Source organism: Bufo bufo, chromosome 1 (genome assembly GCF_905171765.1).
Source record: "Bufo bufo chromosome 1, aBufBuf1.1, whole genome shotgun sequence".
NCBI classification, from domain to species: domain Eukaryota; kingdom Metazoa; phylum Chordata; class Amphibia; order Anura; family Bufonidae; genus Bufo; species Bufo bufo.
Window position 1 is genome coordinate 825,063,466 of NC_053389.1, and position 72,089 is coordinate 825,135,554.

Sequence of the window (72,089 nt, forward strand, 5' to 3'; positions counted from 1 at the left end):
TGTGGATTTGGTGAAAAGGGGTGTAGAACAAATTAGATACGGTACAAATCAGAGTGTGATAAAAAATAATATGAGCCAGGGGGACATCAGTGCGTTAAAGAGACTAAGTCAGAGAACGGAGATCACAATTAAAAAGGCTGACATGGGTGAAGCCACAGTGGTGATGGATACCACAAAATATATAGCAGAGATTAAAAGACAGTTGAGTGACATTGACGTATATCGACCACTAGATGGGGACCCTAAATTCGCTATCATGCGGAGACTTAAGTTACTCGTAGATGACGCCTTTGCTACAGACCTCATAGATGACAAACTACATAGATACTTACTGGTTGAACATCCGATGACACCTATACTGTATATCTTACCAAAGATACATAAAGATCTCAAAAATCCACCAGGGCGCCTGTCATGGTTTGACTCTCTCTGTGACGATGGCCACACCCATCTGCCTCCCAGCCAAGCTCTTGAACTAATCTCTGCTTACCTCATTTGCATAGCCAATCAGAGGGGGTTTTACAATTACCAATTGAAAGAGGTGTTCCAACTGTCATTATAAATATATGTGATGCATTCAATAAAGATTTGGTCAGTTTGAACTCACATACAGCCTGACTGGTGTTAGTTCTGTGAGAATTAAAACGACACGAGCGGTCGTTTGAGGCCGGATCATCAACGGCGGAACCAGCAGATATTGTGGTCACATCAGGGAGTGCCATGAGAGCAGAATAGAGCGAGCAGGGGCTCGTTACATTGGTGGCAGCGGTGGGATTGGCTCTCCAGTTACTGGGACACTCCAAATCACAACTAGGAATGACCAGCTACGCAGCCTGCAGGAGAGACACGCTGAAAGATTTACTTGAGAGCCAAGGAGGGATCGCTGGGACAAAGAACAAGGCCACCTTGATCAGTGAGTTAGCTGAGATGGATCAGAGGGATGGTGATGCTGGACCTCGGTCCGTGGAAGCCTTGTTTCAGCAACGAGTTAGAGAACGGTTGGCATTATATGGTGCCAACCCATCCGAGACCGCCATACAGAATGCCATCAGAGACATCCAGCTGCAGGATGAGCGGCAAGAGAAAGAACTAGAGCGACAAGAGAGAGAATTGGAGCGACAACATGAGTGGAGAATGGCGGAAATACGGCGATCAGAGACAGCACCTAGAGATACAGCACCTGTCCGTAAGTTGCCCTTTTGCGCATTTAAATTATTTAAGGAAGGAGAGGAGGAAATAGAAGAGTTCCTCCAGGACTTTGAGAGACTGTGCCAGATACATAAAGTGCCGTCCCAAGATCGGGTCGCCTTACTGGCGAGTAACCTAACTGGCAAAGCTGCGGATGCGTATTGGGCCATGGAGGATGAGGACGCCATGGATTATGACAGGGTAAAAGAAGCCCTGCTAGCCCGATTTGCCATTACCCCTGAAGCCAGCCGGATTAAGTTTCGAGAATCCCGGAAACAAGGCAATTTAACCTACGTGGAGAGGGCACATCGTCTGCAGCGGAACCTCAAGGGCTGGTTCCAGGGAAGCCATGCTCATACCATAGAGGACATCACCCAGTTAGTTCTCTTAGAGCAGTTCTTTGACCACACCCCTCCGATAGTACGGGATTGGGTGCGAGATAAGCGGCCACAGACGGTACAGCAAGCAGCTACTTTGGCCGATGAATATCTGGACTCTCGGAGATCCATTGGAGGCCAGCGCTATCCACTACCGCGGCCCAGTGTACCGACCTCGAGCCCAACTCCAGTATCTCAGTGGGCTGCCTCTAGACCCTTAGCCCAATCAAAATCTTCTACCGGGCCTATGTGCTATACATGTAATCAAACGGGTTATCTGCAGCGTTATTGCCCTAACCTATTCCCGAGGTACAAAGAGACTGCCCAGTTATCCAGGTCGGCGAATTATTGCCTCCAGAACGAGGCCAACCCGCTAGATATTCAGGAAGAGTTTGGTGAGCTGTTTGAGGCGGATCCCGTCCAGGCCGCAGCTGAAGATAATCGGCAGCACCATCGTCAGGCGGTATGGGTTAATGGGCAGCCGGCCCAGGGACTTCGTGATTCCGGGGCTACGATTACCCTTTTTCAGCCTCACATGGTTCCTCAGTCGGCCCGAACCGGCCAGACTGTGGCAGTCAGGGTAGCAGGGGGCAAGGTTCTGCGCTTATCCACCGCCAGAGTTCACCTGGATTGGGGCTCAGGGAAGCGACAAGTGAGAGTAGGGATACTCCGTGAGTTACCCGCAGAAGTACTTTTGGGGAACGACTTGGGGCATTTGACTTCTTCATTTGCACCAGAGACCGCCATGGCCGTGACCACCCGACAACAAAGCCACCTACAAGGCAACTCCACTCCTATGGGGACCCAGGTAAGACCAAATCCTCCCACGTTACCCCGACTTGACAACCCCATGTCCTGGGATTCTCCTTCCGACGTTAGGCAAGAAACCCGGAGAGACCCTACTTTAGCGTGCTATCGGGACAGGGCGGGCAAGGATCCAGGGGGGTTAGGGGAAGACAGAATAGAGTGGGAGGGAGGGCTTCTTTATCGTTACACTGAAGGGGTGGGCAACGGGAAACACGAGGGCCCCCACAAACAGCTAGTCGTACCCCAGAAGTACAGACAGGAGCTATTGAGGCTGGCTCACGACATCCCCTTGGCCGGACATTTAGGGATAGCTAAGACCCGGAGTCGGTTGTCTCGTGCTTTCTTCTGGCCTAGGTTACATGCAGAGGTACGAGAATACTGCCGGACCTGTGAGACTTGCCAGAGAGTAGGAAAGGCGGGGGATCATCCAAAGGCCTCTCTGCACCCAATGCCGATAATTAGGGAACCCTTTAGCCGGATAGCAGTAGATATTATTGGCCCACTGGCCCGCCCCAGTGCTACTGGGAAGAAGTATATTCTTACAGTGGTGGATTACGCCACCCGCTACCCGGAAGCTATTCCCCTATCCAATATCCAGGCTGACACGGCAGCTGATGCCTTATTGCGAGTGTTTACTAGGGTAGGATTTCCCCAGGAGATATTGTCTGATCAAGGAAATCAGTTCACCGCTGAGCTGACCCAGCAGCTCTGGCGCCTCTGTGGTATTAAAACCCTCCAGAGTGCACCCTACCACCCCCAAAGGAACGGGCTGTGCGAGAGATTTAACGGGACACTAAAACAGCTACTTCGGGCCTTCGTGGAGAGTAGGAAGGATTGGGAAAAATATCTTCCCCACCTACTGTTCGCATACAGGGAGGTACCTCAAGAGTCCACAGGGTTTTCACCATTTGAGCTGTTGTATGGCCGAAGGGTTAGGGGACCCTTAGACTTAGTGAGGGCCCAGTGGGAAGGGGGAGAGGATCCTGAAGGCCTCCCCATCCTTAGTTACGTCTTGGAACTCAGGGATCGACTGCGGGAACTTACCGAGCTAGTCCATGAGAATATGCAATCAGCCCAGAGTCAGCAGAAGGTTTGGTATGATCGATCTGCTCGGAATCGCACTTTTTGTGTCGGACAGAAGGTCCTAGTACTAAAACCCTTGAAGCAAAATAAATTACAGGCCTCCTGGCAGGGCCCCTATCAGGTGGTAAAACAGCTGTGCGACACCACCTACGTGGTCGCCAGCTGTGCAGACACAAGAATTAAGAGGACATTCCACATCAATATGATGAAGGCCTATCACAAGAGGGCTGAGGCAGTAGCCGCCATATGTGCTCCTGCCACCGGGGACTCTGAATACCTGCCGATGCTGGAGCTTCCTGCAATCAGTAATCATTCTGGGGGGGTGGAAGATGTTCAGTTAGGAGATGGGTTAGGACCCCAGGAACAAGAACAGGTCAGGGAATTACTCCAGGACTGGAAAGAGATGTTCTCAACACTCCCTGGATACACTCATTTGGCAGTGCACAAGGTGGAGACCCTCGGGCAGAAGCCCCTGAGACAATCAGCCTATAGGATTCCTGGAGCTGTGCAAGAAGGGATGAGAGCAGAGATTAGGGAGATGCTTGAGTTAGGGGTAATCGAACCATCAGCAAGCCCCTGGGCTTCCCTGTAGTATTAGTCCCAAAAAGGGATGGCACAACCCGATTTTGTGTGGACTATAGGCGACTGAATGACTGTACTGTGACAGATGCCTACCCCATGCCCCGAGTGGACGAATTGTTGGACAAAATAGCTCAGGGACATTATCTGACGACTATTGACCTGTGTAAGGGTTACTGGCAGATTCCCCTGGAGGCGGCCACCATTCCAAAGTCGGCCTTCATCACCCCGTTTGGCCTTTACCAGTTCCGGGTAATGCCATTCGGGATGAAAAATGCTCCGGCTACCTTCCAACGAATGATAGATCAACTCCTCGGTGGTCTGCAGGATTTTGCATGCGCATATCTTGATGACATCGCAATCTGTAGCCAGACATGGGAGGAGCATCTCAGACACCTGGGCATAGTGCTAGACAGAATCAGAGTTGCAGGCCTGACCCTGAAGCCAGACAAGTGTAATATCGGGATGTCTGAGGTACAATATTTGGGACATAGAGTGGGATGTGGGAAGCAGAGGCCGGAGCCTGCAAAAATCGAGGCCATCCTAAACTGTCCGGTTCCCAGAACCAAGGCCCAGGTACTTGCATTTTTAGGGACAGCCGGGTACTACAGAAAGTTTGTACCTCACTATAGTGACATAGCCAAACCACTGACGGACCTGACCAAAAAGATTCTCCCTAGACAGGTCCTGTGGTCCCCGGAGTGCGAAACAGCATTTCAACAGTTGAAAACCACCCTAACACAAGCTCCCATACTGACGGCACCCGATCCTAACAAACGCTTTGTCGTACATACAGACGCCTCCATGTTCGGACTGGGAGCCGTACTAAGTCAAGTTGGCGACGATGGGAAGGAGCACCCGGTGGCGTATCTCAGCCGCAAGTTGTTACCCCGTGAAGTTGGATATGCTGCCGTGGAAAAAGAATGTTTGGCTTTAGTCTGGGCTTTAAAGAAATTGCAGCCCTACGTCTATGGACGCTCTTTTACCGTCATGATGGACCACAATCCCTTGATATGGCTAAACCGGGTGGCGGGAGAGAATGGCCGATTACTAAGGTGGAGCCTGGCTTTGCAACCCTACAATTTCACCATACAATATCGGCCAGGGTCTCAAAACGGGAATGCGGATGGATTGTCACGGCAAACGGACCTGGAATCTTAAGACTACTTTTCCAACATCCTCGAGTTGACCCGGTGAGGGTCCCACTGTGGCTGTTGGACTGTTTCCCGGGAGGGGGGGTAATGTCATGGTTTGAATCTCTCTGTGACAATGGCCACACCCATCTGCCTCCCAGCCAAGCTCTTGAACTAATCTCTGCTTACCTCATTTGCATAGCCAATCAGAGGGGGTTTTACAATTACCAATTGAAAGAGGTGTTCCAACTGTCATTATAAATATATGTGATGCATTCAATAAAGATTTTTGTCAGTTTGAACTCACATACAGCCTGACTGGTGTTAGTTCTGTGAGAATTAAAACGACACGAGCGGTCGTTTGAGGCCGGATCATCAACGGCGGAACCAGCAGATATTGTGGTCACATCAGGGAGTGCCATGAGAGCAGAATAGAGCGAGCAGGGGCTCGTTACAGCGCCCCATTGTGTCGGGCATTGACTGGTCAAAACATCGCTGAGAATTGGTGAATAAATATTGAAACGCTGATGAGAGTGCCGTGGTATACCTTTTATCCATCAGTAGCTGTGACGGGGTGCTTTCAGACTGGCACCTGACACTGAGGGCACCACCACTACAAAATCCGACCGTTGTGGTGCTGCACCTTTCAATTATTTCTTACCCCACAGTATACAGCACCCCACAGTAAACAATAGAGCAGTATAGCATACCACAATATACAGCACCCCACAGTGTACAGCACCCCATAGTATACAGCAACCCAACGGTATACAGCACCCCACAGTATACAGTAGAGCAGTATAGCACCTCACAATATACAGCCCCCCACAGTATACAGCACCCCATAGTATACAGCACCCCAGTATAGCACCCCACAGTATACAGTATACAGTATAGCACACCACAATATACAGCACCCCATAGTATACAGCAACCCAACGGTAAACAGCACCCCATAGTATACAGTAGAGCAGTATAGCACCCCATAGTATACAGTAGAGCACCCCACAGTATACAGCACCCCATAGTATACAGTAGAACAGTATAGCACCCCACAGAATGCAGCACCCCACAGTATACAGTAGAGCAGTATAGCACCCCACAATATACAGCACCCCATAGTATACAGTAGAGCAGTATAACACCCAGTATACAGCACCCCACAATATACAGCACCCCATATTATACAGTAGAGCAGTATAGCACCCCACAGTATACAGCCCCCACAGTATACAGTAGCTTACAGTATATTAGTATAACAGCCCCTGTCACCTTTTTCAGATGCAATCTTCACAATAAAGCTCCACAAGTCTGGCAAACTTCTCCTGCAGCAACACTCCTGGTAGACAGGACCTTTGATGACCTCATAGCCATGTGACCAGTAATATTGCTAGGTTACTGGTCACATGGTGATGATGTCATCTAAGGTCCTTAAGAGAATCACAGCTCTCACAGTTTGCTGCCTAGAGTGCAGGCAGGCAGGCATGGCATGGCAGCACCCCCCCTGTGTAGCTGACAGCCTGACACCCGGGGCAGTGGCCAGCAGGGCTCAAGAGGCAGCTGCCTTGGGCCCCCTGGGAGCAACTGGGCCCTGGGCAGCTGCCCCTTTTGCCCCTTGTTAAAGACGGCCCTGGCACCATGGATGATCTAGTCTGATGCATCAGAAATTGGTGGGTGGAAATCATGTCTGATCCACACCTGATTCATCTTCACAAAGGTCAGTCTTTTCACATTTTAGTTGGACAGGCGAGTTCTTCTTGGGGTAACTATGGCCCCCTCCGCACTAAACACCCTCTCTGATGCCACACTAATGGCCAGGCAGGACAGCTTTTCCAGGGCAAATCCAGTTTGACTGCCCAGTAGTCCAGCTGATCTTTAATGACGACTGGCAGGGTGCACTCCAAGTATGCCACCACCTGCTGGTTCAGGTTCTGTTCCAGGTCTGGAGGCTGCTGCTGGTGAGTAGTTTCTTCACTAGGCGGGTGAAGAAAGATGCTCATTAGCGAATCTAGACTCAGGCTGCTTCTGATGGAGCTGGTACTGCTCCTGCCACCCCCCCTCCCCAGTAGCCATGGCTGTGGAACGTGAGCGCAGAGGGCCCCCCGGTCAGCCCTGCGAGAGGATGGATGATGGTGCAGCCGTCAACTTACTACATAGGATGTCTCTATAGTAGTTCAGTATGTCCTCCCTCTCAGCGGGTGTAAAAGCCCCCATTTTGGACCGGTAGCTAGGGTCCAACAAGGTAAAGAGCCAGAAGTCATCCCGCTGCTGAATGGTGATAATTCGGCTGTCACTACCCAAGCAAGTGAGCATGCAACGGGCCATTTGCGCAAGTGACTTGGAGGGACTCCCTGCCTCCATCTCCACTGCACGCTGCCACGGTGTGTGGATCCTCTGCCTCGTCTAACTCATCTCCCTGTAGCTCCTCTGGTTGCTCCTGCTCCTCCTCTCCTGTCATCTGTGTATAAAAACCACCCATTTTGCTATACATTGCTTGTGCTCCAATGTCCTCCTCCTCCTCCAGTTCAGCCCCCACAGGGCTCATGTGACCGTGAGATCTAGGAGCCACGTCTTCAGTCCCCTGACCAGCCAGATTTACCAGCATCTGTTCCAGGACATGAAGCAGTGGAATAACATTGTTCATTCCATAGTCCTGGCGACTGACAAATAGCGTGGCATCCTCAAAGGGCCTGAGCAAATGGCAGATGTCACGCATGAGCTGCCACTGGCTGAGATCCAAGATACACATGGGAGTACTCCTATCCGCTTGGATCATCATTAAATTGTTTATGGCCTTTCTCTGTTCGTACAGTCAGTCCAACATATGGAGGGTGGTATTCCAACAGGTGAAAACGTCGCATATCAGCCTATGTTGGGGGATGCCCTTGTGCCGCTGCAGGGCAAGGAGGATGTGCTTTGCGGTGTACAAGTAGCTGAAGTGCACGCAAAGTTTCCTGGCCATTTTTAGGATGTCTTGCAAATGGGTTCTAGACTTCAGGAACCGGTTGACAACCAGATTGAACACGTGTGCCATGCAGGACACATGGCTCATCCCTCCTTGACGCAGGGACGACACAATGTTCTTCCCGTTGTCGGTCACCATGGTTCTGATTTTGAGTTGTCACAGAGAAAGCCAGGATTCGATTTCTTGCTGAAGGACACAGAGCAGTTCCTCCCCTGTGTGTCTCCGTACGAACAGAAATGGACAGAAGCAGGTTGAGGTCAGGTTAGGACACAGGGCCTGCTCCTGGGCCATGTCAAATAAGCATCATGTCAGAGGAACCCACCGACTCTTGGCTGGTGGTGTCTGATGTCACTTGGGAGGAAGTGGATGACCGAGTCAACCATTCAAGTACGACACGACCACTAGATGACACCGGGACCTCATGCCTCTCGCTGCGACCCCTGCTGCCACGCCCCCTTACTCTGCTGCGACCTGTGCCAGAAACATTTAGGCCTCTGCCACTCCCCTTAGCAGGGCCCGACACTTCTCTGTCTGACATACTGTTAGATCAAATAAATAAATAAAAAGGAAATTTAAACACCCCAAAAAACTCTGTAAGTTTGTCACTTCAACACATAACGGAAAATACTTTTTTGTGTCAGTATCACACGCCAAACATGGCTTTAGGACATATAACAGCACCACTGACTGGCAAATATATTTTTTGTTTGCCACTAATACACGGTCAAATTGGCTTTAAAACAGATAACTGCTCCGCTGAGCGGCAAATATATTTTTTATTTTTCTGATAATTCACATCACAAAAGACTTTACCACAGATAACTGAACCGCTAAGCGTAAAAAATATATTTTCTTTTTCTGCTAACACACACTACAAAAGGCTTTAAATCCTTAAGGACACAGCCTTATTTCACCTTAAGGACCTGGCCATTTTTTGCAAATCTGACTATTGTCACTTTAAGGTGATAATATATTTTGGTGATAACTTTAAAACACTTTGACTTATCCAGGCCATTCTGAGATAGTTTTTTCGTCACATATTGTACTTCATGACACTGGTAACATGAAGTCAAAAAAATTCATTTTTATTTATTAAAAAGTACCAAATTTACCCAAAATTTGTAAAACATTGCAAATTTCCAAGTTTCAATTTCTCTACTTCTATAATACATAGTAATACCTCCAAAAATAGTTATTACTTTACATTCCCCATATATCTACTTCATGTTTTGATCATTTTGGGAATGATATTTTATTTTTTGGGGATGTTACAAGGCTTAGAAGTTTAGAAGCAAATCTTGAAATTTTTCTGAAATTTTCAAAAACCCAATTTTTAGGGACCAGTTCAGGTCTGAAGTCACTTTGTGAGGCTTACATAATAGATACCACCCAAAAATGACCCTTTTCTAGAAACTAAACCCCTCAAGGTATTAAAAACTGATTTCACAAACTTTGTTAACCCTTTAGGTGTTACACAAGAATTAATGGAAAATAGAGATACAATTTCAAAATTTCACTTTTTTGTCAGATTTTCCATTTTAATATTTTTTTTTCCAGTTACAAAGCAAGGGTTAACAGCCAAACAAAACAAAATTTTTATGGCCCAGATACTGTAGTTTACAGAAACACCCTATATGTGGTCGTAAACTGCTGTACGGGCACACGGCAGGGCGCAGAAGGAAAGGAATGCCATAAGGTTTTTGGAAGGCAGATTTTGCTGAACTGTTTTGTTTGACACCATGTTCCATTTGAAGCCCCCCTGATGCACCCCTAGAGTAGAAACTCCAAAAAAGTGACCCCATTTTAGAAACTACGGGATAGGGTGGAAGTTTTGTTTGTACTAGTTTAGGGTACATATGATTTTTAGTTGCTCTATATTACACTTTTTGTTAGGCAAGGTAACAAGAAATAGCTGTTTTGGCACCGTTTTTATTTTTTGTTATTTACAACATTCATCTGACAGGTTAGATCATGTGGTATTTTTATAGACCAGGTTTTCATGGACGCGGCGATACCTAATATGTATATTTTTAATTTATCTATGTAAGTTTTACACAATGATTTATTTTTTTAAACAAAAAAAATCATGTTTTAGTGTTTCCATAGTTTGAGAGCCATAATTTTTTCAGTTTTTGGGCGATTATCTTGGGTAGTGTATTATTTTTGTGGGATGAGATGACGGTTTGATTGCCACTATTTTGGGGTGCGTGTGACTTTTTGATCGCTTGCTATTACACTTTTTGTGATGTTAGGTGACAAAAAATTGCTTTTTTGACACCGTTTTTATTTTTATTTTTTTACGGTATTCACCTGAGGGGTTAGGTCATGTGATATTTTTATAAAGCAAGTTCTCACGGACGCTGCGATTACCTTGGGTAGGGTATGATTTTTGCGGGATGAGAGGACGGTTTGATAGGCACTATTTTGGGGTGCGTGTGACTTTTTGATCGCTTGCTATTAAACTTTTTATGATGTAAGGTGACAAAAAATGGTTTATTTAGCGCAGTTTTTATTTTACATTTTTTACGGTGTTCATCTGGGGGTTAGGTCATGTTATATTTTTATAGAGTCGGTCGATACGGACGCGGCGATACCTAATATGTATACTTTTTTTTATTTCTGTAAAATATCATTTTTGAAACAAAAAAAAAAGTCATGTTTTAGTGTCTCCATATTCTGAGAGCCATAGTTTATTCATTTTTTGGGCGATTATCTTAGGTAGGGTCTCATTTTTTGCGGGATGAGATGACGGTTTGATTGGCACTATTTTGGGGTGCATATGACTTTTTGATCGCTTGTTATTACACTTTTTGTGATGTAAGGTGACAAAAAAATGTTTATTTAGCACAGTTTTTATTTTTTATTTTTTAGGGTGTTCATCTGAGGTTAGGTCATGTGATATTTTTATAGAGCCGGTCGATATTGACGCGGCAATACCTAATATGTATACTTTTTTTTATTTATGTACGTTTTTACACAATAACAGCTTTTTTAAAACAAAAAAAAATGATGTTTTAGTGTCTCCATATTCTGAGCCATAGTTTTTTTTTATTTTTTGGGCGATTGTCTCTGGTGTCTCATTTTTTGCGGGATGAGGTGACGGTTAGATTGGTACTAATATGTATGCTTTTTTTCCCCCCTATTTTTTACCATTTTTTTTTTTACTTTATTTGGGGAAAATTACGTTTTTGTTTATTTTTACTTGAAACTTTACATTTTTTTGGGGAAAAACTTTATTTTTTCAACTTTTTTTTTTCACTTTATTTTTTGTCCTACTTTGGGACTTCAACTTTTGGGGGTCTAATCCCTTTGCAATGCATTCCAATACTTCTGTATTGGAATGCATTGGCTGTATGAGTAATACAGTGTGTATTACACATACAGCTTCCGGCCTGTGAGATCGAGGGGGCTGGATCTCACAGGCTCGTCACCGGAAGGCAGCACAGATGCCTAAGCAAGGCATCACGCTGCCTTCCATGCCATCGGGTCCCCCCTACAGCCGCATGGGAACCCGATGGCATGCCCGATTACTGCCGCAACCACAGGTAAAAGCCGCAAACCGCAGGTCTGAATTGACCTGCAGTTTGCGGCGATCGCCGACACGTGGGGGTCACAGGACCCCCCCCCGCGCATTTAGCCAAGGTGCCTGCTCAATGGTTTGAACAGGCGCTGGGTTCCAATCACCGCCCGCAGGGCGGCGGTGAACGGAACGATACATTACGTTAATAACACAATATAGTCAGATAAAGGGACGTTTAAATGGTTTAGTGGGTAGTGAAGAATTATTGAAAATGGGCTGGAGAGGGGAAACAAATCACTTAGAGGTTTTGGAATCAGGAAAGCTGGTGAAAAATACCACTGAAAATTGTATATTGAATTCAATGGAATATATATGGGTGGAAGTTAAAAAAAATATTAGATATTAAAGGTTATTTGCAGTATACTCCTATTTGGAAAAATATCAATTTAAAGGAATTGCAAATGATTAGGTCTTATAGACTGGGATAAAAGGGGGATGAAATATCTATGTCAAGTATTTGAGGAAGATAAACTGAAGGATTTTGGCACCTTGACAAGGGAGTTTAGGATCCCCCAAAAGGATATTTATAAATATTTTCAGCTTAATAATGCTATGAGGACATCAGTGAACTTAGATAAATATAGAAGGGAACAATCAGATAGAATATATAAATTTACTAATGAAGGAGAAAGAAGAAGAACAACAGCAAAAATATATGGGATTTTGATGGAAGGAAAAAAAAAAAACGGATTACAATACTTGCCAGAGGAAAATGGGAAAAAGAACTTCCGTCTTTTACGGAAGAAAAATGGAATGATGCTCTTAGAAGTTATACTATGGTTTCGGAAAGGGGCTCACATAAGATCTCTCCGTTTTTTATAGTTCATAGGTTACATCGATCTCCTTGGGCGTTAAAGAGAATGGGGGTGAGAACTTCTGATAAGTGCCCAAAATGTAGGAAAAAGAAGGCGGATCTCATACATTGTTTTTGGAGATGCCCTAAACTTTTAGGTACTGGAAAGAAATTGCATAGATTGTATTAGTATTTCTGGGTGTTCAAGTTTTTAAAGACCCAGTAGTTTGTTTATTAGGGGCTACAGAACATCTTAAAATAAATAAAGAGATACGATTGGTTTTAGGTAAAGTATTATTTCAAGCCAGACTTCTCATACTTCGGAAATGGGTAAATCGAGACCCCCCTACAGTGGGACAGTGGCAAGAATCAGTCGCTAATTTGATTAAATTGGAACGGGTGTCTGAGAGATATAGTGAGAGTGCAGAAAAAATTTATAAAATATGGAAAAAATGATTGAACTAGGGCCGGATGTGTGTGTGTTTTTTTTTTTTTCCCTCTCTCTCTCTCTCTCTCTCTCCAAAGGGTGGGGGGGGGGGGGGGTATTTGGAGTATAATGTTATTATATTACTGATTTATGTAATAGGCTTTTTGGAATATTCTGATTTTGTATACGTTTCTTATATAATTGAAATAAAATAATTTATAAACTGAAAAAATAAAAATAAAATACATGACGTACCAGAACATCATGTGTCCTTAAGTACCGGGACAACATGCGGTATCGGTACGTCATGTGTCCGGAAGAGGTTAAAAGATATACGTTAACTGCACCGCTAAACGGCAAATATATTTTGGTTTTGCCACTAATACACGGAAAAAATTGCTTTAAAACAGATAACAGCACCGCTGTGCGGCAATATATATATTTTTTCTTTTTACGGTAATACACGTCACAAAAGGCTTTACGATATATACGGTAACTGCACCGCTAAACGGCAATATATATTTTGGTTTTGCCACTAATACACGAAAAAGAGGGCTGAAATTTTCGCACTTCACTACACAACGGCTAATACGCCCTTTTCTTCCCACTTAAAAAAATGCTTTAGGGGGGGCGGAGCTAGCCGCGTCAGGGAATGGCCGCATGAACCAAGAGCTCCTCGCAGCAGCACTCTGTTATAAGCTATTTGACGAGATCCCGCATCGCTTTAACATGGGGAAACCGAACAGAGACAAGTCTAAAGAGACCCAGATGACGCCTAAACAAGCCAGGGGACAATCCGATTTGGATAAGTACCTTAAAAAGAAACTATCTTCGCCGACAGTTAGAACCAAGATGGCGCTGGAAGCTACGGCCGCCGCTACATACACTGAAGATTCAGATGATGAAGGTTCGTGCGCTATGTCTGAGACACGCAGCGAGCGAGGCTCGATACCCATCACCAGAGCCTTCCTCAAGGAGTCCCTGGCCCTTGCTTTTGAGCCAGTTCTGAAAGAATTATCGGCTATCAAAACTGAGTTTAAGCAGACGGGGCAAAGAGTAGCAGCCCTAGAAGATTCTCAGCATGCCATAACTAAGCATAGCCGTGCTTTACAAACGAAAGTGGAGGAAATGCACGAACATATGAACACAACCTACCTGTACTTAGAAGATCAGGAGAACAGGAGCCGGAGGAAGAATGTTCGTACCAGAGGAGTTCCTGAAAACGTGCAAAGAGAAGACATCTTAGACACGGTCAGTCGAATCTTCGCCTCCTTACTGGGCCAAGAAAGGGCAGAAAAAATAGTTATTGAGAGAGCTCATAGAGCCCTTAGGCCTAAGCCTCCACCAGATGCACCGCCACGTGATATCATATGTGGCTTGCTAAGCTTTGTCGACACGGCGGCCATTTTAACTGCCGCTAGACAGAAGGGCGAACTGTCTTATGAAAACGCCAAAATACAGTTATATCAAGATCTCGCAGCAAGCACCTTAGCGAAGAGGAAACAACTCAAACCGCTTACCGAAATCCTTAGGGAGAGAAGACACCCACTACGCTGGCTTTTCCCATTCGGCCTCTGCGCCACCATTAACGGTAAACAGATCACCGTCCGTCATCCAGACGACCTAGTCAAAATGTGGGACGCTTTGCAGATAGACCCTTTAGATATCCCCTCCTGGCTACCTATGACAGGTGTCTTGAGGATGCCGCCGCTACCTGCAATAGAAGATTGGAAGGTAGCTAAGAAATTCAAGTCGTCGCAAGCGAAGAAACGCCAGGCAGAACTGCAGGACACTTGAATATCTTCTAATATTTTTTACTAATACCTTTCCTCCCTAGGGAGACGTCCTGAGGTTTACCTGATAACCACCTCAGCCCCAAGAGTAATATATTGGGCTTAAAAAGGTTGTCTCTGTTCACAAACTACTTTATTGTGACCCTTTTCTTTCTATACCACTGCCTGCTTACCCTTTACCTACCTCTTATGATAAGTTGTTACTTGAGATGCCATTACTATCAGAACCTTGAGAATAATATACTACAAGAGACATCTCTATTTAAGTAAGAAAGCAGTGGTACACCACATACTTCTGCTTAACTGACGGTCCTAGCATATTATACTAATACTTCACCATGCAACAGTATTTCATTTGATGAGATAGATTTGATACCAGATTCACACCCCACTGCATGGAGATGTCTGGAGGATCCATGCTTGGCATGGGTCGCACCAGACACTATCAACATGGGATCTCATTGTCTGATAATATGCTTGTGCTGTGAGTGGCCCACACAAGCTTTGTGCTTCTCACAGTCTCTCCCCCCTATACCTAACTATTGTCCTTTTTACCTGTTTCTTTATACCTTTTATTAACTTCCCCCTCCTCCCGGTTCACTTTCTCCTTTGAATATCCTCCCTTGAAGGAGGTCACCAACTGATGGCTTCGAATATTAACAAACTTAATTTTGTTTTTATATGTTATGTATATAGTTTCTCAAGATGGGTACTGATTTCAGGAATTTTTGATCTTCTGGGATGCAACTCCTGATGCGGTAGCACAAACTTCTCCAACTCATGGATTCCTTGAAGGTAACTTCACTAAACGTAAATGGGCTTAATGTTCCTCAGAAGAGAAGCCAGGTCTTCCAGATGTTAAGGAGAGAGAGGGCAGACCTTCTGTTCCTGCAGGAGATGCATTTCAGGCACAATCATATTCCAACCCTTTTCCCTAAACAATATACAAAACGGATTCATAGCTCCCATTCTTCAGCCTCTAGGGGGGTGTCCATTGGCATTGGAGCTAACATCCCTTTTCAGATCCAGGCGCAATATGTAGACCCAGAGAGCAGATTCTTATTCTTAAAGGGCACACTTTTTGGTAATAAACTGACTCTGGTAAACATTTATGCTCCCAATAATAAACAAATTCCCTGGCTAATTAGAGTATTAAAATCACTTAAAGACTTTAGGGAGGGGATTTTGGTCCTAGGAGGAGATCTGAACCTAACTTTGGATCACCCCATGGATTCTACCTCGGGCTCCCCCAAATACTCTGCTGCGCAGCTTCGTAAACTAAGGAGGTCACTCTCTGATCATCAAATTACAGACACATGGAGATTGTGCCATCCTAGTGACAAAGACTTCTCATTTTACTCAGCTGTCCATAAGTCCTTTCAGCATCTTGATTGCCTTTTTCTCTCTAATTATGTCCTGGATAGGATTAAATCCTCATCTATTGGGCAAATTACAGTATCTGATCATGCCCCTGTCTCTCTTGTGTTCCAGTTGAAGGGCCTTCCTCCTAAAGCATGGTCTTGGAGACTTAACGAGACTCTCCTGGAGAATGACAGAGACAGACTTAGGCTAGAAGGGAAACTTAGGACCTTCTTTGAATTGAACTGTACTCCTCTTATGGCTAAGGCTATGATTTGGGAGGCCCATAAGGCGTTCATGAGAGGCGAGTTGATTTCCTTGGGGTCGTGGGTGCGCAAGCAGAGAACGCTTCAGGTCGACTCTATCTTGACCCAAATCTCTGTCCTAGAAAATATCACAAAAAAAGACCCCTCAGATTCCCATTATAAAGAACTTGTCAAACTAAGAAATCAACTTAGGGATTTATTAAACATTAAGTCAGCCAAAGCACTTAGGGCTGCTAAATACAAAATCTATATGCATGGTGATAGGGGCTCCAAGCTACTCTCACAAATGATTAAAGGACAAAGAGTGAAAACTTTTATACAGGAAATTAAGTCAGAAAAGGGACATAAGATCACCAACACCCCTGCGATAGCGGAAGAATTTGCTAAATTTTACTCCTCTCTCTACAACTTAGAATCAAATAGCCCAGAACACACATTGGCCAAAATTAAGACCTTTGTAGAAACAATTAAAGTCCCGACTTTAGATTCACTTGAAAGAGATAGATTGCTATCCCCGATTACAGTAGAGGAGGTACTAGATATCCTAGCAAATACCCCGTCAGGGAAATCCCCGGGTCCAGACGGGTTACCTATAATATATTACAAAAAGTTTAAAAATATCCTGGTCCCACATATAGCAGACCTGTGCAATTCATTATTAAACGGCACTTCCCTCCCACCACAATCTCTAATCGCTCACATAACAGTTATCCCCAAAGAAGGGAAAGACCCTGCTAAATGTAGTAGCTACAGACCGATCTCTCTACTTAACGTAGATGTTAAATTATGGGCCAAACTTCTAAGCCATAGAATAGCGAAACTCCTTCCCAAGCTGATTGGCGAGGAACAGGTAGGTTTTGTGAAAGGGCGAGAGGGGAAACATAATGTTAGCAGAGTTTTACACGCCATATACTACGCAAAGAAACACAAGATCCCATTGACCCTGTTAGGAACCGATGCTGAAAAAGCGTTTGACAGGGTCAACTGGATTTTCATTGATAGTGCCTTACGTCATTTTGGTTTTTCACCCTTATTTATTTCTGCTATATTTTCTCTTTACTCAAAACCTTCAGCTAAGGTTCTCATTAATGGCGCCTTATCCCCGTCCTTCAATATATCCAATGGAACGAGACAGGGCTGTCCTCTCTCTCCAGCTCTGTTTATATTGACCCTAGAGCTACTCCTCTGCAAATTAAGAACATCTGAGGTCATTAAGGGACTCCAAGTGAAGGGGAAAACTCATTCTTTGGCAGCTTTCGCAGATGACCTTCTTCTTTTTATTACAAATCCAGCAGTTGCAATCCCAGAGGTGACAAAAATTTTCACGAATTTTGGAGAAATCTCCAATTTTAAGGTCAACTATGACAAATCTGAGATACTCAATATCTCAGCACCGAATAAACACATGATATATGTTAAAAAACACACCACCTTCCAATGGCCGAAAGAGGCTATTAAACACTTGGGAATCATGATCCCGGCCAACCCCTTACACCTGTTCAAGCTTAACTATATTCTTTTATTTGATAAAATCAAAAACTTTCTGGCCTCTATTAAACTTCCTTTTCTTTCATGGTTGGGTAGGAAAAATCTGCTTGCTACCTACGTTCTCCCGCAGATTCTTTATATTCTAAGATGCTTACCTATACCACTGGCAAATAGGTTTTTGTCTAATTTCCGGACACTCTTCAGTAACTTTCTCTGGTCTAACAAAAAGCCACGACTAGCATACCCCCTGCTTATCAGGAAAACAAATAGAGGAGGATTATCCTTACCTGATCTTAAAACATATCACCATGCTATTCAATTGGAGAGATGGGTTGAATTGGCTAACCCCCTTAATGATTCAATACATGTGGCACTGGAAAAAGCTCTACTGGGAGAGGACACCACTCACATGTTTTGGGTCCCATCTCCAACCAGAAAGAAAGGGAAACCTCTTAGTGCTTTAACGAATAGCTTGCTCCAAATTTGTAACAGCTCAGAGGCTTTATCACTATCTACTAATAAATGATCCCACTTGGCTCCTTTATCTGTCCTCCCACATTATCTCAATAAAGGCAGATGTGACTTTCATAAAGCCTGGTCATACCTCTCAGATCTTAGGATTTCCGACCTGGTTAAAACTAAAAACCTTCAGGAGTTCCTAGAGAAGATTTATACTAAAATACCTGAGTCTCAGCGTTCCAGACTAGTACAGTAGAGTTAGATCTAGAACTTAGCTGCAAAAAATATAGAAAGATACATGCGAAACCTCATAATGACCCCACTTGGCTAGAAAACTATGTTCTGCTGCCCTCCCCCCCTACAAAAACTCTCTCCAAGCTGTACTCTCAACTTATATTAGACTCCTCAAAGGAGAAACCCACATACTTAAGAGCTTGGGAACAAGAGCTGCAGATATCTCTTTCAGATGATGAAGCCAATGTAATTTTAAAGCACTCTCATGGATTTTCGAGGTGTATCCGTTTCCAGGAGAACTCCTTTAAAATTATAGCTAGATGGTACAGAACACCAGACTTCTTGTACAGAATCCACTTGATACCTTCAGATAGGTGTTGGCGCTGTCAAGAAGAAGGTGGAACCATATCGCACATCTGGTGGTCCTGTAAAGCTATCACCAACTTCTGGACAGAGGTCGAACGAAACATTAACAATGTATGTAAATCCCATATCTCTTTAACACCGGCCCTTATAATTCTGTGGATGCCACAGGATGATTTTAAACCATCCCCCAATAACCTGACCACACACATGATAGGGGCAGCAAAATTTGTTATTCCCACTAAGTGGAAAAATACAGATCCACCCACCATCAAGGAATGGATAGATAAAGTACATCAGATCTGTCTTATGGAGGAGATGGTGGGGTGGGAGAGAGGAAGCAGAATTTTTTTTCTAAAAACGTGGCAACCTTGGCTGGATTTCCACACGAACTATTATTAATTATACCATACCCATTTATTAATGGAGAACATCAACTTTCAACCCCTAGCGGATTTGGCAATTGGACCTACAAGATTTCGTAGGTGATGGAACCTTCCCCCACCCCCTTTTTTAGTAGCTTTAAATATTACGTTTAGTGACACACTCTCATATATATTAGCTTTAACAAGTGCACTTTGTAGTGACCTAGGTTGCTAGTATCTGTAATCTAATATAGTGTAGGATTGCTCCCATGACTCTCTTCTTTAATCTGAAACAACCCACAGGTTATGTTTTATGTGTTTTTACTTTTATGTGTTATGTTCTGGAATTGACTAGTCTGCTACTTACTGAAACCAGGCTGTAAGACTTGCTCATTATAGTTGGGTCATAGACAGACATATGTATTAACACCTCTACCCAATAGAAGTAGGGGTCTGAGAAAATGGTCCAAAAACACTATTTCATATGTCATGATCTCTTGTACCGTTATCACCTGTATTAGTTACATTTTGCACACTTCATCTAGAAATATGCATATGTTAACAGAGGTGATTGTGAACACACCTCCGAGATCTTAAATTTTCATATGTCTTTATGCCATATTCTACTGTAACAGTCTTTCCATGTTTGTTACCTATTGAAAAATTTTATAAAAATAAAGAATTTACAAAAAAAAATGCTTTAGAACATATAACTGCACCGCATAAGGGCAAATAAGATGTAGAAATATTTACTTGTAATAAACCTTGTTAATGCCTGTTTCCAACAGCTCTTGCACCCTAATAAGAACGGTTTGCTGGAATTACAGAGCTGTATAAGGGCAATTTGTATCCCCAGTCAGTGCAGCAAGGAGTAATAGGATTGTTCCTATTACCCAGGTTGTAACCTCCCCTACAGAACCCTTTTCAACATAAAAGCTGTGGAATGATTCCTCCCTATCCTTTCCCTACACCTTGAACAATCTTTCTATCACGTCTTGTATGGCAGGTTAGTGATGAGCAGCAGGGGTCATATTCGAATTCGCGATATTTCACAAATATTTTGTAGAATATAATGAATATTCACAAATTCGAATATTCGTTATATTCTACGATATTTTTTACTCGAAAAATCGGCAAGGTAATGATCGTGTAATATACGAATTTTCGTCATGCGAATTTTTATTACGATTTTTTTCAACTTACAACTATTAGACAAAGAAGATTATAGCACTATATTAGCTAAATTGCTCTATATTCGTTTTTTTTTTCGAATATTTGCTATATTGCTATAACTTTGTTTTTTCGAATATTCATAATATTCTAAAACAAGAATATATCGCAATATAGTGAATATTCGAAAAAAAAAACAAATTTAGAGCAATTTAGCTAATATAGTGCTATAATCTTTTTTTTTTATAGTTGTCATTTTTTTCCAATCTGAACTTCAGATGAGAAAAAAATTATAACTATTAGACAAAGAAGATTATAGCACTATATTAGCTAAATTGCTCTAAATATTTTTTTTTTTTAATATTCACTATATTGCTATATATTCTTGTTTTAGAATATTCCGAATATTCAAAATAACGAAGTTATAGCATGTAACGGACAGTTTCAGCAGACAAGGGGTTAAAATCCGTTTAGGCGATATGCCCCTTTTCTGAGAGACAGGCACAGCTACTGCAGAACACCAAACTCCCGAACTTGATGCAAAATAGCACTCCAAACTGGAACCTCACGAATAGCTGCTAGCAGACGAACAGGAATCAGCTTACACTCTTGGCAATCAGTCTCTAACAGCATACAGCGGATCCCCGTGTTGAGGGTCAAGCAGTGTTGAGGGTCCGTGTTGAGGGTCAAGCAGTGGTCTGAGGTGCTGGCACACCTAGCCTGGTTTTTATTACAGTTGTTGCAAATACAGGTCCGCCCACAGGGAGGTATAAAACAACCAAGCCCATCTGGTGTACACGCCCCTAGGGGACCAGAAGGAAGACTGTGACACAGGACAGATAAGCAGCACTTAGGACACACAGACACAACACATCCCCACAATGCATCATGGTTTCCTCCTCTCTGCCCTGGAGACACCCGAGGAGCAATTCAATTATCTCTCAGGACAAAGGGAACTCACCAATACACATGTGGGAACAACAGAACAGAAATCACCATTTAAACATACAATGTCACAACCCTTTTCAATACACAGACATTTAACATCCCAAAATGGCACAAATTAGACCAGGAGTTCAAGTTAGTTCAAGTCCTTTGTGAACAAATGAGGCCTGGCTGATGAGAGGGCCCATAATCCTGGGGCAAGAGGCCAGCAGCCAGGCCCCTCCAAAACCCAGTGGCGAGGTTGGTTTCGCCACACATCTACCCCTCCCAGGGAAGACTAACCAGATACCTGACCTCATGCCGGTCGGTACCTGAGTTAGTCTGGCAGTCAACCCACAACCCAATACTGGACCTGTTGAATTTGGTAGCCTGTCTCTGTCCAGTGAGTCTACCAAGGTTATGTTGGAAGCTGGTACTCCCGGTCTCTGTGTTGCTCCCTGGCTTGGAGTGGAGGTTGCTTTGTGGGCAGGTATCAGCGGTACTCTGCCCTGGTGCCAGCGTTACCATGGAAGAAGCCTGGTTGGAGCCTGGTTGTTGGAGGTGGAGACCGACTGTCTCCCCTTTGGATACCCAGCTTTGCTGCTGGAGGGGGAGACCGACTGTCCCTACCCCCTGTGCTGTAAGTGCAGAGACAACGGTCCCATCTGCACTGTTGTGGGGCTTACTGTCTCCCCCTGGTGCGTTATGCTGCCGCTGGGGAGAGGGGGTAACAAGCTCCTCTCCCATACATACTTCCAGCCGCTGGGGAATGGAGACTGGGCTCTCTATTCCTTGCTGGACACTCTGCCGCTGGGGGACAGGACCGACTGTCTCTGCCCCCTGTAACTTCGCCTGCCGCTGGGGAATGCAGACTGGGCTCCCAATTCCCAATAAATCACACGGCCGCTGGGGAGAGGTGGTAGCAAGCTCCTCTCCCATACATACTTCCATACTCTGTGGAGGGAGACCGACTGTCTCTGCTCCCAATACAGTGTCCTGCTGCTGGGGAAAGGAGACTGGGCTCTCTATTCCCTGCTGGACACTCTGCCGCTGGGGAATGGAGACTGGGCTCCCAATTCCCAAAAAATCATACTGCTGCTGGGGGGCAGGAACAACTACCTCTGCCCCCTGTAACTCAGCCTGCCGCTCGGGAGGGAGGACGCTGCTCTCCTCTCCCTGCATTTCACACTGCCTTCCCGGCATATCACTCTGCTGCTTGGGGGGCAGGAACAACTGCCCCCTGTAACTCAGCCTGCCGCTGGGGAGGGAGGACGCTGCTCTCCTCTCCCTGCATTTCACACTGCCTTCCCGGCATATCACTCTGCTGCTGGGGGGCAGGAACAACTATCTCTGCCCCCTGTAACTCAGCCTGCCGCTGGGGAGGGAGGACGCTGCTCTCCTCTCCCTGCACTTCTCACTGCCGCTGGGGAATGGAGACTGGGCTCCCAATTCCCTGCAGGACCGGTGGAGAGACCTCGGTCCCATCTCTACCGGCCACCTGGGGTCCTTCCCAGTAACACTCTACAATATCTGCCCAGCTGAATGGGTCTGGATCTGGGTCTGTCACCTTACCGTCCTGCTGAGCCTTCCCAATGGAGTGGAAGAGATCTCAGTAGTCCTGCTCCAGTTCCCACTCCAGGGTTGCTAGGTGAGCCAGGTCTTGCTCTACCTCATGGGGGTCATCCCACTCATGCCTAGCCTCCCTCTCATAGAAAATGTCCTGAAGTCTGGTTTGCGCAGGGCTCCCAAAGCCAGGCTCTGCAAAGGACTCCCATAACAAGACAGGACCATCAAACTCCTCTCCCTCTGGCTTGTCATGTTCGGCTGTCCAGGGTATATACTGTGCCATATACCACCAAAGCGCCTGGTAGGCATCCTCCAGCCATAGCTCCTGCCATACCCGGTGCTCTAGTTCCTTCACCCATTCCTCCAGGGGCTGCTCTCCCAGGAAGGGCATCCGCAGGGCCACTTGCTTCTGCAACCGCTGCTCATCACTGGGGAGACTCTCACCCCGCTGGTATTGTACATTATCCAGGGCCTGGTACCAGATGCCTTTCCTTAATGCATCCCGGCCATCCAGGTCCTCCTCCTCGTATAACACTGCTGGTTCCATCCTGTTGCTTTTAGGGTCGCTGTACTGGGACGTGCGTTGCCCTTAAATTGTAGAATCCACAGAAATGGTGTCTCCTGTAGCTGTCCTTCTAGCTGTAGGAACGATCCCACTGCTGCCACCAATGTAACGGACCGTTTCAGCAGACAAGGGGTTAAAATCCATTTAGGTGATATGCCCCTTTTCTGAGAGACAGACACAGATACTGCAGAACACCAAACTCCCGAACTGGATACAAAATAGCACTCCAAACTGGAACCTCACGAATAGCTGCTAGCAGACGAACAGGAATCAGCTTACACTCCTGGCAATCAGTCTCTAACAGCATACAGCGGATTCCCCCCAATAACGAGACAAGGCTCCGTGTTGGGGGTCAAGCAGTGGTCTGAGGTGCTGGCACTCCCAGTCTGGTTTTTATTACAGTTGTTGCAAATACAGGTCCGCCCACAGGGAGGTATAAAACAACCAAGCCCATCTGGTGTACACGCCCCTAGGGGACCAGAAGGAAAACTGTGACACAGGACAGATAAGCAGCACTTAGGACACACAGACACAACACATCCCCACAATGCATCATGGTTTCCTCCTCTCTGCCCTGGAGACACCCGAGGAGCAATTCAATTATCTCTCAGGACAAAGGGAACTCACCAATACACATGTGGCAACAACAGAACAGAAATCACCATTTAAACATACAATGTCACAACCCTTTTCAATACACAGACATTTAACATCCCAAAATGGCACGAATTAGACCAAGAGTTCAAGTTAGTTCAAGTCCTTTGTGAACAAATGAGGCCTGGCTGATGAGAGGGCCCATAATCCTGGGGCAAGAGGCCAGCAGCCAGGCCCCTCCAAAACCCAGTGGCGAGGTTGGTTTCGCCACATAGCAATATAGCAAATATTAGAAAAAAACGAATATAGAGCAATTTAGCTAATATAGTGCTATAATCTTCTTTGTCTAATAGTTGTAAGTTGAAAAAAATCGCAATGAAAATTTGAAAATTCGCAAACAACGCTACTCCTAAAGTCAAATATACTGCAGCCTTCTCATTGGCCCACAAGCTAGAAGCAGGAAGGGATCATGTGTACTGATTTAAAAAAAAATTGAATATTCGAAATTACGAATATATATCACTATATTCGAAATATTCGCAAATTTTCGAAGTACCTATATTTGCGATAAAAATTCGAAATTCTAATATTCGGGATCAACACTATGGCAGGTACAAGACGCACTGCGAAGAGAGAAGGGAGACCGGGTGCCCTAACACGAGGGAGAGAGAGGAGTGGTGACCCCTAACTCACCTAGCACTGACACCTGGCTGCCCTGACGTCCCTAGATGGGTTGCTCACCTGTACGCCGATCACGTGCCTAGTCCCTGGCTTACCCTGACAAAAGCCCTAGGTAGCGAGTAGGGAGGTGGGAGCACTAGTCCTCACCACTGACTCCTAGGGTAACAACAGGGAGTGGACAAACAACACAAACACCACATATAATCCCCAAAGGGAGACAACAAACAGTAGGAAACAAACTGGAGAGAACCGGAGATCCAACCGCACTGCTTCCAACAGCTCCAGCAGGCTCCACAGCAACACCACCTGAGGTCAGAATAGATAACCTGAAAGGAAGGTCTATACCTGGCAACAAGGGAAGTAGGAAGAGAGAATATCTAGTGGCTGGGAGTGGTAGACAAAGAACTGCTGAAAGGAAAACTATTAATACCTAGATAGGACAAAAAGGATCACAAATCAAAACAGGAAAACGTGGACCGGAATCCATTCCCACAACTAGGTCATGGAGTGATTCTTAGAAATCGGACGAGTAGCCACCCTCTGCGACCTTCTGACCCCAGACACCACAGGGTCAGCGATAGGTCGTGACACCCTCATGATACTTTCCCTGCACTGGTAAATCGCTTTTTCTGCAGAATCAAATTGTATTTTTCTAACACTGTCCCTAGCGCCTGCACTCAGTACACTGGTAAATGGCAGAATCTAAGATGGCTGCCGCTATTTATAGGGCTGTGACATCACAGGGCTGACTGCTGATTGGCTGCATGCATACATGTCAATCTGGGCGATCCCTCCTTACCAGAGTTCCTTTCTCCATGTCCTCACACATGCAGCATCCATTTTAGGAAAAAATGCGATTCATTAACACAAAGCGACAGGAAATTAGGCTTCGGTGTGAATCAAATTTTCCCTGAAATTCGGATCGAATTCCACAGATTAATTAACTACTTTTTTACAGTATGATTGATGCAAAGGAGGTCTTTTAGTAACATAGTAACATAGTAACATAGTACATAAGGCTGAAAAAAGCCCTTCGTCCGTCCAGTTCGGCCTGTTATCCTGCAAGTTGATCCAGAGGAAGGCAAAAAGAAAACTGTGAGGCAGAAGCCAATTTTCCTCAATTTAGGGGAAAAAAATTCCTTCCCGACTCCAATCAGGCATCAGAATAACTCCATGGATCAACGACCCCTCTCTAGTAGCTATAGCCTGTAATATTATTACACTCCAGAAATACATCCAGGCCCCTCTTGAATTCCTTTATTGTACTCACCATCACCACCTCCTCAGGCAGAGAGCTCCATAGTCTCACTGCTCTTACCGTAAAGAATCCTCTTCTATGTTTGTGTACAAACCTTCTTTCCTCCAGACGCAGAGGATGTCCCCTCGTCACAGTCACAGTCCTGGGGATAAATAGATGATGGGATAGATCTCTGTACTGACCCCTGATATATTTATACATAGTAATTAGATCTCCCCTCAGTCGTCTTTTTTCTAAAGTGAATAACCCTAGTGTTGATAATCTTTCAGGGTACTGTAGTTGCCCCATTCCAGTTATTACTTTAGTTGCCCTCCTCTGGACCCTCTCCAGCTCTGCTATGTCTGCCTTGTTCACAGGAGCCCAGAACTGTACACAGTCCTCCATGTGTGGTCTGACTAGTGAGGTGTAAAGTGGTAGGACTATGTTCTCATCACGGGCATCTATGCCCCTTCTGATGCAACCCATTATCTTATTGGCCTTGGCAGCAGCTGCCTGACACTGGTTTCTACAGGTTAGTTTGTTGTTCACTAAAATTCCTAAGTTTGGAACCCCAAAAATAGCTTTATGACACAATTAACAGACTGATTAACTCTTCTATTACAGTAAGATGGATGCAATTGCGGAATTTTTTCTCCCAAAAATGTCTTTACCTATAGAATTAACAGCTTGATTAAGGTCCCTTTCACACGAGCGAGTTTTCCGCGCGGGTGCAATGTGTGACGTGAACGCATAGCACCCGCACTGAATCCTGACCAATTCATTTCTATGGTGCTTTGTACATGAGCGTTGTTTTTCACGCATCAGTTCTGCGTTGCGTGAAAATCGCAGCATGTTCTATATTCTGCGTTTTTCACGCAGCCCTGGCCCCATAGAAGTGAATGGGGCTGCGTGAAAAACGCATTGCATCCGCAAGCAAGTGCGGGTGCGATGCGTTTTTCACTGATGGTTGCTAAGAGATGTTGTTTGTAAACATTCAGGTTTTTTATCACGCGTGTGAAAAACGCTTCAAAACGCATTGCACCCGCGCGGAAAAAACTGAACAACTAAACGCAACCGCAGACAAAACTGACTGAACTTGGTTGCAAAATAGTGCGAACGCACTCTGAACGCATCCGGCCCCAATCCGCAACGCCCGTGTGAAACCAGCCTAACTATTGTATTTCCGTGTCACTGGTGCAAAGGAGTTATATTGCACCGACCAAACATGACTACAGGTCACCCACAGACTAAAAAGCATGATTATGTATTGTATTTCTCTGTCACTGGAGCAAAGGAGACTCTCACTGGAACAGCGTTGTGTCCCTACACTAGTTAGAGCAGAATGGTGGCGCAACACGTGATCCGGCATTAATGCATGCAGGGTCACGTGCTGCGCTGGCCAATCACAGCCATGCCAATACTAAGCGCCTCTGCACCCGTCGACATCCCCTACTCCATCAGCGCCGCAGAATTCCATAATTCAAATCAAAAAGAAGGCGAGCTGGCAACATGACTTCAGTCAGGAAAACACACCTCCACCACACAGCTCATGAAAAAAAGGTGAAATGCTGAATATCATATAAAAACAACACTAATAAAAATCCTAATAAATTAATAAAAAACTGAACTGTTATTTAAATAAAACAGAGGATTCTAATGGAAAGTAGAGGAAAAAACAGATCCATAATTAAAACGCAAATTTCAAATGAAATTGTTAAAATAAACGGAACACATAGCTTCCATTATTTTCCGTTATGAAAATGGATCTGTTAAGGAAAAAATGGATCTGTCTCATAACGGAAATGAAACTGCTGGTGCGAGTGCGAATGGGCCCTAATCTGTAATGCAGTTGCCTCTTATGTGTACACTAACTCTGAAGCCTGTTGCTCCACATAAGATCAGTAAAAACCATCGTTCATGTCATGTTCTAGCGAGGACATCTAAAACATATGTCAGGCAAACAAACACAAGGTATGCAATCAGACAAGGCAAAGACCAACACAAATACTTTATTTACAGAGAATCAGGAAATGACAGTAAGCTGGACCAGCATGTAAGGGTATAGTGGCAGGTAATACCTCTGGACCAAGTGCACCGGTTTGACTTTGGGGCCAAACCCAGAGGGCAAAGACTTAGTGAGCCCCATTCTTCACAGAGCCCCTGATGTTGGAGATGAATTTAACCGAAGCTCACTGGTTGCACCTCCAGGATGCACTTGGCCGCTTACCTGCAGAAACTGACAGTGCAAGCGCCAGCGGTCCACACAAACATAAGGACTGGAACCCAGGCACATGAACTGGAACCCAAACAAAACTGCACAGGACACAGTACAGACAAGACAAACGGGAACCAGAATACAATCAGATGCCTGGATTCCATGTGAAACAGATGCATGGTGGTTACGGGCAGACAAGAAGATGCCTGGACCCCCTGTGGAACGACACCTGGCGGTCACAGGTAGAGCTGCCACATACACCAGGTATCCTCCCTCCAGAGAACCCAGGAGCCCTCTCACCAAAGGCATAAACCCGGACTAGCAGATGCCTGTTCCCCGTGCCAAGTTAGTCCATGGGTGAGCAGACAGCTGCACCACAAAACAAAGAACTAGACAAAGTGACTTTGATGTCTCACTATGTGGCCTCACAGACAGGACAGATGAAATATCCCCAGGTCAGGTGCATAGCTCCTACATACAGAAAAGCTGGAGACAGACTGACCCTCAAACCCACAGCTCACAGGTGTATAAAGAGCAGGATAACGAGGTCATCTGACACCTAGAAGATTCACCCAGACCATACTATTAACCCCACCAGGAGCCAGGCAACATGAAGGGGAGCATGCATACACAAGGAGCAGTTCACACATAGACTGCTACAACTACATGCAGCCCCTGGCAAGCAGCCTACATGGAATCCACCACAGCCATTATGCCAGAGAGCTACTAAAGTGAGTACATAATGCAAACACGTGACACAGTGAACTACCGACGCTGCTGCCCCTACCTGTGGGCACGGCCACCGGGCTCCCTCTTTCCCTCCTGCTGCCATGTGCCATGCTGACAAGCGTGGGCAGCAGGTAGATTAACTGTTGCATATGTGCTCGATGCCAGATTTTACTTCCTGCTGGAGACCTGTACTGGTTGTCAGGGCTTCCATGGGTGTGTCTCTCCCCCCTTGTGAGGCAGCACGTACACGCCCTCTGTATCACCAGCCTATGGCTGGATTGCAGGAAGTATTTAAAGGCACTTCCTGCCCCAGGAAGATGCCTGAGCAACTCATGGTCACTAGCTTGTCTAGGTACTTGTGTGAAGATGTTTTTGAAGTTCTGCTTTTCTGTGTACCGTACCCTGCTTTTGGATTTATCAGATCTTGTTTGCTTGTCACCTGCCTCTGATCTCAAACTTTGCTTACAGACTTTGCTTGATCGCTGCCTGCCCTGACTTCGGACTTCCTGACCACATACTTCCCTTCAGTGCTTGCACTGGTATCATTGACTCCCTGGTCAGCTGCCACTGATTCGAGGACTGCTCTGGAGTGGCACCTGGTAACTACCCTAATGGCTTAAGCCTATCCTCATCATCAGAGGCTCTAGTGAAGACCAGGTAGTTGCTTAGTCATGCCCCTCCAAAGTATAGCCAGTCAGTCGCACTGTGGGTCCACACCCGCTTGCATAACAGCTGTGACAGTTCCATTACTGTGTCCACCTGCTTCTTTATGTCATCCTTAAATAGGAAGCCATGTGAGGACTACTGTGTTTGTAGGTGCAACCAAAACATATTGATTCATGGACAATTGCCACGAAATACATATTTATGAAATATTTCTTGCAGCGCTTTCATAATCTCTATATTCCTCAGACTATATATAATGGGGTTGATCAACGGGGTAAATACAGTATATAGCAGGGACAGGATTTTACTGATGGTTGATGACTGTCCTTTTGTTGGGACAACATAAACACTAAACAAAGTGCAGTAGAATATGGAGACCACAGTGAGGTGGGAGCTACAGGTGGAGAAGGCTTTCTGTCTACCAGTACTGGATGAAATCCTTAAAATAACAGAAATAATTTTAACATAAGACATAATGATTATTATGGTTGGTAGGATGACTGCTGGTATGCCTAGCAAGGAGACTCCAAGATGGACGATGTAGGTATCAGAACAGGCAATTTCTAGCAAGGGGACAAGGTCACAGAAAAAATGATCAATAATATTTGGACCACAAAATTGTAACTTTAATGTCATTTGTGTGTCAATAAAAGTTGCAGAAAAACCCAACAACCAACAGGTGATGCCCAATTTCATGCACCATGCATTGGTCATGATAGAGTTATAATGAAGTGGTTTACAGATGGCCAAGTATCTGTCATAAGACATTACTGTGAGAAGAAAACACTCAAATACTTCTGAAGTACAGAAAAAGTAAAACTGACTAATGCAATTAATAAAAGTGATGGTCCCCCCATTATTCAGCAGGATATGGAGCAGGTTGGGGACAATAATTGTGGTCAATAAAATGTCACTGATGGACAGTTGTGATATGAAGAAGTACATTGGAGTGTGAAGGTTCTTGCTGATGGACACCAGGGTGATGATAAGGAGGTTCCCACATATTGTCACATAGTAAACCACAAGGAAAAGGCTGAACAGGAAAATTCTTAAACATTGGTTCATCTGAAATCCTAAAAGGAAAATCTCTGAGACCACAGTCCGATTGTTCTCCTACAATAAAAAAAAAAAGAAAAGAAATTATCTCATTGTTAAGTCAGTATATATGTAATACTAGAGAGATGGAACGCTATGCTGACTTTACTTTTGCTTCGACAGATCAGGTCTGTTCAACACTCAACATGTGTAATATACGATAGTCAGATTGTTTGTCTTTTCATACAAAAAGTACATAAAAAAAGAAAAGGAAGACAGAACTGAATAACTAAAATTCATAATCTCTCTACACTAGTGATGAGCGGCATAGGCAATATTCGAATTTGCAATATTTTGCGAATTTGTGGCCGAATATTTGCCATAAATTCGCAAATTCGAGATCTCCAGTCATTGTTTACTTGATTGCGAAAATTGACAATGTAATATATTCACAATAAATTTGCGATTAGAATATTTAACACTATTCTCGAATATGAATATATAGCACTATATTCTAAATATTTGTAAATTCTCAGTGGTGATATTCGCAATTAAAATTCGCGATTCAAATATTCGCACTCAACACTACTCTACACCACCTCATTCATATACGTCATCCTTATTATTCTTACTTCTAAAGATGAGTGGTGTTTCTGAAACTTAAACTGAATAACATTGAAAGTGCCCTGATTGCCATAAAAAGCCATACAGTTGCAAGAAAAAGTATGTGAACCCTTTGGAATGATATGGATTTCTGCACAAATTGGTCATAAAATGTGATCTGATCTTCATCTAAGTCATAACAATAGACAATCACAGTTTGCTTAAACTAATAACACTCAAATAATTAAATGTTACCATGTTTTTATTGAACACACCATGCAAACATTCACAGTGCAGGTGGAAAAAGTATGTGAACCCTTGGATTTAATATCTGGTTGAACCTCCTTTGGCAGCAATAACTTCAACCAAACGTTTCCTATAGTTGCAGATCAGACGTGCACAACGGTCAGGAGTAATTCTTGACCATTCCTCTTTACAGAACTGTTTCAGTTCAGCAATATTCTTGGGATGTATGGTGTGAATCGCTTTCTTGAGGTCATGCCACAGCATCTCAATCGGGTTGAGTTCAGGACTCTGACTGGGCCACTCCAGAAGGCCTATTTTCTTCTGTTTAAGCCATTCTGTTCTTAATTTACTTCTATACTTTGGGTCGTTGTCCTGTTGCAACACCCATCTTCTGTTGAGCTTCAGCTGGTGGACAGATGGCCTTAAGTTCTCCTGCAAAATGTCTTGATAAACTTGGGAATTCATTTTTCCTTCGATGATAGCAATCCGTCCAGGCCCTGACGGAGCAAAGCAGCCCCAAACCATGATGCCCCCACCACCATACTTCACAGTTGGGATGAGGTTTTGATGTTGGTGTGCTGTGCCTCTTTTTCTCCACACATAGTGTTGTGTGTTTCTTCGAAACAACTCAACTTTGGTTTCATCTGTCCACAGAATATTTTGCCAGTACTGCTGTGGAACATCCAGGTGCTCTTGTGCAAACTGTAAACGTGCAGCAATGTTTTTTTTGGACAGCAGTGGCTTCCTCTGTGGTATTCTCCCATGAAATCCATTCTTAGTGTTTTACGTATCGTATATTCGCTAACAGGGATGTTAGCATATGACAGAGACTTTTGTAAGTCTTTAGCTGACACTCTAGGATTCTTCTTCACCTCATTGTGCTCTTGCAGTCATCTTTACAGGACGGCCACTCCTAGGGAGAGTAGCAGCAGTGCTGAACTTTCTCCATTTATAGACAATTTGTCTTACCGTGGACTGATCAACAGCAACGCTTTTGGAGATACTTTTATAACCCTTTCCAGCTTTATGCAAGTCAACAATTCTTAATCGTAGGTCTTCTGAGAGCTATTTTGTGCGAAGCATCATTCACATCAGGCAATGCTTCTTGTGAAAAGCAAACACAGAACTGGTGTGTGTTTTTTATAGGGCAGGGCAGCTGTAACCAACACCTCCAATCTCATCTCATTGATTGGACTCCAGTTGGCTGACACCTCACTCCAATTAGCTCTTGGAGATGTCATTAGTCTAGGGGTTCACATACTTTTCTCCACCTGCACTGTGAATGTTTACATGGTGTGTTCAATAAAAACATGGTGACATTAAATTCTTTGTGTGTTATTAGTTTAAGCAGACTGTGATTGTCTATTGTTGTGACTTAGATGAAGACATTTTGTGACAATTTGTGCAGAAATCCATATCATTCCAAAGGGTTTACATACTTTTTCTTGCAACTGTATACTGTGGAAAAAAAAAAACTTAAAATCTCTTTAACCCCTTCTCATTAACCTCATCTTGTTAAAGATGGCATCCGATGCAGAGCAGCAGCATAATTGCCAGGGGCTTGCTGTTTCACACAGCAGACACACGGGGTTAATGCTAATGATCGTGATTTGTGATGAGCGGCAGGGGCAATATTCAAATTTGCGATATTTGTGAGAATATTTGTCTTAAATTGGCGAATTCGGGAATTCACAATTATTTTCTTGATTGCGAAAATCGGCAATGTAATATTTGCGTATTGCGCGCACAATACAGGCGTGAGTCACTTTTGCTACATTTTTCAAGCTGCTAGAAGTTTCTTGAGACGGCAGAAAATGGTTGGCACTGCAGTACATTAGAATAGCTTTATATTCAGATAGAGTGCTCCAATATATTCACGATTGTGCAAATTGGCACTTAATGATGCGCATATTTTAGCGCAAATCTTGCAACTTTACATTTTAGCAGGTCTGACTACATATTACTGATTGGTGCACTATATATTGTTGTGACATCAGAGCACTATGTCTGTAGCATGTATGTATGAACAGCAGAACCTATCACACTACCTAACACCCTGCACAGGAACCTATCAGCTACACTATATCACTATCTAACCTACACTGACTATCTCCCACTAACTATCTGTATTATATATATATATATATATATATATATATATATACACTCACCTAAAGAATTATTAGGAACACCTGTTCTATTTCTCATTAATGCAATTATCTAGTCAACCAATCACATGGCAGTTGCTTCAATGCATTTAGGGGGTGGTCCTGGTCAAGACAATCTCCTGAACTCCAAACTGAACGTCAGAATGGGAAAGAAAGGTGATTTAAGCAATTTTGAGCGTGACATGGTTGTTGGTGCCAGACGGGCCGGTCTGAGTATTTCACAATCTGCTCAGTTACTGCGATTTTCACGCACAACCATTTCTAGGGTTTACAAAGAATGGTGTGAAAAGGGAAAAACATCCAGTATGCGGCAGTCCTGTGGGCAAAAATGCCTTGTGGATGCTAGAGGTCAGAGGAGAATGGGCCGACTGATTCAAGCTGATAGAAGAGCAACATTGACTGAAATAACCACTCGTTACAACCGAGGTATGCAGCAAAGCATTTGTGAAGCCACAACACGCACAACCTTGAGGCGGATGGGCTACAACAGCAGAAGACCCCACCGGGTACCACTCATCTCCACTACAAATAGGAAAAAGAGGCTACAATTTGCACGAGCTCACCAAAAATGGACTGTTGAAGACTGGAAAAATGTTGCCTGGTCTGATGAGTCTCGATTTCTGTTGAGACATTCAAATGGTAGAGTCCGAATTTGGCATAAACAGAATGAGAACATGTATCCATCCTCTGATGGCTACTTCTAGCAGGATAATGCACCATGTCACAAAGCTCGAATCATTTCAAATTGGTTTCTTGAACATGACAATGAGTTCACTGTACTAAAATGGCCCCACAGCCACCAGATCTCAACCCAATAGAGCATCTTTGGGATGTGGTGGAACGGGAGCTTCGTGCCCTGGATGTGCATCCCTCAAATCTCCATCAACTGCAAGATGCTATCCTATAAATATGGGCCAACATTTCTAAAGAATGCTATCAGCACCTTGTTGAATCAATGCCACGTAGAATTAAGGCAGTTCTGAAGGCAAAAGCGGGTCCAACACCGTATTATTATGTTGTTCCTAATAATTCTTTAGGTGAGTGTATATATATATATATATATATATATATATATAAATAAAAGATATCTATCTATCTAATGTAATGACACAGCAAAGCACAGAGCACAGCATAGTCACTGCTGTCTGCTTCAGAACTGTAAAAAAAACTTCAGAAAATGGCTGCTGGGGAGGTTCTTATATAGTAAGGGGTCGGCAACTTTCCTATTGGTTGCTAGGGATGTTGCTAAGCTCAGACAAAGACATTGCTGCCTTCTCATTGGCCCACAAGCAAGAAGCAGGTAGGGATCATGGGTTCAGATGAAAAAAAATCTATAATATTCGCTAATACGAATATATAGCACTATATTCTAAATCTTCGTGAATTCTTGAAGTGGCAATATTCGTGATTTGAATATTCGCGCCCAACACTAATCGTAATCACACTGATCGCAGCCCCTCAATTGTGACCACGGCATCTGAGGCGGCTTTACCCAGAAAAGCTGCACTCCTGGGTCCCCATCGACTTCCTTGCACTAATATGGGGGAAGTCCATGGGTCTGTCTGAAGAGTTACACACCTTAAAAATAAAACTCACAATTGTGAGAATTTTTTTTTTTCTTTCATCTCTCATCGGTGTTTATATGGAAATGGTGGTTCTTAGAAGGAGCAACAGCTTATAGTTTTTAATAACAGTCCAAAATAACAGTATCAGAAATTAAAGAAGCAATGACTTTTCACAAAAGCTGTCAAAACAGCATCCCTTTTTAAGAGCAGTTACAGGTTTGTTATAGTGAGCAGGCTAGTCTTCCCAGCAGCAGCAGTACAGTATGGAACCTAATGGACAAGACAGAGATGTGCAGTTGTGTAGGTATAGTAGTAGTGGCAGCAGGACCATATGGAACATGATAAACAAGGCAGGAGGTATGTAGTTGTAGTAGCGGCAGCAGCATTACCGTATGAAACATGATGAACAAGGCGGAGATATGCAGTTGCGTAAGGGTAGTGGAAGCGGCAGGAGTACCATATGGAACATGATTAGCCAGGAGATGTGTAGCTGTGTTGGGCTAGTTGTAGTGGCAGCAGAATCACCTTATGAAACATGATGGACAAGGTAGGAGATGTGTGGCTGCGTTGGTGTAGTAGTGTCTGTAGCAGTGGCACAGACAGTGTCCACTTTTGATGCACATAAAGAATACTTCAGAGGTGCTCTGATAATAAAATAAATAAATAAAATTAAAAGGTCTAAAATCCACTGTAATTGTTGAACATATAACTGTGACTTGATACCTACTAAAATGGATGATACCTCCCTGATGCAGTTTGACTCTCTGTCATTGTGAATTATGTGATGAAGATTGGGGTACTGGGGTGATTCACATTAATAATAAAGTAACTATTGTAGCTTATACTGAATGTTTTCCCAAAAAAACATACATCAATCTGTTCATTTCCTCATGCTCTACAACATGCTGCCAGCAGATTACACTGCACATTCTGGTGATAAATTCCCTTTAAAGTAGACAATTAAATCATAATTCCTTTCTAGTCTACTGCTAGAATCCTTTAATCTCCGGAGAACTGGATACAGGCCTACAGGATCCATCTGATTTTAACTAATAATACAAATACTAATAATCATTTTATCAGTGACATTCAAATACATGCCAAAAAGGAAGCTTCAGGACTGGACTCCCACATACAGTTCTTCAGGCAGATTTTTGAAAATATTTTTAGTTTCTTTAATGTAGTCAAAGGCAAATTTAGTGAATCTAAAGGGGCACAAGAAAGAGGGGGGTTGTATACTTGTCCTCATTTATTTATTTTTATCCTGACTTTTACTTAGGTTTAACAAGTATTTTGGTGGCGTTTTCCATTGTGTAACATTTAAAACATTTTTTGGTATTTTTAAAGCCTATAGAAATTCATATGGAAAACTGCCAGACTCAGAAAATGCCACAGCAAAAAAAGACAAAAACTGCGTAGAATTTGTGTGTAGATTTATTGAAACTGGAAAAAAGCAGCTATGTATCTCAATAAAAGCAATACATTCCAATGTAAATCCAACCAAATCCAACAGTGTATGTCGAGCCCATTGTAGTCATGAGTATTTCACAGTCCACATCCAGATATGTATATACAAGAGACAATAGGTGAGGTGAAGGGTAACATTAAGAAGCCGTCATGGAAGACATCCCTAAGACATCTGCAATGCGCCACCCCCCCAGGGCCGATCGTGTCCCAGGTTTAGTGGAATGCCGATTGGTGTGGTGCGGCCCTTAATAGTCTTTGTGTGTGTCAATGTGCTCCTACCTGGATACTGTCACTCCCCAGGGTTAGGCTCCGAAGCAATAAGTGGGGAGAGTTAATGGTAGAGGTGAGAATAAATATTGAGTCCAGACCTTGATAAAGTTTGACAGTTTTACTTCGGTGAACATGCATCCGGACAATATTCTGGCTTTCCTTACATTCAGGCTTTCTTTTGGTTCCAGCAGGTTTTGGCATACCCTGGCAGACAAACTTGGTAACTGTGCTTTCTCTTTTTCTCTGCTGGGCTTACAGGCATGCTTGATAACTCTGCTTACTTTCTCTCTACTGTTCTAGACTCTGCTCGGATCTGGTGACTGGACTTTTGGTTGGTTCTGATATCCCTGGATTGGGGTGCCTTTGGCTGTTGTCCTCCTCCTGACACTCAGAAAGTAAATGAGCAAGGAGTCAGGGGGCTCTATGAGCTACTTCCCTTTGGAGACTCCTGCTGCAGCCACATAACACTTTCCTCTTGCTGCTACCTCTTTCAGGTCTTTTCGGCTCTACTATGGAGTCTAAACTGGAATAATCTAGAACTGCAACTCATCCTTCTGGTAGGAAGCAGAACTGGTCTACTTCTCCCCAAAAGGGGGGGGGGATGGAATGGTATGTTCCATTCTATCTCAGAATAGCTCTGTCACATACACACTGACAGCTGCTGGTGAACCAGGCATATTACATGTACAAAACAGTTTAATAACAATAATACAAATGCACAGTGTAAAGGACCTGGAAATAAATACACAGATGGCATTTATGTTAGACCATAAGAGACAGTAGCAGAGTGAAGGAATGGTAATACTATTATTGGGTATTACACATCTATACACAACAATTTATATGTTCAATATAAAAAATCGTCCTAATTCTACTTGCAATTTGCATTTCCATGGCTCTCAATAAACATATTCATTTTAATAAACTTAAATCCTATTTTCCAAAGTCATAGCATTACCATGAATGATGATATCCTGCGTGTCCTATCAGATGATGTGTAGTAGACTCTTGGACATTTTATATAGGATGTGCTGTGGATTGATTGCAGGTTCCCCCACTTATACTTAGCAAGAACGGAAGGGGCCTATGGGAAAATATTAATTTGTTATTGCCTTACGGGTCTCCTTGGATTCAGTCCAAACCTGAACTACTGAGAATTAGCAGCCTTCTCCCAAGATCACACAGATTAATTATTTCATAAAATAGTCTTTTACAATGTTGCTTATCAGTGTTCACTCAAAGAAGTTGCCCAAGATTAAAAAAAATGACTGATTTCTTCCAAAAACATCCTCACACCTGTTCACAAGTAACTCAATTCTACAGATGAGGAAATCAATTCTAAATTAATTGAATTCATCACAAATTTCACAAAAAAATCTTCCAAAAAAGGTTCCAAAGTTTTGGTGATTTCTTTTGGATGAATTGCTCAAAGCGTCCCCCTCATTTCACATTCAAAATTCAGTACAGTAGTGTGGGAAACAGAGTAGTGAGAATGAAGACTGAGGACCCATGATATCATGATCGGCGTGACTATCACATACGTGACACAGAGGGAGGGAAAGAGGAAGGCCCTGCCCAAGTGAGAGGGAAGGTGGTGACCCCTGACTCACCTTGCGTCTGGCACCTGGCTGCCCTGACGTCCCTAGACGGGTTCCTCACCCGTACGCCGATCACGTGCCTAAAACCCTGGCTTTCCCTGAGCTGAGCCCTAGATAATGAACAGGGCGGTGGGAACACTAGTCCGCACCACTAGCTCTAAAGGAAAACACCAAGGGGAGGACAGACAAAACAGACTCAACATATAATCCCAGGTGGGCGACAACAGGAGACAACAAAAAGCCCAACAGGGATCCGGAGGGAAGCACTCTGGAACGACAACCAGGATTCACAACTCCAGTGGGTCAGTATAGAAGTCCAGGCAGGAAGCTCTATAACTGGCAACTAGAGAAGTGTGAGAGGAGAATATAAGGAGGTAGGGAGTGGCAGACAAGAAACAGCTGAGGAGGAGAAGCTACGGATCCCTGAGTGAGACAAAAAGGATAGCAAGGCAAACACAGAAAACAATCACTAAGAAACAACGTGATCTTTAGACATAGAGCGCGCAGCCACCCGCTGCGACTTCCTGACCCCGGGTATAACGGAGTCAGACGTGGCTCTTGATACCCTCGTGACAGTACCCCCCCCTTTCACGAGGGGCCTCCGGACACTCAGGACCCGGTCTCTCCGGATGAGAGGCATGAAAAGCCTGAATTAACCTGTTGGTGTTTACCTCTGACGCTGGAACCCACATTCTTTCCTCGGGACCGTAACCCCTCCAATGCACCAGATACTGAAGAGAGCGGCGGACCCGACGAGAATCAACAATTCTGGCTATTTGAAACTCCAGATTACCATCCACAATAACAGGAGGAGGTGGCAGCGGTGATGGTTCTAGAGGTGGAACATACTTCTTGAGTAACGACTTATGGAAGACGTTATGGATCTTAAAAGTCTGAGGTAGCTCCAGGCGAAAAGCCACAGGGTTAATGACGGCAACTATTTTATAAGGACCAATGAACCTAGGGCCCAGTTTCCAAGAGGGAACCTTCAACTTAATATTCCTAGTAGACAACCACACATAGTCATTCACTCCTAGGTCCGGACCTGGCGACCGTTTCTTATCGGCCATGCATTTATATTTACCACTCATCTTTTTCAAGTTAGCTTGCACCTTCTGCCATACCGATGAAAGAGATGAAGAAAACCTTTCCTCTTCGGGAACCCCAGAAGACCCCCCCTCTTTGAAAGTACAAAATTGGGGATGAAAACCGTATGCACCAAGGAATGGTGACTTGCCAGTGGACTCCTGATAGTGATTATTTATGGCAAACTCAGCTAACGGTAAATATGATGACCACAACTCTTGGTTTTCAGACACAAAACACCTTAAATATGTTTCTAGGTTTTGGTTGGTACGCTCAGTCTGTCCATTCGACTGAGGATGGAAAGCTGAGGAAAAGGACAAGTGTACCCCCAAACGGGAACAAAAAGCTTTCCAAAACTTAGAAATAAACTGGGTTCCCCGATCCGAAACCACATCGGAAGGGACCCCGTGAAGCTTCACGATTTCACTGATAAACACCTGAGCAAGAGTCTTCGCATTAGGAAGTGCGGGTAGCGCAATAAAGTGTACCATTTTGCTAAACCTGTCCACAACTACCAAGATAACTGTTTTACCCGCAGACAACGGTAAGTCAGTGATGAAATCCATTGACAGATGTGTGCATGGCCTATTGGGGATGAAAAGTGGCAATAAAGACCCTGCTGGACGTGTATGAGAGACTTTCGCGCGTGCACAAGTAGAGCAAGTAGACACGAAATCCATTACATCCTGACGCAACCTTGGCCACCAAAAACGACGAGACAATAGCTCCAAGGTTGCTTTACTACCCGGGTGCCCAGCAAGTGCCGAATTATGATGTTCCTTTAATAACTCAAGACGCAGGTTTAACGGTACAAACAATTTCTCTGAGGGGCAAGAGGCCGGGGCGTCCCCCTGAGCCTCTAACACCTTTCCCTCTAGAACAGAGTGTACAGCAGAGACAACCACTCCTCTTTGTAAAATAGGTACCGGATCACTAACATTACCCCCTCCAGGGAAACTACGAGATAATGCGTCTGCCTTGGTATTTTTTGCCCCAGGACGATAGGTGATTACAAAGTTAAATCTGGTAAAGAATAGCGACCACCTAGCTTGTCTAGGGGTGAGACGCTTAGCCGATTCTAGGTACAGAAGGTTTTTGTGATCCGTAATCACCGTGACGGGGTGGATTGCTCCCTCTAAGAAGTGACGCCACTCTTCAAGCGCCAGTTTAATCGCCAACAGTTCCCTATTTCCAATATCATAGTTCTTTTCTGCAGAAGATAACTTTTTGGAAAAGAAAGCGCAAGGACGCCATTTGCCAGGAGACGGACGCTGAGACAATACCGCCCCCACTCCCACCTCTGACGCATCTACTTCAACAATAAAAGGCTGGGAGACATCAGGTTGAATTAGAACAGGTGCCGAGGTAAACTTCTCTTTTAGAGAGGAAAATGCATTTTTAGCGGCGTCAGACCACTTGGAAAAATCCGTCCCCTTCCTAGTCATGTCAGTAAGGGGTTTAACGATCACTGAATAATTTTTAATGAATTTTCTATAGAAATTTGCGAAACCCAAAAACCGTTGTAGGGCTTTAAGGTTCTCAGGAAGATCCCAATCTAAAATTGCCTGGACCTTCCCAGGATCCATACGGAAACCTGAAGCTGATAATAGATATCCCAGGAACTGTATTTCCTGAACGGCGAAGACACATTTTTCAATTTTCGCATATAATTTATTCGTCCGTAGGACCTGCAGTACTTGCCTGACATGTACTTCATGTGTTTTCAGATCAGCCGAATAAATTAAGATATCATCTAGGTATATGACTACAAACCTGCCGATGAGATGACTAAAAATATCATTAACGAAATGTTGGAAGACAGCAAGGGCATTGGTCAGACCGAAAGGCATAACAAGATTTTCATAATGCCCCTCAGGGGTGTTAAAAGCTGTCTTCCACTCATCCCCTTCCTTGATACGAATCAGATTGTAGGCCCCCCTAAGATCAAGTTTGGAGAACCACCTAGCACCCGCAATCTGATTAAAAAGGTCAGGAATGAGAGGAAGAGGGTAAGGGTCTCGGATGGTTATCCGGTTTAGCTCACGGAAATCTAGGCAAGGACGCAGGCCCCCATCTTTCTTTTTAACAAAGAAAAACCCTGCAGCCACGGGTGAAGAGGAGGGTCTGATGTGTCCCTTAGCCAGACTCTCGGAGATATAATCTTTCATGGCTTGTCTCTCGGGACCTGAAAGATTATACAACCTGGACTTGGGTAATTTTGCACCGGGAAACAGGTTAACCGGGCAATCATAAGGACGATGAGGTGGTAGCTTCTGACAACCCTTTTCAGAAAAAACGTCCTCAAAGTCCGAAATAAATGAAGGTAGGGAAGTTATGGAGGCGATTAAGCAATTGTTATTTAAGCAATTCTCTCTGCAATGCTCACTCCACTCCAATATCTCCCTGGCCTGCCAATCCACCACTGGATTGTGCGCTACCAACCAGGGAAGACTCAATACCACAGGAGAGGGAAGGCCCTCCAAAACGTAACATGAAAGACACTCATTATGGTGGTCCCCTACCCGAAGGTGTAAATTATGAACAACGTGGGTGAGGTTTCTCTGAGACAGAGGAGCAGAATCTATAGCGAATATGGGAATAGGTCTCTGCAGCGTACAGAGAGACAAACCCATAGTGCGAGCAAAATGGGCATCTATCAAATTTACCCCTGCTCCACTGTCTAGAAAAAAAGAAATAGACTCCGTCTTAACACCAAAAACAATAACCGCGGGCAACACAAATTGAGATGTTCGTATGGAGGAAACGTATACCCCCCAGCTGACATCCTCCGCACAGCCTGGGGTTAGTAGTTTTCCGACGGTCTTTTGTTTTTGAGAAAGGAGGGACAAACATTAATGAAATTACCCCTCCCCCCACAGAAAAAACAAGCCCCCCCCTACGGCGAACCTCAGGAGGACGGACCTGACGAGAAGTTCCGCCTAGCTGCATAGGCTCATCTAAGTCAGTACAGACTAACTGTTGTTTGGGAGAGGTAACCAATTGCTCAGGAATTTTCGGTCTCTCCCTAAGACGTCTATCTATTCTGATAGAGAGGGACATAACAGCATCAAGGGAAAGGGGGTCTCATACAGCGCCAGCGCATCCTTAACCCTTTCAGATAACCCAGAGCAGAACTGACTCCTGAGAGCCGGGTCGTTCCACTGAGTATCCGTAGCCCACCTACGGAACTCTGAGCAATATTCCTCTGCTGGCCGATCTCCCTGTAGGAGTCTCCGTAACTTCGACTCAGCCAGGGCGACTCGGTCAGGGTCATCATATATGAGACCCAAAGCCCCAAAAAATCCCTCCACTGACCGGAGAGCCTGGGAACCAGGGGGTAACGAGAACGCCCATGATTGCGGGTCCCCCTGAAGCAGGGAAATGACAATCCCCACCCGCTGTTCTTCATTACCTGAGGAGTAAGGGCGCAGCCTAAAATATAATTTGCAGGCCTCACGGAACGTCACAATTTTGTCCCTTCCCCCAGAAAATCTGTCAGGAAGAACAACCTTGGGTTCTGTCACAACCTGGTTACCCATAGCAACCGCTGGGCTTGCAGTCTGCTGCATTTGCTGCTGTTGTTGGAGGACAGACGCCTTCAATCCTGCCACCTCCAAAGACAGGCCTTGAAGTTGTTTTGCCAAGGCAGCAATAGGATCCATATTGGATTCTAAGTAGAGAAAAAAAAAAAATAATAAAAATTTTTTATTTATTTTTTTCTCAAAAAAATAAGGGCCAGTTATAATATCACGATCGGCGTGACTATCACATACGTGACACAGAGGGAGGGAAAGAGGAAGGCCCTGCCCAAGTGAGAGGGAAGGTGGTGACCCCTGACTCACCTTGCGGCTGGCACCTGGCTGCCCTGACGTCCCTAGACGGGTTCCTCACCCGTACGCCGATCACGTGCCTAAAACCCTGGCTTTCCCTGAGCTGAGCCCTAGATAATGAACAGGGCGGTGGGAACACTAGTCCGCACCACTAGCTCTAAAGGAAAACACCAAGGGGAGGACAGACAAAACAGACTCAACATATAATCCCAGGTGGGCGACAACAGGAGACAACAAAAAGCCCAACAGGGATCCGGAGGGAAGCACTCTGGAACGACAACCAGGATTCACAACTCCAGTGGGTCAGTATAGAAGTCCAGGCAGGAAGCTCTATAACTGGCAACTAGAGAAGTGTGAGAGGAGAATATAAGGAGGTTGGGAGTGGCAGACAAGAAACAGCTGAGGAGGAGAAGCTACGGATCCCTGAGTGAGACAAAAAGGATAGCAAGGCAAACACAGAAAACAATCACTAAGAAACAACGTGATCTTTAGATATAGAGCGCCCAGCCACCCGCTGCGACTTCCTGACCCCGGGTATAACGGAGTCAGACGTGGCTCTTGATACCCTCGTGACACATGAATTTTGGACCAGGACCATATCAGCTAACTTTAAAGGGGATTTAATTTTTTTTAGGATTCAATGTTTTATGATTTGTTTTTTATTTTATGTATTATTCGAATATCCTCAGACATGACATGAATGTTTTCAATAAAATAATGGTTAATAGTTACAAGTGGGTGGCTTGAGTGCCAATATACCTTTTTCTGGTATATTATATCCTATTTGGCAGAGATTGGATATTCTGCAATATTGTCACGGCCAGGCCCATGACCGTGACTTCTTACCGCATGCAGTTGCCGGCGGTTTTGTATGGGTCTTCAACCACGGGTGAGGGCCGCTTGTCTGTAGCCTCACTTGTGGTTGCCGCGGGCAACCAGTGTTGTGTTTAGCAGCAGAGCAGCCTGAGCGTCGCTAGGCAGCTTGCTGCCCTGGCATGCGGTCACACCTAGCAACCTTTATGTTAGTTGTGTGTATGTATGCACTTATGTATGTCTGTGTGCACTCTGTCTTATGTTTGGTGTGCACTGACATCTTCCCCTCACTGTGGTTGCCCGTGGCAACGTTTAGTCGTTGTGTACATGTGGTGGCAGTGTCCCGGCCTTCGGGCTGACTCCCAGGACATGAGTGCCACCCATGTCGTTGCCTGCGGCAACAGCCACAGTGTGTCTCGTGTTATGGACACTTCTCCTTTTTATGTGTGTTTCCCTTCTTTGGTGCTGGAAGGGTTAACTCCCTTCCCAGTGTGTGTGTGTTTCTCACTGGGTGTGTCCGACTGTGGGGTGTGGCTTCTTGGCCTATAAAGCCTCACTGTTTTGGCAGGTCTGCAGGTTGCTTCAGCCATGCTTAGCTGAAAGCAGCCTCCTGTCTTTACCACCTGCCAGTAAGAGCCACCCCTGTGGTCATAACCATAATGTCTCATTAAGTTCATTTCTAGTTATGTGTGATGTCCGTTTGATGTTTTACATGTGATTTTGTGCAGCTATGGATCTGGGTCCCTGTGTGGGGATGCGTTTGTGATCTGCACCCTGCTTACACAGGGATCCAGTCAGCAAGGCTGTGGCAGGTAGGTGGAACTCTTTGTTCACCTGCCATATCCATAGAGCTGTTTATGTCTCCCCTTTTCCAGCAGCTTGGCCATTGAGACTCCTGCTCCTCCGTGTCTTGGAGGAGTGGGTTGTCTTACTCTGCTCCTAGCTTAGGGCCATCTTGAGGGCTAGCAGGGACTTCTAGGTTCCGGAGCATGAGCCCTCCTACCATCAAGGTTGGCTCATGTAGCTAGGAGCCAGGGTCAGGTTAGGGATGCGTTTAGGAGGTGACCTGCTCCCTACTCCTGTCTTCTTGGTCAAGCAGCCAAAACATCACCGGGCTTCACACGGCTGAGGATTTCCCCCATCCTCAGCCGTGACAAATATAGCGCAATCGCTACCCATAATCCCTGTCTCAACTGGTGAGCCACCTGATTGTATACAATACTAATCATATACAGGCTGCTGCACTACACAAAACTCTTCTTTATGTTGCCAAGCGTCTACAGGCATATTTCCCAGTACAAAAGCAGCATGAATGAAAGTGCCATTTCCTTTCCAAAGACATGTAATTTTTCTACCATAAATCAATGTGCAGCTAAGCATATTTTTTTTGCGTCAATAGCAGAGTATAGTTTGGCTGCATCTAAGGGGCATTGAATAGGGCCTGTATTTTTTCCCAAAAACTATGGCAGTTTTGCTACCATATATATAAGTGCTCTACAAAGTGTATTTTACTGCTTCAATAGCAAAGTATAGTTTGGTTGCAGCCAAGGGACGTCAAATGGTCCTGATGCTTTTCCTCCATCTTCTCCTCATCATCCATTTCGCCAGCAATCAAAAAAATAAAATAAAAACATTATACGTGCACTCTTCCAATGGCACAGAACATGCTCCTGGCCAAGTTGCTGGTACTACAGTCTCTTCCTTTCCTTGTGGTTGACTCTGCACCTTTCAGAGAACTGATGGCTTGTGTAGAACCAAGGTGGAGAGCCCCAAGCCTTCATTACATCTCCAAAAAGGCTGCACCAGCCCTGCACTTGTATGTTGAGAAGAAGGTGGGCCAGTCCTTGAGCCTGTCAGTGTCTTGTAAAGTTCACATCAGCACCGACGTGTGAAGCTGTAAATATGGTCAAGGACAATATATGTCCCTTACGGCCTACTGGGTAAATGTGGCTCCTGCCCAGCCACACCAGCAACTTGGGCAGGTAAGGCACTGCCGCCTCCAAGTTCTCAAACTGTGAGTCCTGCACGAATGTCCTCCTCTGCCTCCTCATCCTCCACCTTGTTCTCAGCCTCCACTGTAGGCACAATTTGGAGTCATCCTTCAGCATACACATTTTATTTACATTTAGTCATTCAGACTCCAAGTCACCTTGTTTTCCCACTTACTATTAGTATAAGACTTAACTTAGCTGCTACCCACCTTCTTGTGCTTTTACTGTCACTGATGTTGCCCCCCACCTCCCTACTTTGTGACAGGGCCACTATGTTGACTTCTCATGCTGTTGCCACCCTCCATACTCTGTGAGTGGGCCACTATGTTGACTCCCCATGATGTTGCCACCCTCTCCTCTCTGTGACTGAGCCACTATGTTGACTCCTCATGCTGTTGTCACCCTCACCACTCTGTGACTGGGCTACTAGTGTTCCTGTTTGGCCTTGTTGACATCACCATTTATTTAACCCTTTTTCTGATCTGTCAGAAAGAACTGAAAAATGAAAAATGCAGTGGATCCTAGCCTCTATCTCAAGGTCAGTATTTTGCATCAGAATTTACTCATGATTTGGAAGCCAAAATCAGGAGTGGGCCGAAAACACAAAAGACATGCAAATATTCCGATCACGTGTCATCTCTGTTTTGGACCCAATCCTGTTCTTTTTTTGGCATTACAAATACTGATCAATTTCTGACCAAATACTGACTGTGTGTAGGCGGATGCTCAAAATACAGGATCTTTTTTGGGGGAATTGTTATGACAGATCAGAAGGGAAAAATAAACAGTGATATCAGCTCAAACTTACTGCTGACACCCTCTCCAGTCTGTCATTGGCCAAGTACTTGTATCAGCGTGTAAGAGAACTGGTTTTGTAGCAATCTATGTAGAATCAGCAGATTTTCACTCTGTAGTGGAATCTTGGGCCATATAACATAAAGTGAATTCGAAAGATTTGAGAATGAATAAACTTATGCCGGCTGAGTGAATAAATATATTTACTAAGTGTGATTAAGTATACAATACTGAATAATGAAAAGTAAATAAACATCACTAGCCTAAATATGCAACATGCAATATGGGGTGACACTCCGCACAAAAACAATACGGTAAATCAATACTCACATCCTACCTAGAATAAAGTCTTTAATAGAGTGCCCGGAGGGAATGTGTGTCATAGAGTTTAAACATTTTAGCCCCTCCTCCAGTGTGCAGTGTGCCTGACTCTGAGATCACTCAGGAATGTGGGTCTTATCAGCACAATGGGCGATGGGTACTAGAATACAAGGCACATCATAACACAGCATGGTAATAATGAACGGGAACAGAATTAAAGGGACAGAACCAACCAGTATTTTAAAAATACCTTTAAAATACAGGCCACTGCCCGGTTAAGTTGATTATACCTGACGCTAACATTGGCCTGTAAGGCTTCACACTTCACACTTCAGTTATTTGGTCATTTAATTCCAGCAGTTACTCTATGGTGAGTTTAAATCAGGAGCCAATCCTACTCGCATATAAGGCATCATGAAAAGATCTGCAGCTGTTCTGTGTTTTTTACCCGAAAACTTACCAAAGTGAAGTGTGAACTAAGCATAATAGTGACACACAGTGATTCTACAGCTAACAGAAGTGATTCAAAAGCATGTGTTTGTACTGCCACAACATGGCTTAAAGTGTAACTGCCATTCTATTTTTATTTTTGTAATGTATTGGGGCAGTGATGCTGACCATTTTTGTAATATAATTTAAAGAGTAACTAAACCTTTGTGAAACATTTTAATAAGATGTCCCTAATGCCCTAATAAAAGTTTTTCTGATATACTTTATTAATTAATTTTGTATTTTTATTAGACTTTTTTCTCCCTAAAGCGCACAATTCCCTGTGCGTTTAAAACTAAGTTCTCTGTACACCTCTGACTGCTCAGCGGTGTACAGACTACAGACTGTACATATTATGAACGGGGCCGCATAAGCAGGGAGTACGGGCAAGATCACATATTGCTGCTCCTGCCCATGCCCCCCAGATGTTTACTAGCTCCTGTCATAGCACAAGGGCACCCTGTACCCATGTACTATGCCAAGATTAGCTGAGCAGAGCAGACTCCTGCTTATGCCCGTTTTGCTAAGCTAAGAGAACTGCATGTTAGCTCTTAGCTTAGCGGAGCAGACATAAAGAGGCCCAATGGACATTCCACCTGCTTGTCTAGAGGGTCTTAATATTTCCTATGCATGTTTTATTGGGTAAACTGATGTCTGGCAATAGGTGTCTGTCAAACTAAATTTTGAAAAGTTTGTTATGAACTGCTTCGCTCATCTTTATAACAAGTGCAGCCTCTGGCACCTGTGCCATCGGTTCGCCACCAGTGCCGTAGACTATCCTAGACTCTCTGTATCTGCATGGACTGCCTCTTGCGAAGTACAGTTGCACCCTCTGATGAATAGTAGTACCATCGCAGCTCCCTGTAATTGCGCCCGCTATTTACAAAAATATGCGCTTTGTGGCGAAGTAATTCATAATAAAGGGATTTTTTTAGTAAAATTCGTTGAAGCAGCCAAATTGAATTTTCCAAAACTTCTCTAATTTCTAGTTATAACCTTATTCCAGTTTCTTCATGAGAGACTGTAGGCATCAATGCAGTTGACTCTAACGAGAACTCTGTAACCTGTAAGTCAGTTGCTCTAACAATGAAGCCTGCTGCTACACATGAGATCAGTAAAAGCCATTGTTCCGAGCTATCACTGGGTCCTTCTGTTTCTTTTCGCCATCCATAAAGGGGTTATCTCACTAAAATTATTCTACAGTTTTCATACCAGAACCTGGATCTGAATACTTTTGTAATTGCATGTAATTAAATATTTAAAATACCCACTGAGTTATTCAATAAAATATATCTGTATAGCGACACCTGTTGTTTGTTCTTTTTCTTATTTATTTGTCCTGCTCACTGAGATGGCCGCACATGCTCAGTTTCATCCTTCAACTGCCTCCTGAGCTGTGATTGGGAGAGCTGAGACACGCCCCCTGAGCTGTGATAGGGAGAGCTGAGACACACTTCCTGTACTGCAGATGAAAAGACCCTCCCCTTGAGTTACCAGCTTGATATAAATCTAGCAGAGCAATGAATGGGGAGATCTCTGGATCCATGTGAGGTACAGGGCTGGTTCTAGCTTTGTTAGAAAGTGATTGCTGTGTACTATATGATGTCTGATTTTCATTTTTTACAATATGTAGGGAGTCATGTACAGTATTTCACTCACCGTTTTTAAAATATCTTTGTTAAGAACTACTATGTTTGTAGGTGCAACCAAAACAGATTGATTTATAGACAATTGCCGCAAATGACATATTTATGAAATGTTCCCCTTACTGCTTTCATAATGTCTTTATTTCTCAGACTGTATATAATGGGGTTGATCAATGGGGTAAATACAGTATATAGCAGGGATAGGATTTTACTAATGGTCAGTGTTTTTCCTCTTGTTGGAACAATATAAACTGTAAATAAAGTCCAGTAAAATATGGAGACCACAGTGAGGTGGGAGCTACAGGTGGAGAAGGCTTTCTGTCTACTAGTAATGGATGAAATCCTTAAGATGACTGAAATAATTTTAACATAAGACATAATGATTATTATGGTTGGTAGGATGATTGCTGGTATACTTAGTAAGGAGACTCCAAGATGGACGATGTAGGTATCAGAACAGGCAATTTCTAGCAAGGGGACAAGGTCACAGAAAAAATGATCAATAATATTTGGACCACAAAATTGTAACTTTGATGTCATTTGTGTGTCAATAAAAGCAGCAGAAAATCCCAACAACCAACAGGTGATGCCCAATTTCATGCACCATGCATTGGTCATGATAGAGTTATAATGAAGTGGTTTACAGATGGCCAAGTATCTGTCATAAGACATCACTGTGAGAAGAAAACACTCAAATATTTCTGAAGTACAGAAAAAGAAAAACTGAGTGATGCAATTAATAAAAGTAATGGCCTCCCCATTATTCAGTAGAATTTGGAGCATCTTGGGGACAATAGTTGTGATCAATAAGATGTCACTGATGGACAGCTGTGAGATGAAGAAGTACATTGGAGTGTGGAGGTTCTTGCTGATGGACACCAGGGTGATAATCAGGAGATTTCCACATATTGCCCCAAAGTAAACCATAAGAAAAAGACAGAACAGGGAAGTTCCTAAACATTGGCTGATCTGAAATCCTAAGAGGAAAAACTCTGAGGCCACAGTCCAATTGTTTTCCTACAACAAAAAAACAAAAGCAAATGTAAAAACCCTTTAAAGCTCTTTAACCCCTTCTCATTAACCTCATCTTGTTAAAGATGGCATTCGATGCAGAGCAGCATCATAGTCGCCGGGTTCTTGCTGTGTTTATGATTGGTGACCACGCCGATCGCAGACATTTAGCCCCTTAATTAAGGCCATGGCATCTGAGGCGGCTTTACCTTGAAGAGTTGAACTCCTGGTTTCCCAATGGCTTCCTTGCACTAAAATGGGGGAATCCGTTCATTCCTCATAAATCCATGGGTCTTTCTGAAGAGTTACACACCTTAAAAATAAAACTCATAAAACTGTGACACAATTGCATTTTTCGCCAACACATTTGGAATCTTTTTTAAGCTTCCCATTATATTGAATAATGCCATTAGAAAGTGCAACTTGCCCCACAAAACGCAAGCCCTCCTTCGTCTATGTGATTGGTAAAATAACAAAGTTATGGTTTTTGGAAAACAGGGAGAAAAAAATAAAAATGCCCAAAAAATGTAAATACCGGCTGAAAAATGTATACCAAGACAGCATTAGTAATGTCAGACAGTGACATATATAGCTATGGGTAAACAGATTATTTTTTTCATCTCTCCCCCTTTTTGGTGGCAAATGCCTGCTCTTGTTTATATACAAATGGTGATATCGGAAGAAGCAATAGCTTGTAGTTTTTAATAACAGACCAAAAGTTATTCCTTTTTGAGTAGCAACAGGTTTGGTGTCATTTTAAAGAAAATATATCATACCAGAAAGTAAAGAAGCAATGGTTTTTCACAAAAGCTGTCAAAACAGTATCCCTTTTTATGAGCAGTTTCAGTTTTATTACACTATGCAGAGTAGTGTTCCCAGTAGTGGTACAGTATAGAACATAATGGATAGAGGTGGGACGACGAATCCGTCAAATCCACAAATCCCTTGAATCTTCTTGGATTCGAGGGATTCATGGACTCGAATTCCGACCTCATTTACTAAATTTGAATCCGACGAATCCATGACAGCGGAGACCAGTGCAGTCCCTGTATTCTAATGCACCGGCCCCGCTCACTGTAGTATAATCTTATGATCTAACCTGCATTGTTAAGATACAGTGGGATGCGAAAGTTTGGGTAACCTTGTTAATCGGCATATTTTTCTTGTATAAATCTTTGGTTGTTACGATAAAAAATGTCAGTTAAATATATCATATAGGAGACACACACAGTGATATTTGAGAAGTGAAATGAAGTTTATTGGATTCACAGAAAGTGTGCTATAATTGTTTAAACAGAATTAGGCAGGTGCATAAATTTGGGCACTGTTGTCATTTTATTGATTCCAAAACCTTTAGAACTAATTATTGGAACTCAAATTGGCTTGGTAAGCTCAGTGACCCCTGACCTACATACACAGGTGAATCCAATTGTGAAAAAGAGTATTTAAGGGGGTCAATTGTTAGTTTCTCTCCTCTTTTCATTTTCTCTGAAGAGAAGCAACATGGGGGTCTCAAAACAACTCTCAAATGACCTGAAGACAAAGATTGTTCACCATCATGGTTTAGGGGAAGGATACAGAAAGCTGTCTCAGAGATTTCAGCTGTCTGTTTCCACAGTTAGGAACATATTGAGGAAATGGAAGACCACAGGCTCAGTTCAAGTTAAGGCTCGAAGTGGCAGACCAAGAAAAATCTCGGATAGACAGAAGCGACGAATGGTGAGAACAGTCAGGGTCAACCCACAGACCAGCACCAAAGACCTACAACATCATCTTGCTGCAGATGGAGTCACTGTGCATCGTTCAACCATTCGGCGCACTTTACACAAGGAGATGCTGTATGCGAGAGTGATGCAGAGGAAGCCTTTTCTCCGCCCACAGCACAAAAAGTGCCGCTTGAGGTGGGCTAAAGCACATTTGGACAAGCCAGCTTCATTTTGGAATAAGGTGCTGTGGACTGATGAAACTAAAATTTAGTTATTTGGCCATAACAAGGGGCGTTATGCATGGAGGAAAAAGAACACAGCATTCCAAGAAAAACACCTGCTACCTACAGTAAAATATGGTGGTGGTTCCATCATGCTGTGGGGCTGTGTGGCCGGTGCAGGGACTGGGAATCTTGTCAAAGTTGAGGGACGCATGGATTCCACTCAGTATCAGCAGATTCTGGAGACCAATGTCCAGGAATCAGTGACAAAGCTGAAGCTGAGCCGGGGCTGGATCTTTCAACAAGACAACGACCCTAAACACTGCTCAAAATCCACTAAGGCATTTATGCAGAGGAACAAGTACAACGTTCTGGAATGGCCATCTCAGTCCCCAGACCTGAATATAATGGAAAATCTGTGGTGTGACTTAAAGAGAGCTGTCCATGCTCGGAAGCCATCAAACCTGAATGAGCTAAAGATGTTTTGTAAAGAGGAATGGTCCAAAATACCTTCAACCAGAATCCAGACTCTCATTGGAACCTACAGGAAGCGTTTAGAGGCTGTCATTTCTGCAAAAGGAGGATCTACTACATATTGATTTCATTTCTATTTTGTGGTGCCCAAATTTATGCACCTGCCTAATTTTGTTTAAACAATTATAGCACACTTTCTGTAAATCCAATAAACTTCATTTCACTTCTCAGATATCACTGTGTGTGTCTCCTATATGATATATTTAACTGACATTTTTTATCGTAACAACCAACGATTTATAAAGGAAAATCATGACGATTAACAAGGTTGCCCAAACTTTCGCATCCCACTGTATAATAATCCATCTGTGTTACTTACATTACAACATTAAGTTCTGTAGCAGAGAGGAGGGAGGAGGCAGGCCGGGCGTCACTCACTACGTCACATGCCTGCGCTGCCCACTTTATGAATGAAGCAGGCTGCACAGACCGTTCTCCCGGCCCGCCTCCTCCCTCCTCTCTGCTATGGAGCTTAATGTTGTAATGTAAGTAACACAGATGGATTATTATATCTTAACAATGCAGGTTAGATCATAAGATTATACTACAGTGAGCGTGGCCAGTGCATAAGAATACAGGGACTGCACCGGCCCCGCTGTCATTCCTAATCCAGATGCCGGCCCCCAGCCTCTGTATTGGGGGTCATTCACACTGCAGGGACATTGTTATGCGGGGATCTGTGGATGGCATATAACATAAGATGCTATATATGTGTCATCCACAGATCCCCCATCACAGTGCCATCCAGAGATCCCCCATAACAGTGCCATCCACAGATCCCCCATAACAGTGTCATTCACAGATCCCCCATAACAGTGCCATCCACAGATCCCCCATAACAGTGCCATCCACATATCCCCCATAACAGTGCCATCCACAGATCCCACATAACAGTGCCATCCACAGATGCCCCATAACAGTGCCATCCAGAGATCCCCCATAACAGTGCCATCCACAGATCCCCCATAACAGTGTCATCCACAGATCCCCCATAACAGTGTCATCCATAGATCCCCCATAACAGTGCCATCCATAGATCCCCCATAGCAGTGTCATCCATAGATCCCCATAACAGTGCCATCCACAGATCCCCCATAACAGTGTCATCCACAAATCCCCCATAACAGTGTCATCCATAGATCCCCCCATAACAGTGCCATCCACAGATCCCCCCATAACAGTGCCATCCACAGATCCCCCATAACAGTGCCATCCACAGATCCCCCATAACAGTGTCATCCACAGATCCCCCATAACAGTGCCATCCACAGATCCCCCCATAACAGTACCATCCACAGATACCCCCATAACAGTGCCATCCACAGATCCCCCATAACAGTGCCATCCACAGATCCCCCATAACAGTGCCATCCACAGATCCCCCCATAACAGTGTCATCCATAGATCCCCCCATAACAGTGCCATCCACAGATCCCTTATAACAGTGCCATCCACAGATCCCCCCATAACAGTGTCATCCACAGATCCCCCATAACAGTGCCATCCATAGATCCCCCCATAACAGTGCCATCCACAGATCCCTCCATAATAGTGCCATCCACAGATCCCCCATAACAGTGCCATCCACAGATCCCCCCCATTGCAGTGTCATCCACAGATCCCCCATAAGTGTTTGGATCACTTTGTTTATTACACCGTTCACACAGTTCTTATGTACAGGATTCGTAGGATTTGAGATTCGAAAGATTCAATAGATTTGAAAACCTTTTTGGATTCGGATTTGAAAAAAATTGGATTTGTCCCACCTCTAATAATGGACAAGGCAGGACCGTGGCATCTGGGGTGGTGGCAACAGCATCACTGTATGAAACATGATGAACAAGTTAGGAGTGGCTGTGTAGGTGTGGTAGTGTCTGTAGCTGCAGCACAGCCAGTGTCCACCATAATGCACATAAACAATACGTCAGACATGCCATGATAAAATTTGAGACGAATACCGCACCTCGCAGCCCCACCTGTCGTCAACTACGTCAAGCTCACGTGGTCTGGTTTCGTCACTGGTTACCAAGACGTGACGTTACGCCTTCCCTGGGAGTGTATAAGGTCAGTTTGACACAGTTTGCACAGACACCTCCTTTCCACATGGGCACAGAGAGGCATGAGGAGTGAATGAGGGTGGTCCACGCTACCTTTGGCATAACTCCAAACTCGCTCACATCCCTGACAAGCTGAGAGTGCCTTTTCACTGCCCCAGTGAAACAGCACCCTGCCAGCCCGGTTCTAGTTAGACTGCCACCAGTTCCTCGTCAGATATAAGCCCAGTCCGTGTTACAGATGTAGCAGGGTTAACACACAAACTCTTAATTCAAATTTCTTAACTCATCTTGAAACAAAAACCATTGAAAAGCAATTGAAGGTGTTAGCTCAACGAATTTAGTAATAACACGTCTCATAAAGCATGTGTGTTAACTCTACTACATCTGTATGATGATGAATTCTTGGTTGCTATAATCCTTAGCTGTAGTCACCTGGGGGCAGTGATATCAGCAGTTTCCAGGTCTCCCCAAACACATTACACGATGTGTCCCCCTTCAGAGAAAGATGTTGGCCTCTGGCCTGCATGGGTCTTTTCACCTGTATTCGGCCACTCCCTTCCCTCCATCTGGGAGGAGTCCACTCCCCCTTCCTGGTCCTGGTATCTAAAGATCCACAAAACCCATTATGAACCCATAATGGTTCTGGGACCAACGGATCCGCCTGGGTTCTGGCTACAAGTGGAGACCAAACATGGCGCAGTTATTTGGTTCCTACTGGGAGATCTCTGTATCTCCCCTTCCAGGCACCCTACCCTCAAACGGCGACCAGGGGCATGTCCATTTTGGTCCCAGGGTCGCAAATATGTAACTGGTTTATTACAGTGATGGACGGGCAATTCATAATCCCTTTTAATCTCCCTGTTCTATGATGTCGGTTGGATTCTTTTTTTCTGATGACCAACTTAGCCCCCCCCCCATCGGCATTCATCCTGCCAGAGACGTTGAGTTGCCAGTGGGGCTAAGTGGGATGTAAACTGTAAACATGTGGTCTGCTTTGAAGCCAGGCCCCCTGTGGAGTCTGCTTCCTATGCTAGCTGACAGAAAATGGCTGGAATTAGATCATAACTCCACATTCCTCACAAAAAATGTTTTAATTAACTTTGAAAAATGTAAAAATATTTGAAATCCACGATAATTGCTGTACATATAACTATGACTTGGTACCTACTGATATGGATAATGCCTTCCTGATGCAGTACTGGGTTGATTCACACTAATAATAAAGTAACTTATATAGCTTTCAATGTTATAGCTTTAAATAAACTGGCTGACAGCGGGCCTGAGGCAGTCTAAGCTACTCAGTGACACACTGACTCCTGTCTGTAAAATCTATTATAAATCTAACTACTGTAGCTATTGTCTTCTCCTCACTGTAAAATAACCTCTGTGTGCCTAAACTATGTCAATTCTGTGTTTCTATCCTCTATCTATCAGATGTGCTATCCCTCCAATGTGCAAGCATAGTAAAACATGGCAGATCCTGGTTGGGGTCTTTTACTGTATAGAGCTATAGTGCCTTATAGTTGGCTGAGGCTGACTGTAAAACATTATGGGTTAGTCCACCAGGACATGGCCATGTGATCCTCCATCTTCTCTTCATCCCTGGATTCTGATATGGAAAAATGCTAGATGCAACTTTTATCGATTTGTGCGGTACAAATCTGAAAATATTTCCCAAAACTGAATTTTTGGGGAAATTTTTTGTATTTTTAGTTTAGAATTGATACACTCCTTGATTGATTGAGTGATTCAACTTTATTGTCATTACACATGTATAAATACAGCATAACGAAATTCAGTTTGCATCTAATCAGAAGTGCAAGGAGCAGCATTTGCAATAAAAACATGTTATGTGCAGATAAGGGTAGTGTAGAAGGTAGGAATAGTTATGTACAGATTATGAACAAAAAAGTTAAATATACAAGTGTTTATATTGCTATAAAGAGAGCAAATATACAGATGTACTAGGAACAAATATACAGATGTGCTGATGCGTACATATATACAAATATGCAGATGTGCTGATGTATACATATATACAGATGAACTGTTCTATATTGCTATATAAACGGGCAAATATACAGATGTACTATGAACAAGTATCACAACTATAGCGAGTGTCCCAAACTATAGCAGTAACCAATGTAAACTTACAGTGAATGTTGAGAATGAATGACAGTCATGATCATGGTCCAGTGATCATGGAGGGATGGAGGGGAGGAGAAGTGTAGAGGGTTAAGTGAGTGTGGATGGAAAGGTTCAGCGGGGGACTGAGTTCAGTAGGGTGACAGCTGTGGGGAAGAAGCTGTTCCTAAACCTGCTGGTTTTAGTCTGAAGGGTCCTGTAGCACCTTCGGGAGGGGAGGAGTCCCTAAGAGTGATGTGTGCCCGTCATAGACATCTCTTCTTGTGAACATCCTCAATGGCAGGAAGTGGAGTCCCTGTGATGCGTTGGGCGGTTTTCACCACCCGCTGCAGTGCCTTGCGGTCAGCAACAGAGAAATTCCCATACCAAACTGTGACACAGTTGGTCAGGATGCTCTCTATCACACAATATGTCAGCAGACAGGTGGTTTTTCTTCTGTGTCCTCAAGAAAAAGAGGCGCTGATGTGCCTTCTTGACCAGGCTGGAGATGTTGGTTGACCAGGACAGATTCTCAGAGATGTGGGACCCCAGGAACTTGAAGCTCGAAACCTGTTCAACAGCCGTGCCATTTATGTGGATGGAGTCATGGGTGTTCCTCTTCTCCTTTCTGAAGTCCACAAATATCACGGTCGGCGTGGCTATCACATACGTGACACAGAGGGAGGGAATGAGGAAGGCCCTGCCCAAGTGAGAGGGAAGATGGTGACCCCTGACTCACCTGGCGGCTGGCACCTGGCTGCCCTGACGTCCCTAGACGGGTTCCTCACCCGTACGCCGATCACGTGCCTAAAGCCCTGGCTTTCCCTGAGCTGAGCCCTAGGTAGTGAACAGGGCGATGGGAACACTAGTCCGCACCACTAACTCTAAGGGAAAACACCAAGGGGAGGACAGACAACACGGACTCAACATATATTCCCAGGTGGGCGACGACAGGAGACAACAATAAGCCCAACAGGGATCCGGAGGGTAGCTCTCAGGAACGACAACCAGGATAACCACTCCAGTGGGTCAGTATAGATGTCCAGGCAGGAAGCTCTATAACTGGCAACTAGAGAAGTGTGAGGGGAGAATATAAGGAGGTAGGGAGTGGCAGACAAGAAACAGCTGAGGAGGAGAAGCTACGGATCCCTGAGAGAGACAAAAAGGATAGCAAGGCAAACACAGAAAACAATCACAAAGAAACCACGTGATCTTTCGATATAGAGCGCGCAGCCACCCGCTGCGACTTCCTGACCCCGGGTCTAACGGAGTCAGACGTGGCTCTTGATACCCTCGTGACAGTACCCCCCCTTTCACGAGGGGCCTCCGGACACTCAGGACCAGGTCTCTCCGGATGAGAGGCATGGAAAGTCTGAATTAACTTGTTGGCGTTTACCTCTGACGCTGGAACCCACATTCTTTCCTCGGGACCGTAACCCCTCCAATGCACCAGATACTGAAGAGAACGGCGGACCCGACGAGAATCAACAATTCTGGCTATTTGAAACTCCAGATTACCAGCCACAATGACAGGAGGAGGTGGCAGCGGCGATGGTTCTAGAGGTGGAACATACTTCTTGAGTAACGATTTATGGAAGACGTTATGGATCTTAAAAGTCTGAGGTAGCTCCAGGCGAAAAGCCACAGGGTTAATGACGGCTACTATTTTATAGGGACCAATGAACCTAGGACCCAGTTTCCAAGAAGGAACCTTCAACTTAATATTCCTAGTAGTCAACCACACATAGTCATTCACTCCTAGGTCCGGACCTGGCGACCGTTTCTTATCGGCCATGCATTTATATTTACCACTCATCTTTTTCAAGTTAACTTGCACCTTCTGCCATACTGATGAAAGAGATGAAGAAAACCTTTCCTCTTCGGGAACCCCAGAAGACCCCCCCTCTTTGAAAGTACAAAATTGGGGATGAAAACCGTATGCACCAAGGAATGGTGACTTGCCAGTGGACTCCTGATAATGATTATTTATGGCAAACTCAGCTAACGGTAAATATGATGACCACAACTCTTGGTTTTCAGACACAAAACACCTTAAATATGTTTCTAGATTTTGGTTGGTACGCTCAGTCTGTTCATTCGACTGAGGATGGAAAGCTGAGGAAAAGGACAAGTGAACCCCCAAACGGGAACAAAAAGCTTTCCAAAACTTAGAAATAAACTGGGTTCCCCGATCCGAAACCACATCGGAAGGGACCCCGTGAAGCTTCACGATTTCACTGATAAACACCTGAGCGAGAGTTTTAGCATTAGGAAGTGCGGGTAGCGCAATAAAGTGTACCATTTTGCTAAACCTGTCTACTACTACCAAGATAACAGTTTTACCCGCCGACAACGGTAAGTCAGTGATGAAATCCATTGACAGATGTGTCCATGGCCTATTGGGGATGAAAAGTGGCAATAAAGACCCTGCTGGACGTGTATGAGAGACTTTCGCGCGTGCACAATTAGATCAAGTAGACACGAAATCCATTACATCCTGACGCAACCTTGGCCACCAAAAACGACGAGATAAAAGCTCCAAGGTTGCTTTACTACCCGGGTGTCCAGCAAGTGCCGAATTATGATGTTCTTTTAATAATTCAAGACGCAGGTTTAACGGTACAAACAATTTCTCTGAGGGGCAAGAGGCCGGGGCGTCCCCCTGAGCCTCTAACACCTTTCCCTCTAGAACAGAGTGTACAGCAGAGACAACCACTCCTCTTTGTAAAATAGGTACCGGATCACAAACATTACCCCCTCCAGGGAAACTACGAGATAATGCGTCTGCCTTGGTATTTTTTGCCCCAGGACGATAGGTAATTACAAAGTTAAATCTGGTAAAGAATAGCGACCACCTTGCTTGTCTAGGGGTGAGACGCTTAGCCGATTCTAGGTACAGAAGGTTCTTGTGATCCGTAATCACCGTGACGGGGTGGATTGCTCCCTCTAAGAAGTGACGCCACTCTTCAAGCGCCAGTTTAATCGCCAACAATTCCCTATTTCCAATATCATAATTCTTCTCCGCAGAAGATAATTTTTTGGAAAAGAAAGCGCAAGGACGCCATTTGCCAGGAGACAGACCCTGAGACAATACAGCTCCCACTCCCACCTCTGACGCATCTACCTCGACAATAAAAGGCTGGGAGACATCAGGTTGAATTAGAACAGGTGCCGAGGTAAACCTCTCCTTTAGAGAGGAAAATGCATCTTTAGCGGCGTCAGACCATTTGGAAAAATCCGTCCCCTTCCTAGTCATATCGGTAAGGGGTTTAACGATCACTGAATAATTTTTAATGAACTTTCTATAGAAATTAGCGAAACCCAAAAACCATTGTAGGGCTTTAAGGTTCTCAGGAAGATCCCAATCTACAATTGCCTGGACCTTCCCAGGATCCATGCGGAAACCTGAAGCAGATAATAGATATCCCAGGAACTGTAATTCCTGAACAGCGAAGACACATTTTTCAATTTTCGCATATAATTTATTCGTCCGTAGGACCTGCAGTACTTGCCTGACATGCACCTCATGTGTTTTCAGATCAGCCGAATAAATTAAGATATCATCTAGGTATATGACTACAAACCTGCCGATGAGATGACTAAAAATATCATTAACGAAATGTTGGAAGACAGCAGGGGCATTGGTCAGACCGAAAGGCATAACTAGATTTTCATAATGCCCCTCAGGGGTGTTAAAAGCTGTCTTCCACTCATCCCCTTCCCTGATACGAATCAGATTGTAGGCCCCCCTAAGATCAAGTTTGGAGAACCACTTAGCACCCGCAATCTGATTAAAAAGGTCAGGAATGAGAGGAAGAGGGTATGGGTCACGGATGGTTATCTGGTTTAACTCACGGAAATCTAAGCAAGGACGCAGGCCCCCATCTTTCTTTTTAACAAAGAAAAACCCTGCAGCCACGGGTGAAGAAGAGGGTCTGATGTGTCCCTTAGCCAGACTCTCGGAGATATAATCTTTCATGGCTTGTCTCTCGGGACCCGAAAGATTATACAACCTGGACTTGGGTAATTTTGCACCGGGAATCAGGTTAACCGGGCAATCATAAGGACGATGAGGTGGTAGTTTCTGACAACCCTTTTCAGAAAAAACGTCCTCAAAGTCCGAAATAAATGTAGGTAGGGAAGCTATGGAGGCGATTAAGCAATTGTTATTTAAGCAATTCTCTCTGCAATGCTCACTCCACTCCAATATCTCCCTGGCCTGCCAATCCACCACTGGATTGTGCGCTACCAACCAGGGAAGACCCAATACCACCGGAGAGGGAAGGCCCTCCAGAACGTAACATGCAAGACACTCATTATGGTGGTCCCCTACCCGAAGGTGTAAATTACGAACAATGTGGGTGAGGTTTCTCTGAGACAGAGGAGCAGAATCTATAGCGAATACGGGAATAGGTCTCTGCAGCGTACAGAGAGACAAACCCATAGTGCGGGCAAAATGGGCATCAATCAAGTTTACCCCTGCTCCACTGTCTAGAAAAACAGAAATAGACTCCGTCTTAACACCAAAAACAATGACCGCTGGTAACACAAATTGAGATGTTCGTATGGAGGAAACGTATACCCCCCGGGTGACATCCTCCGCACAGCCCGGGGTTAGTAGTTTTCCGACGGTCTTTTGTTTTTGAGAAAGGAGGGACAGACATTAATGAAATGACCCCTCCCCCCACAGAAAAAACAAGCCCCCCCCCTACGGCGAACCTCGGAAGGACGGACCTGACGTCCGCATAGGCTCATCTAAGTCAGTACAGGCTGACTGTTGCTTGAGAGAGGTAACCAATTGCTCCGGAATTTTCGATCTCTCCCTAAGACGTCTATCTATTCTGATAGCGAGGGACATAACAGCATCAAGGGAAAGGGGGGTCTCATACAGCGCCAGAGCATCCTTAACCCTTTCAGATAACCCAGAGCAGAACTGACTCCTGAGAGCCGGGTCGTTCCACTGAGTATCCGTAGCCCACCTACGGAACTCTGAGCAATATTCCTCTGCTGGCCGATCTCCCTGTAGGAGTCTCCGTAACTTCGACTCAGCCAGGGCGACTCGGTCAGGGTCATCATATATGAGACCCAAAGCCCCAAAAAATCCCTCCACTGACCGGAGAGCCTGGGAACCAGGGGGTAACGAGAACGCCCAGGATTGCGGATCCCCCTGAAGCAGGGAAATGACAATCCCTACCCGCTGTTCTTCATGACCTGAGGAGTAAGGGCGCAATTTAAAATATAATTTGCAGGCCTTACGGAACGTCGCAAATTTGTCCCTTCCCCCAGAAAATCTGTCGGGAAGAGCAACCTTGGGTTCAGTGACAACCTGGTTACCCATAGCAACCGCTGGGGGTGCGGTCTGCTGCATTTGCTGCTGTTGTTGGAGAACAGACGCCTTCAATCCTGCCACCTCCAAAGACAGGCTTTGAAGCTGTTCTGCCAAGGCATCAATAGGATCCATATTGGATTCTAAGTAGAGAGAGAAAAAAAAACCACAAAAAAAAAAAATTAAATAAAATTATTATTTTTTTTTTTTTCTCTCAAAAAGTAAGGGCCAGTTATAATATCACGGTCGGCGTGGCTATCACATACGTGACACAGAGGGAGGGAACGAGGAAGGCCCTGCCCAAGTGAGAGGGAAGATGGTGACCCCTGACTCACCTGGCGGCTGGCACCTGGCTGCCCTGACGTCCCTAGACGGGTTCCTCACCCGTACGCCGATCACGTGCCTAAAGCCCTGGCTTTCCCTGAGCTGAGCCCTAGGTAGTGAACAGGGCGATGGGAACACTAGTCCGCACCACTAACTCTAAGGGAAAACACCAAGGGGAGGACAGACAACACGGACTCAACATATATTCCCAGGTGGGCGACGACAGGAGACAACAATAAGCCCAACAGGGATCCGGAGGGTAGCTCTCAGGAACGACAACCAGGATAACCACTCCAGTGGGTCAGTATAGATGTCCAGGCAGGAAGCTCTATAACTGGCAACTAGAGAAGTGTGAGGGGAGAATATAAGGAGGTAGGGAGTGGCAGACAAGAAACAGCTGAGGAGGAGAAGCTACGGATCCCTGAGAGAGACAAAAAGGATAGCAAGGCAAACACAGAAAACAATCACAAAGAAACCACGTGATCTTTCGATATAGAGCGCGCAGCCACCCGCTGCGACTTCCTGACCCCGGGTCTAACGGAGTCAGACGTGGCTCTTGATACCCTCGTGACAACAATGAGCTCTTTTGTCTTGCTGGTATTCAGGAGCAGGTTATTGTCAGTGCACCACACAGCTAGGTGCTTTACCTCTTACCTATAGTCAGACTCATCGTTGTCACTGATGAGACCGATCACCATGGTGTCATCTGCAAACTTGATGATGGAGTTGGATCCATACCTAGGCCTGCAGTCATAGGTTAAAAGGGAGTAGAGGAATGGGCTCAGCACACAGCCCTGTGGAGTGCCAGTGTTGAGTGTGATGGTGGTGGAACTGGGGTCTGTTGGTCAGAAAGTCCATGATCCAGTTACAGACAGGGTTGCTGATTCCAACTTGGAGGGAATGAATGTATTGAATGCTGAGCTGAAGTTCAACAAACAGCATTCTTGCATAAGAATTCTTGTTGTCCAGGTTTGAGAGTACATCGTGAATCGCTGTAGATACTAGTGTTGAAAAATCTAATCGCAAATTTTTATTGCGAATATTGACTTTAGGAGTAGTGTTGATTGCAAATTTTCGTATTGCAAATTTTCCAATTGCCGATTTCGCAATCAAGGAGATAATGACTGGAGATATAATATATGATGAATATTCACCCAAATATTTGCGACATATCGTGAATTCGAATATTGCCCCTGCTGCTTATCATTGTTAGAATTCAGCATCCTTTGTACTCCTATTGCTTCAATAGGCAAATTGGTGAGGATCCAGTGTGGGGGTCAAGCATAACTTGAGGTGTGCCAGGAATAGTCGCTCAAAGCACTTCATGAGAGCTACAGGTCGGTAGTGGATCAGGCACGTTGGTGATGAATGTTTCGGCACTGGCACAATGGAGGTGGTCTTGAAGCATGATGGTACTACTGTCTGGGCAAGCGACAGGTTGAAGATGTCAGTGAAGAACCCTGCAAGCTGCTCAGCACATGCTCGAAGCACACATCTCTACTTACTTCCTATGTTTTCTCTTTCATAATTCTATAGTTTTCCAATCCATTACAAGTAATTTCTGATGTTTTGCCAGTTGCACTTTCATCTTCATAAAAGTTAACTGCAAAATCTTCGGAAATACCTTTTCTACTCTCAACGTCAACAATAAGAAAATATCCACAAGGGTCTAATGATATGTTTGTATAACGTTATGCAAAATTTTCTGGATTTCTTTCTAGAATTCCTTTTAAACACAGTCCAACCACATGTGCCATTAATAGAGATGGCCCGAACTATCCGACGGCGAACAGTTCCCGGCGAACATAGCTTGTTCGCGTTCGCCTCTGCCGGGCGAACACATGCGATGTTCGGTCCGCCCCCTATACATCATCATTGAGCAAACTTTGACCCTGTACCTCACAGTCAGCAGACACATTCCAGCCAATCAGCAGCATACCCTCCCTCCCAGACCCTCCCACCTCCTGCACAGCATCCATTTTAGATTCATTCTGAAGCTGCAGTCTTAGTGAGAGGAGGGAGACTGTAACTGCTGCTGATTTAATTGGGAAATCGATAGCTAGGCTAGTGAATTCAGTGTCCACTCCAGTCCTGAAAGACTCATCTGATCTCTGCTGTAAGGACAGCGTCCTGACAGCACCCCAAAAAGCCCTTTTTAGGGCTGCAACATTAGTCTGCTTTTTTTTTTTCCTTTATATACATATTGCAGTTGCCTGGCCTGCCTGTGTGTGAGGAGCTGCAGGCCCACAGACTGTAGTGTGCCCACTGCCAGTGCTCACCCCTGTCATTCCGTGTGGCACAGGACTTTGCTTAAAAAAAGGCACTTAATTTTTACACTTTAATCTAAGGTTAGTTGCCTGCCAGTGTGTGTCAGGCTGACTTCCACTGACTGTAGTGTGCCCACTGCCAGTGCCCACCACTCATACCGGCTGGCACAGGACTTTGCATAAAAAAGGCATTTAATTTTTACACTTTAGTGTAATTTCAGCTGCTTGCCTGCTGCTAGTGTGTGTCAGGCCGACTTCAACTGACTGTAGTGTGCCCACTGCCAGTGCCCACCCCTGTCATCCCGTGTGGCACAGGACTTTGCTTAAAAAAAAGGCACTTCATTTTTACACTTTAATCTAAGGTTAGTTGCCTGCCAGTGTGTGTCAGGCCGACTTCAACTGACTGTAGTGTGCCCACTGCCAGTGCCCACCCCTGTCATCCCGAGTGGCACAGGACTTTGCTTAAAAAATAGGCACTTAATTTTTACACTTTAATCTAAGGTTAGTTGCCTGCCAGTGTGTGTCAGGCTGACTTCCACTGACTGTAGTGTGCCCACTGCCAGTGCCCACCACTCATACCGGCTGGCACAGGACTTTGCTTAAAAAAGGCATTTAATTTTTACACTTTAATGTAATTTCAGCTGCTTGCCTGCTGCTAGTGTGTGTCAGGCCGACTTCAACTGACTGTAGTGTGCCCACTGCCAGTGCCCACCCCTGTCATACCGAGTGGCACAGGACTTTGCTTAAAAAATAGGCACTTAATTTTTACACTTTAATCTAAGGTTAGTTGCCTGCCAGTGTGTGTCAGGCTGACTTCCACTGACTGTAGTGTGCCCACTGCCAGTGCCCACCACTCATACCGGCTGGCACAGGACTTTGCTTAAAAAAGGCATTTAATTTTTACACTTTAATGTAATTTCAGCTGCTTGCCTGCTGCTAGTGTGTGTCAGGCCGACTTCAACTGACTGTAGTGTGCCCACTGCCAGTGCCCACCCCTGTCATACCGAGTGGCACAGGACTTTGCTTAAAAAATAGGCACTTAATTTTTACACTTTAATCTAAGGTTAGTTGCCTGCCAGTGTGTGTCAGGCTGACTTCCACTGACTGTAGTGTGCCCACTGCCAGTGCCCACCACTCATACCGGCTGGCACAGGACTTTGCATAAAAAAGGCATTTAATTTTTACACTTTAGTGTAATTTCAGCTGCTTGCCTGCTGCTAGTGTGTGTCAGGCCGACTTCAACTGACTGTAGTGTGCCCACTGCCAGTGCCCACCCCTGTCATACCGAGTGGCACAGGACTTTGCTTAAAAAATAGGCACTTAATTTTTACACTTTAATCTAAGGTTAGTTGCCTGCCAGTGTGTGTCAGGCTGACTTCCACTGACTGTAGTGTGCCCACTGCCAGTGCCCACCACTCATACCGGCTGGCACAGGACTTTGCTTAAAAAAGGCATTTAATTTTTACACTTTAATGTAATTTCAGCTGCTTGCCTGCTGCTAGTGTGTGTCAGGCCGACTTCAACTGACTGTAGTGTGCCCACTGCCAGTGCCCACCCCTGTCATACCGAGTGGCACAGGACTTTGCTTAAAAAATAGGCACTTAATTTTTACACTTTAATCTAAGGTTAGTTGCCTGCCAGTGTGTGTCAGGCTGACTTCCACTGACTGTAGTGTGCCCACTGCCAGTGCCCACCACTCATACCGGCTGGCACAGGACTTTGCATAAAAAAGGCATTTAATTTTTACACTTTAGTGTAATTTCAGCTGCTTGCCTGCTGCTAGTGTGTGTCAGGCCGACTTCAACTGACTGTAGTGTGCCCACTGCCAGTGCCAACCACTGATACCGGGTGGCACAGTAGCTTGCCGATAAATAAGGCATTTAATTTTTAGACAGTAGTCTAAATTCAGTTGCTTGCCTGCTGCCAGTGTGTGTCAGGCCCGCTTCCACTGACTGTAGTGTGCCCACTGCCAGTGCCAACCACTGATACCGGGTGGCACAGTAGCTTGCCGATAAATAAGGCATTTAATTTTTAGACAGTAGTCTAAATTCAGTTGCTTGCCTGCTGCCAGTCAGTGTGTCAGGCCCTCTTCCACTGACTGTAGTGTGCCCACTGCCAGTGCCAACCACTCATACCGGGTGGCACAGTAGCTTGCCGATAAATAAGGCATTTAATTTTTACACTTTAGTGTAATTTCAGTTGCTTGCCTGCTGCCAGTGTGTGTCAGGCCCGCTTCCACTGACTGTAGTGTGCCCACTGCCAGTGCCAACCACTGATACCGGGTGGCACAGTAGCTTGCCGATAAATAAGGCATTTAATTTTTAGACAGTAGTCTAAATTCAGTTGCTTGCCTGCTGCCAGTCAGTGTGTCAGGCCCTCTTCCACTGACTGTAGTGTGCCCACTGCCAGTGCCAACCACTCATACCGGGTGGCACAGTAGCTTGCCGATAAATAAGGCATTTAATTTTTACACTTTAGTGTAATTTCAGTTGCTTGCCTGCTGCCAGTGTGTGTCAGGCCCGCTTCTACTGACTGTAGTGTGCCCACTGCCAGTGCCAACCACTGATACCGGGTGGCACAGTAGCTTGCCGATAAATAAGGCATTTAATTTTTACACTTTAGTGTAATTTCAGTTGCTTGCCTGCTGCCAGTGTGTGTCAGGCCCGCTTCCACTGACTGTAGTGTGCCCACTGCCAGTGCCAACCACTGATACCGGGTGGCACAGTAGCTTGCCGATAAATAAGGCATTTAATTTTTAGACAGTAGTCTAAATTCAGTTGCTTGCCTGCTGCCAGTCAGTGTGTCAGGCCCTCTTCCACTGACTGTAGTGTGCCCACTGCCAGTGCCAACCACTCATACCGGGTGGCACAGTAGCTTGCCGATAAATAAGGCATTTAATTTTTACACTTTAGTGTAATTTCAGTTGCTTGCCTGCTGCCAGTGTGTGTCAGGCCCGCTTCTACTGACTGTAGTGTGCCCACTGCCAGTGCCAACCACTGATACCGGGTGGCACAGTAGCTTGCCGATAAATAAGGCATTTAATTTTTAGACAGTAGTCTAAATTCAGTTGCTTGCCTGCTGCCAGTGTGTGTCAGGCCCGCTTCCACTGACTGTAGTGTGCCCACTGCCAGTGCCAACCACTGATACCGGGTGGCACAGTAGCTTGTCGATAAATAAGGCATTTAATTTTTACACTTTAGTGTAATTTCAGTTGCTTGCCTGCTGCCAGTGTGTGTCAGGCCCGCTTCCACTGACTGTAGTGTGCCCACTGCCAGTGCCAACCACTGATACCGGGTGGCACAGTAGCTTGCCGATAAATAAGGCATTTAATTTTTAGACAGTAGTCTAAATTCAGTTGCTTGCCTGCTGCCAGTGTGTGTCAGGCCCTCTTCCACTGACTGTAGTGTGCCCACTGCCAGTGCCAACCATTCATACCGGGTGGCACAGTAGCTTGCCGATAAATAAGGCATTTAATTTTTACACTTTAGTGTAATTTCAGTTGCTTGCCTGCTGCCAGTGTGTGTCAGGCCCTCTTCCACTGACTGTAGTGTGCCCACTGCCAGTGCCAACCACTGATACCGGGTGGCACAGTAGCTTGCCGATAAATAAGGCATTTAATTTTTAGACAGTAGTCTAAATTCAGTTGCTTGCCTGCTGCCAGTGTGTGTCAGGCCCTCTTCCACTGACTGTAGTGTGCCCACTGCCAGTGCCAACCATTCATACCGGGTGGCACAGTAGCTTGCCGATAAATAAGGCATTTAATTTTTACACTTTAGTGTAATTTCAGTTGCTTGCCTGCTGCCAGTGTGTGTCAGGCCCTCTTCCACTGACTGTAGTGTGCCCACTGCCAGTGCCAACCACTGATACCGGGTGGCACAGTAGCTTGCCGATAAATAAGGCATTTAATTTTTAGACAGTAGTCTAAATTCAGTTGCTTGCCTGCTGCCAGTGTGTGTCAGGCCCACTTCCACAGACTGTAGTGTGCCCACTGCCAGTGCCAACCACTCATACCGGGTGGCACAGTACCTAGCACGCGTAGTACCACTTATCTAAAAAAAAAATGACAGGCAGAGGCAGGCCACCCCGCAGGGGCCGTCGTGGTCGTGGTGCTGTGATTTCCACTGTCCCTGGAATAATGCCCAGTTTTCAGAGGCCACGTACCCTGAACCCGAAAAATTCAGAGGACGTAGTTGACTGGCTTAGACAGGACACCCAATCTTCAACAGCTTCCGCTAAGAACCTTGACGCACCATCCTCCTCCAACTCAGCTTCGGTCACCTGCTCTCAAGTTACCACGCACCCGCCCGTCGCCACTACCACCACAGCCACCACAGCCGCTTCACTTGATCCGTCAGAGGAGTTATTTACACATCAGTTGGATGCAATTAGTGATGCGCAACCATTATTGCCAGATGATGTAGATTACGGGGATATGTCTCAGTCAGGCAGGATTACACACATGGACGTACAGTGTGATGATGATGATGTTGTACCCGCTGCTGCTTCCTTTGCTGAGGTGTCAGATACAAGTGAAGCGGTTGATGATGACGATGTGTCCACGGATGCCACGTGGGTGCCTGCTCGAAGAGAAGAAGAGGGGGAAAGTTCTGAAGGGGAGACAGAGAGAATGAGGAGACGAGTTGGAAGCAGGGGGAGGTCGTCGCAAGGAGTTAGTGGCACAGTCAGACAGCATGTATCGGCACCTGGGGTCAGCCAGACAGCACGCCAGTCAACGCATGCTGTTGCCACCACTAGAATGCCGTCATTGCAAAGCTCAGCAGTGTGGCATTTTTTTTGTGTGTCTGCCTCTGATAAAAGCAATGCCATTTGCAACCTGTGCCAAAAGAAACTGAGTCGTGGGAAGTCCAACACCCACCTTGGTACAACTGCTTTGCGAAGGCACATGATCTCACATCACAAACGCCTATGGGATCAACACATGAGTACAAGCAGCACACAAACTCAAAGCCACCATGCTCCTCCTGGTCCTGCATCTTCAGCCACGTCAACCACTGCTGTCCTCCCTGCCCCCTCTCAACCACCCGCCACTCCATCTCTCACCTTCAGCAGTTCCTGCTCATCTGCCCACAGTCAGGTGTCTGTCAAGGACATGTTTGAGCATAAGAAGCCAATGTCACAAAGTCACCCCCTTGCCCGGCGACTGACAGCTGGCTTGACGGAACTCTTAGCCCGCCAGCTTTTACCATACCAGCTGGTAGAGTCTGAGGCCTTCAAAAAATTTGTCGCTATTGGGACACCACAGTGGAAGGTACCCGGACGAAATTTTTTTTCAAAAAAGGCAATCCCAAACCTCTACCATGTCATTGAAAAGGAAGTCATGGCATCTCTGGCATACAGTGTTGGGGCAAGGGTCCATCTGACCACTGATACCTGGTCTGCAAAGCACGGTCAGGGCAGGTATATCACGTATACTGCGCATTGGGTCAACCTGCTGACGGCTGACAAGCATGGAATGCGTGGCTCTGCAGCGGAGTTGGTGACACCACCACGACTTGCAGGCAGACCTACTGCCACCTCCTCTACTCCTACTCCATCCTCTTTAATTTCCTCCTCGGCTGAGTCCTCTTCTGCTGCGGCGTCTGGCTGCACATCAACTGATTCCCCCCAGCTCCCCAGGGGCTATTCCACATCCCGGATACGACAGTGTAACGCTATCTTGGGGTTGACTTGCCTGAAAGCAGAGAGCCACACAGGACCAGCACTCCTGTCCGCCCTGAACGCACAGGTGGATCAGTAGCTGACCCCGCACCAACTGGAGATCGGCAAAGTGGTGTGTGACAATGGAAGCAATCTGTTGGCGGCATTAAATTTGGGCAAGTTGTCACATGTGCCGTGCATGGCACATGTGTTGAATCTCATCGTACAACGTTTTGTGTCTAAGTACCCAGGCTTACAGGACGTCCTCAAGCAGGCCAGGAAGGTGTGTGGCCATTTCAGGCGTTCCTACACGGCCATGGCGCACTTTTCCGATATTCAGCGGCGAAACAACATGCCAGTGAGGCGCTTGATATGCGACAGCCCGACACGTTGGAATTCAACACTCCTAATGTTCGACCGCCTGCTCCAACAAGAAAAAGCCGTCAACGAGTATTTGTATGACCGGGGTGCTAGGACAGCCTCTGCGGAGCTGGGAATCTTTTTGCCACGTTACTGGACACTCATGCGCAATGCCTGTAGGCTTATGCGTCCTTTTGAGGAGGTGACAAACCTAGTCAGTCGCACCGAAGGCACCATCAGCGACCTCATCCCATTTGTTTTCTTCCTGGAGCGTGCCCTGCGAAGAGTTCTGGATCAGGCTGTAGATGAGCGTGAAGAGGAAGAGGAAGAGTTGTGGTCACCATCACCACCAGAAACAGCCTTGTCATCATCGCTTGCCGGACCTGCAGCAACGCTGGAAGAGGAGTATGAGGAAGAGGAGTCAGAGGAGGAATGTGGCGGCTTTGAGGAGGAGGAAGACCAACCACAGCAGGCACCCCAGGGTGCTCGTTGTTGTCACCTATCTGGGACCCATGGTGTTGTACGTGGCTGGGGGGAAGAACAGACCGTCAATGACATCAGTGAGGACGAGGAACGGGAAATGAGAAGCTCTGCATCCAACCTTGTTCAAATGGGGTCTTTCATGCTGTCATGTCTGTTGAGGGACCCACGTATAAAAAGGATAAAGGAGAACGATCTGTACTGGGTGACCACGCTACTAGACCCCCGGTATAAGCAGAAAGTGGCAGAAATGTTACCAAATTACCGAAAGTCGGAAAGGATGCAGCAGTTCAAAACCAAACTAAAAAATATGCTTTACACAGCTTATAAGGGAGATGTCACAGCACAACGGGAATCTAACAGGGGAAGAGGTGAGTGTAATCCTCCTCCTACCACGGCGGCAAGGACTGGACGATTTACAGATGTGTTGTTGATGGAGGACATGCGGAGCTTTTTCAGTCCTACTCATCGCCACAGCCCTTCGGGATCCAG

The 72,089-nt window shown here is 45.0% G+C and overlaps 2 protein-coding genes across 2 annotated transcripts; both read right to left on the minus strand.

The window, feature by feature from the left end:
- Positions 1-29,777: 29,777 nt before the first annotated feature.
- LOC120989663 (olfactory receptor 10A7-like) lies at positions 29,778-37,222 on the minus strand. The gene is made up of 2 exons (XM_040417910.1): positions 37,178-37,222; positions 29,778-30,719 (listed from the first exon to the last, which is right to left on the minus strand). The coding sequence occupies exons 1-2, from the start codon at positions 37,220-37,222 to the stop codon at positions 29,778-29,780; spliced, it is 987 nt and encodes a 328-aa protein (XP_040273844.1).
- A 4,777-nt stretch (positions 37,223-41,999) lies between these two features.
- LOC120987280 (olfactory receptor 11L1-like) lies at positions 42,000-50,456 on the minus strand. The gene is made up of 2 exons (XM_040415861.1): positions 49,653-50,456; positions 42,000-42,017 (listed from the first exon to the last, which is right to left on the minus strand). The coding sequence occupies exons 1-2, from the start codon at positions 50,454-50,456 to the stop codon at positions 42,000-42,002; spliced, it is 822 nt and encodes a 273-aa protein (XP_040271795.1).
- Between the last annotated feature and the right edge of the window lie 21,633 nt (positions 50,457-72,089).

Excerpts from the sequence above, each read along its gene's own strand:
- LOC120989663 (XM_040417910.1), bottom strand. The coding sequence starts at position 37,222 with ATGCCTGTAAGCCCAGCAGAGAAAAAGAGAAAGCACAGTTACCAA. Across the intron at positions 30,720-37,177 it reads AGAGAAAGCACAGTTACCAA|GAGAACAATCGGACTGTGGT; the intron begins GTTTGTCTGCCA and ends TTTTTATTGTAG.
- LOC120987280 (XM_040415861.1), bottom strand. The coding sequence starts at position 50,456 with ATGGTTTACTTTGGGGCAATATGTGGAAATCTCCTGATTATCACCCTG.